The 71,596-nt window shown below is 33.2% G+C and overlaps 5 protein-coding genes across 10 annotated transcripts; 2 read left to right on the top strand and 3 right to left on the bottom strand.

Annotated features, from left to right (window-relative positions):
* Positions 1-4,316: 4,316 nt before the first annotated feature.
* LOC130625373 (protein NEDD1-like) lies at positions 4,317-18,857 on the top strand. Its single transcript, XM_057440455.1, has 12 exons — positions 4,317-4,503; positions 6,640-6,731; positions 7,258-7,374; positions 7,956-8,096; positions 8,656-8,885; positions 9,642-9,730; positions 11,922-12,034; positions 13,097-13,427; positions 13,890-13,990; positions 15,708-16,294; positions 17,176-17,242; positions 17,845-18,857. The coding sequence occupies exons 1-12, from the start codon at positions 4,377-4,379 to the stop codon at positions 17,947-17,949; spliced, it is 2,100 nt and encodes a 699-aa protein (XP_057296438.1). The 5' UTR covers positions 4,317-4,376; the 3' UTR covers positions 17,950-18,857.
* Positions 18,858-20,153: 1,296 nt separating this feature from the next.
* LOC130625634 (uncharacterized) lies at positions 20,154-24,592 on the bottom strand. Its single transcript, XM_057440733.1, has 3 exons — positions 23,481-24,592; positions 21,237-21,620; positions 20,154-21,096 (listed from the first exon to the last, which is right to left on the bottom strand). The coding sequence occupies exons 1-3, from the start codon at positions 24,325-24,327 to the stop codon at positions 20,876-20,878; spliced, it is 1,452 nt and encodes a 483-aa protein (XP_057296716.1). The 5' UTR covers positions 24,328-24,592; the 3' UTR covers positions 20,154-20,875.
* Positions 24,593-26,243: 1,651 nt separating this feature from the next.
* Positions 26,244-37,338, bottom strand: LOC130625070 (histidine ammonia-lyase-like). The gene is made up of 18 exons (XM_057440150.1): positions 37,319-37,338; positions 37,142-37,169; positions 36,449-36,523; positions 35,825-35,897; positions 35,664-35,730; positions 35,216-35,253; positions 34,926-35,004; positions 34,584-34,630; positions 33,783-33,922; positions 33,465-33,512; positions 32,930-32,981; positions 32,534-32,629; positions 32,295-32,410; positions 31,851-32,143; positions 31,499-31,739; positions 30,746-31,077; positions 30,545-30,614; positions 26,244-29,111 (listed from the first exon to the last, which is right to left on the bottom strand). Exons 1-18 carry the CDS (start codon positions 37,336-37,338, stop codon positions 28,980-28,982), a joined length of 1,947 nt encoding a protein of 648 aa, XP_057296133.1. The 3' UTR covers positions 26,244-28,979.
* A 4,259-nt stretch (positions 37,339-41,597) lies between these two features.
* LOC130624953 (histidine ammonia-lyase-like) lies at positions 41,598-58,484 on the bottom strand. Of its 3 annotated transcripts, XM_057440016.1 has the most exons (22): positions 58,126-58,484; positions 57,170-57,406; positions 56,140-56,179; positions 54,306-54,333; positions 53,423-53,497; positions 53,125-53,197; positions 52,930-52,996; positions 52,402-52,439; positions 51,923-52,001; positions 51,598-51,644; positions 50,532-50,671; positions 48,639-48,686; positions 47,889-47,940; positions 47,577-47,672; positions 46,401-46,496; positions 45,775-45,833; positions 45,592-45,672; positions 44,403-44,598; positions 43,639-43,809; positions 42,939-43,047; positions 42,771-42,840; positions 41,598-42,337 (listed from the first exon to the last, which is right to left on the bottom strand). In XM_057440016.1, the coding sequence occupies exons 1-22, from the start codon at positions 58,184-58,186 to the stop codon at positions 42,143-42,145; spliced, it is 2,058 nt and encodes a 685-aa protein (XP_057295999.1). In that variant the 5' UTR covers positions 58,187-58,484; the 3' UTR covers positions 41,598-42,142. The 3 variants fall into 3 exon arrangements, with proteins under 3 accessions (XP_057295999.1, XP_057296000.1, XP_057296001.1); XM_057440017.1 differs by lacking the exons at positions 57,170-57,406; positions 58,126-58,484 and adding an exon at positions 56,606-56,930; XM_057440018.1 differs by lacking the exons at positions 57,170-57,406; positions 58,126-58,484 and adding an exon at positions 56,667-56,930.
* Positions 58,485-58,653: 169 nt separating this feature from the next.
* Positions 58,654-69,787, top strand: LOC130624954 (methylenetetrahydrofolate reductase (NADPH)-like). 4 transcript variants are annotated; one of them, XM_057440022.1, is made up of 10 exons: positions 58,655-58,712; positions 60,958-61,010; positions 61,901-62,290; positions 62,387-62,491; positions 63,328-63,524; positions 64,192-64,764; positions 65,284-65,466; positions 67,196-67,298; positions 67,815-67,937; positions 68,699-68,888. In XM_057440022.1, the coding sequence occupies exons 3-10, from the start codon at positions 61,906-61,908 to the stop codon at positions 68,743-68,745; spliced, it is 1,716 nt and encodes a 571-aa protein (XP_057296005.1). In that variant the 5' UTR covers positions 58,655-58,712; positions 60,958-61,010; positions 61,901-61,905; the 3' UTR covers positions 68,746-68,888. The 4 variants fall into 4 exon arrangements, with proteins under 4 accessions (XP_057296004.1, XP_057296005.1, XP_057296002.1 ...); XM_057440019.1 differs by having other exon boundaries at positions 58,657-58,712; positions 67,196-67,294; positions 68,699-69,787; XM_057440021.1 differs by lacking the exon at positions 68,699-68,888 and having other exon boundaries at positions 58,654-58,712; positions 67,815-68,668.
* Positions 69,788-71,596: the final 1,809 nt, after the last annotated feature.

The following is a 71,596-nucleotide window of genomic DNA, read 5'->3' as shown; positions in this document are numbered from 1 at the left end:
AGCAGGGCATCATCAATAACCTCCATTTTGTCTGGGATACTGCGGCTATTTCGTCAAATTATCTTGTGTAGGTGTTGCTTGACGAAGTATAGCCCTGTGGAGCTGTGCAGTAGCAGTAGCGACCCCAGGGTGTGATGAATGTTGTGAAGTGCCTGTCTTCTGGATGAAGCGAGACGCTGTGGTAACCATTCCATGCATCGGAAACCGTTTTATTGACTCCTTCTGGGATGGCTTGGACCTGGTAAAAAGGAGAAGGTTATGGTGTGTTTCTCGAGTGGCATAAGCGTTCAGTGGTTGTGGTTGAAAGTCTGTGTATCTCCCCTCAACATTCTTTTTAGGTCATATGACCATCCAGTGACACCATGTGATTGGTTCTCCCACCGAACTCTGCACAACATCCATCTCCTTAATTTCCCTCACATTACTTGCGTTAACCCAGGGCTTTGATAACATTCACTCACCCATATAGAATCACCGCTAGGAGGAATTAAACCTCGATCTCCTGCACGAAGTGCAAGAGTTATAACCACTAAGCAACCCCACCATTTTATTGAACCTCACAATAAATTTAAATCACTTGGTGAAGAAGAAAAGTTAGTGAATCTTCATCCATTGTCTTGCAGATCTTATTGAGCTATGTATCCCGTGTGACGTAAGAAATTAACAAAATATAGCTAGAACATTCTGCCAAAAAAATTTGTGCACGGGTAAACAAGCAAGTTGGTTTAATTGTCCGGGTTCCTCAGTAAAAACACATCATAATAGTAGAGAACATTGTATTATGAAATAAATTTATACAACATCCTTCGCATTGGAACGCAATTGTATATTTGGGGCATGGATTGGGATGCCAGGCAATAAGATTAAACAATAACAGGCAGGACAGATACATGTACAGATACAAAAACAGCACTAACCCCAGCATATGCACTTAAATGGTATGAGACACTCACAATGACACGTACATCTTGGCTGCACTCCGTTGTGAGTGTCTCCCATGACATATCTTGTTCTTCTCTTCATCATAAAGCACTTCAATGGTATGACCCACTCCCAATGACATGCAATCTAGGCTGCACTCCATTGTGAGTGTCTCCCACGGCATTTCATCATAATGCACTTCAATGGTAGGACAAGCTTGAATGTCCCCCACGGCATTAATTTCATCATATGCACTTCAATGGTACGACAAGCTTGAATGTCTCCCACGGCATATCTCATTATTCTCCTGTCACAATGCACTTCAATGGTACGACAAGCTTGAATGTCTACCACGGCATTTCATCATCATTTCATCATAATGCACTTCAATGGAACGACAAGCTTGAATGTCTCCCACGGCATATCTCATTATTCTCTTCGTCATAATGCACTTTAATGGTATGACACACTCACAATGACATGCACATCTTGGCTGCACTGCAATTGTGAATGTCTCCCACGGCATTACTTCCTCACATCTCATTATTCTCTTCTATTCTTCAATATAAATAATAATAATATTATAAATTAATAATAGCATACAGTAATAATATCAAGTAATGATATAATCAACAGGCCACACACGTGTATCTGTCCAAACTTCTGGCTGACTTAGGAAGCCCGACATCCCCATCAGTTAAAACGCGCAATGTGTAATTAGCCAGGACTCTTGCTCCCACTGCTGGACTAAAACCTTGACAACACTGCTAGCCAAATAGTTGTTCAAGGAAACCGTGCAGCTAGAGCAAGTGTCTCCATCTTTGTTGATGCGTGAGCGATAAGCCATTTTAAACCAGTCATATACTGAACTCGGATAACTGTGTCTTTAACAATGGTTGCGGTGACGAACGCTATGTGGTGATGAGGCAATGATACTCCGCATTGGTTGACCGAGTGACATCACATAAAACAAAACAAAAATGTTGTTAGTTTGGCAAACCCTACACAGCATTATGAATAGTATAGGGAGGGCGGGTGGGAATCTTTAGCTCTAACTGGTTGTTTGCAGAGCCAAACTTGAAATGGGTAATATACAGGTATTTATAGGCCTGTCCTAATAAGCGAGGCATCTTAAAGCTGGTAGGCGAGGCAAGTCTCCCATCCTGTATTGACCAATATTGTTTCAAGTAAAGTTTCCTTATATGTGATCCTAAGAACATTAGTAAGTACAAGGCAACCGAGACATTACTGCAGTCACCACAATTAACATGAGCTAAATGTTCATTTAGCTCCATATATTTACTAAATGATGTTATTTTTAAATAGTAACTCAGAAGTAAAAAACTTGCAGAAACCTAGAACTCTACACGACATTGCAGCACTGGGTTGTATTGGAGATTTTATCATCTGTCCAGAGTTACAAGCTGTTTAGAGCTTCTCATTTACACTTATTATTTGTCCCATCCTGTACTTGCCGGGTGGTGTTATGTGTTTGTGCTGTCACTGGGCCTGCCACGCCTTCTAGTTTTCTATTAGTGGTGCACACCAGATTTGGTTAAGCTAATATAATATGTAAACCAGTATTTCAATGATCCTTGTATTACTATCTGGGTTGATGATCTAAAAATATATACATGGATGATATTTGTTATTGAAAGGACTGTATGCTATAAGGGCAAGTTTGGGCATCTCTTTAAATAAATTTTGTGGGATTTTTTTATAGATCTTACAATTCCTGAACTTGCCTATACTTTAGCAGAAATGCAATACAGTGCTTTTAGGAGACTATTTAGATTATTCGACTTCATTTTAAGATATTTTAACGTATGTCACAACCTTCTCGGAAAATTACATTTTACTGGGTTATTTTCTAGCAATTTTAATGCAAGCCAAACAAAGGCCTTGTCAGATGGAATAATGATGCTGTCATGTATAAGTTTGCATGTTATAACTAATTCCACAATATTTTTGTGTATGGTTGGTTGCTCTTTTTTTACTTTGCTGTGCTATTTAATTTTCGTGTTGGAGACAAGTTTTGTATCTTATAGCAGTCAAGAGATTATTTTTAAGACATTAAAATTAAAGTTGGAGAATATTTCTGCCACTTTGCGTGAATTGCAAAAAGCATTCAAAATTGAATAACGGGGAAGAACTTTCAAACAAAAAGACTAAGAAAATGAATAAAAAACTGTAATGAAAAAAAAATTATATGTTATGTAAATATCTCTCACCTGGCACAGCTAAATAAAATTATTATGCTTAATGTGTTTTAAAAACCTACAAGTGTTTCTGAATCAAGTTTAACAAAAATTAACCTTGGAAAAAAATTGCAAATAAGATTTACTTTGACATTTATTTATACCTTGACTGGGGTAAATTGTGAGGGCTGTTTTTAAGCAAAGTGGATCAAACACACACCTTTCGAAACTTTATGCTGCAGTACTGGAAAATGAATGGTTAGGTGGATGTGTAATGCCAGTCTAGAGACAGAAAGAGTTCAGATGAGCTAAGAAGCAGGCTGAGTATCAAATACAGTATCCGTAGAATTAAAGATGTTATCCAGATAAGAAGATTGAATTGGCTGGGGCACTTAGAAAGAATGGAGGAGGATAATTGGGTAAGAAAGTGTAGAGACTTGATAGTTCCTGGGGCAAAGCCCAGAGGCAGACCGAGAAAGACTTGGCAGGTTATAAAGACAGACTGGATACAGAGGAAGTTGAGTTTAGATAAAACACAGTCTAGATCAGATTGGAAGAGGGTCATTAATATACCCCGTCCAACCCATGCTAGCATGGAAAACGAACGTTAAGCCGAGAATGATGATGATGATGTGTTAAAGATTGCAAAATATATTATTTTAGAAATCTAAACGAACATAACACGGTAAAATTAAATCAATAAATTGTTTTTGTGTTTTTGAAATCCAATGGTCCTAATATATTAAAAAAAAACTAATGCTGTTACTTTTTAAATTTTTTAGTAAGATTTCCCTATCATCGAAGCATACTTTTTAACATGCAAAAAGCATTTCTATCGTGTTTTAAAAATTTATAAACAAATGCTCTAACATTGCCGTTCGTGAATAAAAATAATAGATACTTAAATCTTGGTTAAATTTTCTTTTCTTTCGTTGATCTCTTGACGACTGTAGCAATTAAATACAACAATGGGAAGCACGCAATTCACATGAGCTAATTAAATTTTGCGAACAAGACATGAACTCTATTGTTTTCAACATGCGAGCTACCGAAAGCTCACGCAAAGGTGATAACTATCGCATACATGTAAAGTTACATTCGGGCGGTACTGTAACAAGCTTTCAAAAATGTCTTTGTGGTACTTTTTGTGATTTATGTCTGTTATTATAAATATGGTTGCTTGTTTGTTATCATCGTACTCAAACTTTTTATTTGTAGTAAAAACAAAACTGCGATTGACATGGTCATTGTTTTATAATGACAGATATCTTAGTTGCTTCAGCTGGAGAAGATGTCCGCCTATGGAAAACACCAGAGCTGAGTCTGCATGCAGTAAAGAATGGTGCAAATGCAAATGTTGTACATTGCTGCTGCAGTTCAAATGGTAAGAAATTAAAATTATGGAATGTTTGTCTCCTTGAATCCTACAAAATTATCATTAATTTTTTTAAGAGTGAACTTCCCATTTAATTTTGCCCTTATGAAGCTATCAGATAAAGATTATTGAAGTGCTCTGGAAATCACCATTGCCAGTCTGTACAATCATGTTCATATTTTTTTGGAAAATGACAATATTACCTGACGAATACTCTAAAGTCAGTCTGCTGCAAAAGTTTTACTCAGGTAAATATAGGAGGTCCAGAAATAGTGAAAATAGTGCTGGCTAAGATCTTGATTCCTTAGTGAACGAAAAGTGAACTTTGACATGTTTAAAGTGTGTATGTCTGACATGAAAAGTACGTAAATGTTTGTTTTTGGGTACAATCTTTGAAATTAAGCATTTTTTTTGCAAGTAATCATCAACACAATTGTCTATGATTGAGAAATCAGACCAAGTTTGGTTTGTAAATTCATTTACATCATCAGATTACGCTGTCTGATTAAAAAAGATTTGCATTTAAGATAGAACACAATCCTAATTTTTATATGCTGTACAATATGGTCATATAAATCGTTAATATAAGTTACACATTTACATAAATAAAAATATTTTGTAGGTGTAGTGTAACTCTCTTTCTCTAAGAAAATAGATTCAAGGTTATTCTTTTTGAAATTTACTTGACAAGCTAGATTAGGCCTCTATCAACTATTTTGATAATGACAGTGGTAAACTTGTAAGTATATGTTGTCTGGATTATCCTCAAAAAAATTAAACAAAGCTATTTGTTAGTTGTAAGGCCTATATAAAAATCTTAACTTTCTTAGTTTAAGTTATTGTGCTAGATCGATATTAAACATATGTTAGGGAGTGCTGCCCAGCTTAACTGGCCAAATAAGTTATTGCTTTAAAACAACATGTGGCTTGAAACAAATCATGACTGGTTACAATGGGTATAAAATAAATTCCATTTTCTATTTTTTTTTTACGAAAAGTTCATAATTTGGAAATGGATATTGACATATAGGCTTTTGTGACATAAACAACTGCGTAATAGTGTTACACTACCCTTAAGATTTACCCTAAGGATTTAAGAATCATATTCACGCTACCACTTTATATTTATTTTGCCATTCTCACTGGTCATAAACAGGCCTGTCAATAAGAAATTAACACCCGAGCAATAAATCACTCCCCCAAGGTTACAATAATTTAAACTGGGCGAGCAATCTGAATAAATAGAATAAGTTTATAAAGGCATATTTTATTACAAAGTCTTTTTATCTATTTTGTTTTGTGGTTCTTTTTTACTATAAATAATAGGAAAGAGATGAATTGATATTGCTCAGCCAGTCAAACTTTTTGTGGAATTGGGGGAGCAATTAATGGCTCAGCTAGTTTCTCATTTCTCAGAATCGGGGGAGCCTTTGCGTGAGCAAGAGCAATTGCTCTACCCTTATTGATAGGCCTGAGTAAACATTCTCACTCCTTAGTTCTTTAAAAAGCATATAATATTTCATAATGGTTCTGTTTTTTCTTTTGAGATTTTGTGTAATAAACTAAGTATATGCCCATGAATGAATTTTCCATTTACAAAGAAAGATTTGTCTTTAAACATTTTCATGCTTCCAACTTGAGAGTTATAGTTTAAAACAAAACCTTAAACAGTATCAAAAAGCAAACACAGAAAAGAGTCGTTTGTCCTCCAGGGAGAACAATTACTACAACTTTTTTTATAAAACTAGTCATTAGCATGTGGAACATTTGTTACTTCTCACAGCTACCATTTTGGCTCACAGACGGATTAAGACATAATCGGCAAGCATTATAATTTAGAATAAAAGTATTAAGAGAAAAAGTTCTTTCATCTTTGTGTCATATTTTTGATCTGTAAGTAGAGATTCATTTTACTGTCTGAATTTTTGTTTGCTAAGATGTATTTTTAAAAAAAAAATGATATGGATCAGTTTGTAATAAAATAAGTCAGGCAACTCGTATAGTTACTATCATTCTGTTCTCACAAAATGAAACTGATTTATCTTGTTCATTAATAAACTGAAATGTTTTTCTGTTAATCTTTTTTCTGTGAATGGTGTCAATTGTTTCTTCAAATTTGTTGGTAAAAAACTCATTTACTTTTAGGGCAGTTGGTGGCTTATGCACACGAAGAACAAGGTCTAAATGTTGCAAGTCTTACAGATGATTCTGTTCCTGTTATTAAAATACCAACAACAGTATGTATATCCAGTAGCTATGCCTTTCTTGTTTTGTGTTAAATTAATCTTTACACTGTCATCTGACATTTTCTTTCATTTTATGCAACTCATTCAACTCACTGCATTGTAAAAGACATCTTGCTTTAATAGATCATATGCTGCATTTTTTTAGTGTGAACAGTCAAAGCTTTAATAGATCATATGCTGCATTTTTTAGTGTGAACAGTCAAAGCTTTAATAGATCATACGCTGCATTTTTTAGTGTGAACAGTCAAAGCTTTAATAGATCATATGCTGCATTTTTTAGTGTGAACAGTCAAAGCTTTAATAGATCATATGCTGCATTTTTTAGTGTGAACAGTCAAATGTGATGTTTAATAGATCATATGCTGCATTTTTTTAGTGTGAACAGTCAAAGCTTTAATAGATCATATGCTGCATTTTTTTAGTGTGAACAGTCAAATGTGATATTTAATAGATCATATGCTGCATTTTTTAGTGTGAACAGTCAAAGCTTTAATAGATCATATGCTGCATTTTTTAGTGTGAACAGTCAAATGTGATATTTAATGGCAATTCACGATATCTCATCAGTGGCGGTATTGACAATATAATAAGTATTTGGGACATCAAATCGAGAACAGCAAAAAGGACTTACAAGGTAATTTTTCTTTAAAAAAATATTAATTTGGTGTTAATAACTTTAATAATTAACACATAACATTAACAAGAAAAGAAATTAGGTAATTTTACTGAACGTATCAGGCATGTCTTTTAAATATGCTTGTATATGGTTTTGTGGTATGCTAAGTTAAATATACACTAGTTGTTTAAACCCATGAAAGAGCCCACTCGCATAAAATTTTTAAAATTCATTTTTCTTTTTCACAAAACAATTTGATGTTAATTTCATTACCAAGCTTGTAAATATAATGTTTTAAATGAAACAGACACCAACAATAACAATGTTTTGTTGCTCATAACTTCACCATACACAAAATTTAACAAAGCAGTTTACGTCACGTTAAATTTAGATTGGATGGCATTTAAACTTGCTTCCTTTTTTGATCACGTGGTTTGTTCTAGCTAAGTAAAAATGTAAAATAGAATTTTATAAAAAATTATAGTTTTATAGAGGATGTTTTATAGACAATGTTTAAAAATTGTAGAAAAAATATACTCAACTTTAACTTTTACTGACAGCGTATCATAAGATGTATCATTTATCTATTTAAAATTTAGGATCATGTCAATCCAGTGAGCTATTGTTTATTTAATTACAACGACAATGTGATTGCTTCAGCATCTGACCATGGAGAAATCTTAATCACAAATGTACAAACTGGTGTTTCCTGTGAACCCATGACTGGTTCTGATACTCAGGTAGAAATAATGAGGATAACGTTTTCATTTTCATAACAGGATGTCCAACAGCCATGAAATATTTTAATATTAAGGTATTTTTAGAGGTTGCACACATTGATAGATTACACTTTATCAACAACTATTTAATGATTATTTTTCCCTGTAAAAAACTTTAGGAAGTTTTCATTTCTTTTCTGATAGTATTGGTACAATCATGGACTGTCATCGATAATGGTGCTTTAGTTTTTGCAACAACCCGAAGAAATGATTTTTTTGATTTTTTTTATTAAAAAATCTGTCTAAAAAATCTACACAATACTGGGAAATAAGATTTCGGAAAATATAAAGAACTGATTACTATTAAAAGATTTGTCCTTAACATTGTGTGTTTTACTTTTCCTAAATAGTGACTTTTCTATGAATTTTATAAATTTATTTTACATGAGTTCAGGTATACAGAAAAAATGCAGCCATACTACAGAAAGAACGATTTAGGACCATCTTGCTCAAGAAGTAATCTTGTTTTACGATTTTTAAGTAATTATCTTTGCATTATATCAGTGTTATTTTTTTATAGGCTGTACGTTGTCTTGGTTACTCTCATTTTTCACGCCATTTGCTTGCTTCAGCTAGTGACAGTGGAGTTATCAATTTATGGGAAACAAAAGAGAAGAAGATGTTATTGAAAAGTTTTACTGATCACAAAGCACCAGCTACTGGCTTATCGTTTTCACCATTGAATGATATGCTGCTCTGTTCTACTGGATTGGATAAAAAGATTGTATTCTACGATGTCACTGGAAAGAAGTTAGTATAGATAAGCTTTAGTCTGTATTTTAGTAACGAGATTAAATGACTGTCATGCAGTTCAGTGAAAGCCTTTCTGCCATCGTGCCGAAAACTATTTTGTTGCAAATCTCAACCTGTGTAAATAAAGTGTTTTTTTCCTTTTAATGCAATGCTAAGGTGAGGCTTTTACATATCATTTAAAAGATTCTTCCTTTTGTTTTTAAAATTTCTTAAAAACATATAGGTGAAAAAAAGCAAAATTAAACATGCTCAATGGAGATTTTAATTTCCTGACACTTAAAGAGAGCTGTGTTTCTTCAGCATGTTAAAAGCTTGAATGTGCGATTGAATTTGTTGTTTCAAATCATGTAAACAAAAAAATGCCTGTGCAAAAGTCATTTTTTAAGGCAACCAAGAGACAGTGAAAGACATCTTCACTTAACAACTTTATACCTAACTACAAATTACTGAAATAAAGGAATTACTAAAATCATGGAATTACTGAATTGCCTGGGCAAAAAATCATTTTTGAAGACAACCAAGAGCAATTGAAAGCCATCTTTACTTAGAGGCAACTTTATCACTTAGACAACTTTATACCTAAACTACATATTACTAAACTTTAGCTTTTTTCTCTTATTGTATTCAAATAATTTCTACTTCATTATAATTGGGAGAATACTTCACTAATCCATTTGTTTAAGTCATCAATACCTGGTTAAAGGTTTTATGTGCACTGCTTTCTGCAAACTGATGCGATTCTTCTTTTTACAGAACTGTGAAAACAATTAACACTGAAGGACCTGTTACATGTTGTGATTTTATGAATGATGGTTGCACAGTTGCAGCAGGAACTGCATCAGGTATGTATTAGTAGTTAAAAATCCACGTGTGTCGCACATATTCTGGTCATCAGATTTTTGTATGTCGAAGAAATCTCAGCCATCATTACTTTGTGCGTCCTTAGCATAAAATAGCGATTCAGTTAAGAATTTGAACAAAATTCAGTTGCTATTATCAAGATTACTGTATGTTCTTTTTGTCTTACTGATACAATAAAAGTTGTATAAAAAATCTAATGGTTTGATTGGTTTGTGACTCGGTTATGTAGGGGTTTGTTTACTGGTTTGTGAAATTATTGTTAAAATGGTACCACAAACACATGGAAATGAACGTTTTAGATCACATAAACAGTGATTTGACTTTTGTTTTGTAAAATTGCAATAGTTTAAAATCGAATCATCCTGAATTCCAAAAGAATTAAAACAACTCTTTTATTCTTTCTTCGAGACATAGGTAAATTTTTAGTTGGTGACCCGATACCATTTGAAATTACTGAATGTTTCTTATCATTTAATCTCCCCTCTTATGCACTGTCAATTTTGGAAATTTTTCTAGCCAGGGCATTCTTATTCCACCTCCGCCCACCCACTATTATTAATATTGGAAGTTTTTTGCCACCCAGAATAATATCAGTTTCAAAATAGGCTTCCTATAATTTTTTTTTTTAATATCAAAAGTTGAAATACTGAAAGCTTATCATCATGGAGATCCAAGAATAAATCTCATCTGTGGATAAAAAATAATTGAGCTTGATCAGTTCTTGTGCCTGGGTCGATATGCATAATATTAATTGAAGTGCCTTTAAACACCTAATACTTTGATATAAAAACTAATTAAGAATCCATGTGTAAAAACACATCAACAAATATGTCTGCAGTTACTGTTTTTAAGAAATAGTTTTGTATTTAATAGGCTTCTTATAAGTATTTCTGATTTCAAGAAAATCAATTATGCTTCAGGTATCCTTAACGCCTTAAGAATAATTAATACTGAGCATGATGCTTCAGAAGTTATGTCAACATTTTATATGATGTAAACATACCTTTAGAAAGTTAAAGTGCTGTTTTTGTTTACATTATTCATATCACGTTTCTTGTTGATTTTTGGTAAACCAAGTTTATTTAAAGCCAAACGTATACAGGCTTTTGCTGGCATGTTATATAAAATAAAAACATAAATAATATTTATCATTTGTTGGAGACAGTTCCAAAAAACATTGTTATCCTAAATGTGTGCTTCATGACTGTGATTTTGTATTATATTTTAACCTGTTGTTATTTTTGTGTTAGTGTAAAGTCATTTTAATTGTGTATTTGTTGTTTAGTGTTGCTGTGTGTACTGGACTTAGAAAATTTAATTTTTTTTCTGTGCTTCTAGCATTGTTTTAACATTTGATCTGTTGAACCGTCGTTGATGTTCTCGTTAGTAAAATTTTCATCTAATCATCCTATTCTGTTGAAAAATGTTTTATTTTAAGAATAGTGTTTTTACATATAGCACTATGGTATTAAGGAGGGGTTGCAGGATCAATTTAAATGATCAAAAAAACAGTATTTTATTCTTTCTTTCATAGTTTAATAGCTACTATTGCTATTTCATTCTCAGTAACAAATGTGTAAAGTATAATCAATTTAAATTTAACATGTGAGCACATGTCTTACTTACAGGTTAACTTTAAGTTTAAACACCCATCTCAACATTTTAAAACCTTAAAATTTTCGACAAAGCTTGACTAGAAATTTTTCCTTAACTGCAGTTTTTATATTTTATTCTTAATAGGCAATTATCCGCAGAATACAGAATTCCACTACTTTAGTAAAGAAAGGCAGGGTGACCACACTTATAATCTCCTAATTAACTGAAATTTAGGCCCAAAATATCATGCAGTACATTAAAAGGAAAAGATTTTCATAACAAAAGGACACATCTCAACGCATCAATGGTAACAATTATCGGCATATTTTCACAGCCATTTAAAATTTGTATAAATTTATCTTTAAAAGTATAAGAATGTTGAAAACAAGCATTAATTAATAGGTATTCAATACCTAAAAATATTTAATGAAACATAAAAAGTTAAGAGTGGAAAACTAAACGGATATCTATTGGTAAGGCGTGGATCTGTATAAAACAGGGGCTATTAAAGATCTGGAACTAGTAAGGTTTTATCTAGTTTGGGACAATAATCTAAATAATCTTTTATCGACACAGGTCGGCTGTATATGTTTGATCTCCGCCATGGCTCAACACCTCTTAAGGTAATACCAGCTCACAAGACGTCTATTCGAAGTGTTTCATTTCAAAAGATACCCAAAGAAAACAAGGTATAGATTGCAGATATGACATTTAGCAATAATTTATTCTGCTTTTTACATTCGTTTCTATAGGAATTAAAATCTTGTGGAGTCAAAACATTCAACTATTTTGCACCCTGTTCCTGGAAGCCCAGGTTGCCTCTAATAGGCAATCAAAATAATATGTTTCGCCCCTCTGATAGCTAGTGTGCTAGAGTCCAAATCTTTTGTTATATAACAAAGGACTTTTTTATTGGCCTTTTCAGTTCATTTGGACTTAAATGCCACGAAGTTTGCTTCAAAGGCAAATCTCTTGATTCACCTTGGATTCATTTTCTTGACGTCACCATCCGGGCTGTTTACCCGTAAGAGATAAAAAATATCGGATCATTTGTTCAATTTCATTGGTTTCTCACTTGCTTGGTCAGAAGAAATAGGAACTGAATAAATTGCACAAGACGTCACTAAGTTTAAATCCGGTTGCTGAGACTTAGAGTGTTTTCACTCAAGAAAGTTTCCAATTGCATAACTATTTGAGAGTTGAACACGAAATCACTGCAGTACAATCAAACAACAACCAACCCTCACATGTCTCACGGTTCCTTAACCAAGCAACAGTATCCTAATAAGATTAATTACATAGTTTAATGAAACCTCAAACTTCTCAATTTCCTTGATGTTCAATTTTTTAATGTTAATCCAATGGAAGGATATCTCCTCTTGTCTTGCTAATTAACTTCTTAACAATCTCATAATGGTTATTTGATATGTTTGGAACAATATACCTTCACGCATACGCTCTGCTAGTCTATTTGAATGCATAATTAAGGATATTAGGCATAATTAAGGAAATCGTAGTTATTAATTATCGGTCGTTAATTTCGAATATCGTTGTTAGTTTTTTTTTCCTTTTTCTATTACTGCTGGAAGACCGACTAAACGTTTTTCGTTGAGTTAACTTTGTAGCAATGGGCTGGGATAGATCTTTAAGAAAATCAATAAGGGTGCTAATGCAGGTAAACTCGACGCCCCAAGAAATTCATATTTTCTATGTTAATCTATTATATTAAAAGTCAGTCAATTTTATCTTAGTCTCCCAGGCGTCCATTGGATGAAGCATTGAGTAACCGTCGCGAAAACAGCTCTGTGGAAAAAACATACAGTGGAGAAGAGGCCACCTCCTCGAATCAGGAGAACTACCCAAGTATGCCGATGAAGAGCAGTAGCGGTTCTAACATTGGTAGCCCTATGCTAAGTGGGCGTGATTATAATGTCCATAGTATGATGGGCGGTCGTGAAAACAGCACCCTGGCGTTGAATAATGTTTTGAGTCAAAACAAAACACCCGAAATGATGATGGCAAATATTCCGTCGAAAGCAGCGAAGTTAATGGGAGATGAAATATTTTCGCCGATTGCTATAGGTATGTGGAAGTTAAGAATTTTATAACCTTTTTTGTAAGTTATTTTGATATGAAGGTTGTAAGTGCATTCATGCATGGATGAAAAATCAAGAAAGAGATTGAACTCTTTGTTTCTATTGAAATCATCCGTGATGCGATCAGTTTCAAATCTATTCATGTTGTCTTTTTAAATTCTAGCGCATTTCAGTTTCAGTAAATTTTATTCGTGATATTTCGAATGCCTGTGTTTAGAGCCGAACGAGATATTTCTGCAGTTTTTTTGTGAAAGAGCTGAGTTAAACTTCTTGAAGAAAGGTGTTCTAAAGCGAAGATAAATAATTTTTGTAACAGTTGGCGGATCAAGAACTCGTCTTGTCAATAGTTTTTTATAAAATAAATTTGACCTAATTTTTCGAAAATTTGTACAAAATCCTAGGTAAGCAATAAATTTGTTTATTTTCAATATAAATTTAAATTGTTTAGATCCTTCGATCCAAACCAAGAAAACAGTAGCATATCGTCAAAAATCGTCAGGTAAAGCGAACTTCACAAGACCACAATCTGTGTCTATCGATCAAGATGAGGTGAGATATAATGTCCCGTTTGTAAACAGCATGTGCTCTCCTTGCGTGCACACTACCGCAGAGTGTTCTATTTTTGTTATGATTTAAGTTTCATTGTATTGCATGGTTGTGTGGTAAGAAAGTTTGCTTCATAACCACGTGGACGGTGGTTCGATCCACAGCAAGGACATGTGCTGCGGATCCGCTGTGCATGTAACCTAGAGCAGCAAATTTTTTCGAGAAAAAAATTATTGTGTAACTTATTTTTGCAATACTATAGCTCCTATTCGCCAAACTAAGCTTCATAAAATTGTACTTTTCAGTTCCAATAGCAAAAATGACATTAGGGGAAAAGTCGCAAAAAAAAACGCAAAAGTCGATAAATCGCAAACACGTTATTGGATTGCGTGAATATGTAGAAATACGACGAGTAAGAGAATGATCTCTAAAATGATGTATTGTTCTTGACATTTACTTTTAGTGTTACGTTGTTAGAAACACTTTTTTCTTGTTATAATTTTACTTGAAAAACATTTTAAACGAAAACCGAAATCGCAAAAATGTATCGCACATTTCAAGCCTCTCAATCGCAAGAAAATAAGGTCTGCAAAATTATCTCCCCTTGATAAATCTGCTTGCTTATGAGACTGTTATCGATCTAAACAATCCTATACGTGACAGACTTAACACGATAAAAGCAGCACGATACAACGCGATTTGTTAGTCGTATGAACTACGTATTTTCCCTACTTAATAAACGATAATGAACGATAATAAACGATCGCCTTCCTATAGCTGTTCGTATCTGTAAACATTTTCTTACTTGATATACCAACATCTTTGTTGATTCATTTTTATAGCATGTTTTCTCACCTGTTCATACAATACGCAGCTAAAAAGATTTTTAACGTCTGTTCGTAAGAATGCAAGAGTTATCATTCATATAATACAAGAATCATGTTGTTTGCAGAACTTCGACATGTTGATTCAGTTCGCTTCGATTAATAAAATAATAAAAATTAAGAGAATTGCATTTCAGTTGAATTGTTAAGTTATCTATGTAGAAGTCTGTAACTTTTTATAAAAACAGTGTTTTCTGTTCTAACATGGAATACTCTTAACTTTTGGTTGAAAATCATCAGCACAGTTGAAATTGAAAGATATGAGAATGCTGAAAGGTGTAAAAGTCACCCCTAAGCTGCTGTTGTTGTAGCAACGGATAGACAGAAAACTAAATTTTGTGGGCAAAATACCACAAATGAAACCTGAGGAAAGAGGATGTTCAAGATGAGCATATTCTTATAAGATATTTTTAACTCACTTTTATCACTTTTATCACCAGCACAATCCAATACTTTAATACAACCCTGTGTTTAGAAGTTGAATTTTGAAAAGTGGACGGAAAAAAACTTATAAACCAAAATACACATAATTGTTATTGTGTAAGACCAAAGCAGACATAATTTTCATTGTGTAAGACCATGACAGATATAGGTGTTGTTGTGTAAGACCAAGGTAGATATAGGTGTCATTAAAGCAGACATCAAGGTCGCCTATGTAGCTGTGCTTTCGTTCCACCTGTGAATGCACTGTGACTGTTGCCATGTTTGAATTTCTTTCACAGCTGAAGTAGAATAATTTATATTTGATATACAGAAACAAAGTTAACCTTTATTTTTCAGAAGATTTCAGATTATTTTTCATTTGCTTTCATTCATGTTTGGTAAATTTATTTTAGGTTCCTAGACCTTCATTTTTTCGCAGTAAATCAGGTACTCTGTCGAAGTTCTCGTTATCTACTCGCAGCACTGATGATCTGTTGTCCACAATGAAAAAAACGACAAAAGAAGTTGAGTTAAAGGATGACGGAAAAAAGAGCGGACTGCTGGGGTTTAAGTCGCCGTTTAAAAAGAAGACGCACGTCAATTACAACAAACACTCCGACGAATCGGAGACAAGTTCGATCGATTCATTCAACATGGACGATAAATCGAACACGCTCAATGCCCGGCGCGGAAAGAAAGACCGGTTAAGTGACCGGTCAAACGATTCCGGCGGACGACCGCAAGAAAACGGTAAACTAAGTAACGGCTCCGGAAGATTATCTCCTCACGGTCGGCAAATAGATACTAATCAGTTATTGGCTGATATACAACACTCCTTAGGTACCCAGGGCGAAAACAGATCACCAAGTTTACATTCGGTTGACTCCGCCGGTAACCATGGTGATATGTTTCATTATGGCGGAGCTGGTAATGGACAGCCTGTTCAATTTCAAGTAGATTTTATACAGAGAATGATAGACGAAGCGATGGAAGAAAACAGGTGAGAGATGTGATTTATTATGATTGACAGTAAGGTTTGTGTTGTCCAATCAAACAACACAATTAGGTGCATGCGCAGTTCTAAAATTACTTGTGGTCTGTATTGTGCTTTTAATTTTTTTTCTCCTTACAAAATATTGTTCGTTTACATTACTTCGTTTGTTTGACACACTCTTATAAATTTATAGGATGGCTCTTAAATTTAACAACTATAATTTATGTCTGATTATAAAAACTTTCTCCTGGAAATCGTTTACTCTGATTCCATTTAATTTCTTTGCAACAGGCTGCCATTAGTTTCATTTAAATCCTTGAAACATCAAACAAAAACCTTGGAGATTCACGATATTACTCGGTGAATTTAGTGGTTAAACTCGCTAGGCACTAAAACATTCTAAATTTTGGTCCTTTTGCAGTGTAATACTTAAAGGACCTAAATAAACTGGACTCTTTCAGCACTTGTCATACATTTTTTATGACTGTTAATTTCCTGAATTTAATAGAGTGGTTGAAATGATCCATTCATTTCTTGTAAAATTCAAGTCACCATGAACAGCAAGAAGCTAAAGGTTAAGATCAGAAAAAATCTATTCAAAGATATAATTTTTCGTTGATTCTAAGCTATATTTGAACACCTATCCAAAATAAGGACCTATGTAAAAAGTAGAATCCAACAAAAATATCGAACGTCATAATTTAGGCTGATAATGTTAAAATGATAAAATGTATTGGAGCATAATTTTTCCATGTTAGTTGGAAGTTCTTCGCATTACTTCCGAACTTCAATACTACCTGCTTATAACGCGTTAAGTAACATGTATCCTTTATACCTATCTCTTCATGTCTGAGATTTGACCCTACTCCATCGCATTGTTTATTTAGGTCAGCCGTACATAACGATATGGTGAACCTACAAGTTGAAATGCTACGTCAGATGGAGATACAAAAGGTGAGAGTGTAACTTTTAAAGCCTGCTTTGGGTCGGGTTTTAATCAGTTACCCCTTAGGGGCTATAATTTTTCGGAAGCATTTTTAACCTTTTTTCGTCACAAAGTAGTCACATAATAATTGTATTCTGTATGCATGAAGTACGAAAATCGTAAAGGATATTTCTTTGAGCTATCAATTAGTTTAGTTTATTTTTGTACTTGGAGCTGGTGTTGTTTACCAGTGCTCAAAGCACACATACCCCCTTAATTCTAATTGTAAGGGTGGGTGCCATAGGTGTGGTCATGCATCCTTAGAATATTGTATAGAATATAGGAGAGGGGGGGTGTAGGTATCTTTGTTTTTTTGTTACTAACAGGTTTCATGGGGTTCGTTATGTAAATACGGATTTTTCTGTCATTGTTAAGATCAATTATTAGCCCTCGTGCATCATTGCCCATCACGAAATCGTAAAGTACTTACGCCAGGGCGGGTGTAGATTTGTGGTGTCATAACTATAGAATTTGCAGCCGGGTCGTGTCAAGGCAAGTTCACAAGGATGATTTTACTATTCGTTTATTAAAAAGAATTCGACTTGCATACTACGTGCATCATGATTTTTAGGAACAAATACGACAAATGATGCAGCATTATTCGATAAACGACGATCTTGTCGCCGAAATTGACCGACTTCGTGCCGAAAACGAGAAACTGCGAACGAAGTATTAACCAAACCAAAACGATTGTATTGCCGTTAATTCCATCGACCCGCGTTCTATATTCGGCGGCATTTTTGCTAGAGCCGCAATGTCTTCGATACGGGAAACCAATCTTCAACAAAACGTTCGCTGATTATTTAGCCGTGGTTGGTTATTTTTCCGTGTGGATCACGGATCAGCACAGCGGCCCTTGCGGCTAGTACCAAAAAAGGTGAACCATGTTTTTACGGCACGACATTAACTGGACAATATTGTCACTTGCTGGTGTATGTAGTCTGATGGTGTACTAGTATGGTATCGAAAGTGTCTTCACCGTAACTCTGTTTAACTGTTTAAGTTAAGAATTTGTATATTGTTGAATAAAATATTTATATGTATATGACTTGATAACCCTACTCAGCGGTGTACGGTACGACTCGATAACCCTTCTCACACGGTACGGTAGTTTTTTTATTGCAGAAACTTTGGTGTTTACGAACAACCTTTGGGGTATTTGTGAGGCAAACTTTCGTGATATTTTTTAAACTTTGTGAATGTTGATCTGTTTCTAAGTAAAAGAAAAGCATTGTAAGGAGTTGTTTATCAAAAAAACGGATTTTAGAAAAAAGTTAGGAAAACGCACTCTAGCTTAAAATTCGCGAAAGTAAATTTTCTTTAAATAAAGCAGTTAACACGAAACACCACAATACAAGATGGGCCAATTATGTATATGTTAGGTCCACCATAGCCAACATCGTATTGATTAATTCTTTGTCGTTAGCATAACATTTGAGAAGATTTGTAGATTTTTGTTTTTCTAAATATTTTATATTTAACTACATAGTTGTAACAATTCTTTCATACATAATGTGAAATATTTCTGATGAGAAATAGACAAAGTTAAACCTGTCTTTTTTAACTGAAACAAGGACAACCCTACACATGTGTTCTCTACTTAGTACTCTCTGGTGTCCCTTAAGATTAAAGGAGAGATTTATCATTCCTAGTAACTCCCTTTGTGGTCGGATATTTTTTTATCCCGTCGATGTTAAATCCCTAAGAATTTCCCACCCCTCTCCACCCCAATCCTTCGCGCATGTGGCTTGCAAGAGTAGTATTTCTTCCAAATGGGTAATCACATCAACAAGCAAAATGTGTGACTTCCACAGTAAATGACAGACTACATAACTCGTTATCAAAAATTGTTTCCTCAGAAAATTATTTTTATAAAAGATTTGTTTTGGGCCTTATTATGTGTTTAAAGTATTTTAACTAATATTTTCTTTAAAAAAATAATTCTTCTGTCCTATAAAAACGAACACAAAAACGCATTTCAACATCAACAACTTCTCAATAGCGTGACTTTCCACTTTCATAAATTATATTATGCAGAATTTGCAGAAGTGGATGTTTCAACATATCGATGTGAAAAAGAAAATTGCTTTCAAATTTACCAGGGTATGTTCCAAGCCTTAAAAACATTGAAATAAGTCTGACCTTGAATATTATAAATTTTCGTAGAAAAAACCTGAAAGTGTAAATGTTTCTTTGAACATTCCTGTCCTAGTCATAAAACATTGCCTCTTGAAATTTCCGTTTTTGCACTTTTTTTTAAATAATTTGATGTTTATTTGTTATTATTTTTTATTATTATTATTATTTGGTGATTAGGAACCTTAAAATTTCGCTAAAACTGTAACAAAAAACCCGTGGTAAGCACACCAGAGATGACAGAGAAATACTTTTGACTAACACGCTGTTTAAGCCGAAAATGTTGTGTTTCTAAAATTTTGTATATTCTCTTAAATAAAGTACCTCGTCCCCAGGACAATTTGCGTGTCAACAGTGCTGCGCTTCTTGATAGTTCTAGCGACACAGTAAACTTGCTGAAGTAAAAGTGATTAAAGCTTACAAAAACAGAACATGTTATTCCAGGGTACCAATAATGGCTACCAATTTCCGAGTTCTTCAGTGTATCATAAATTTCACAAATATACGGACCAACTGCCCTGAATCAGGTACACTCCATATAAAAATAAGAGTGAAATGTACATTTCATGGATGCATTTGACATAACGGAACATTAAGCCGGGGTTTTTTTTGGCGAAAAAGGAGGTATTAATTTGGATATATTATTTTTCACATGCCGTTTCTCGGCGACCGGCAAATTAAAAAGCAAACAGTATCAAGAATTAATCGTAGAGCTTAGAAGCTGGGAAAGCAAAACTCAAAGCGATAAATACGTCGTCTATTTTTATTATGTTAGTACATCCATGGTTAAGTAGGATTTTATTTCGTTTATTATATATATAGATAATCAAACTTGCCGCACTAAATGTATAGTCTCTTGTTTGATTATATTTCCACAAATTTTACTTTTCTGTATACCCCACAAAACATATACTATAAACATATAGATGTACTACTATATATTCTTCCATTATTGTAAGTACATTTCACGCTAAAAAATCCTGGTTCGAATTCTTGCTTCTAATGTTCTTGCAACAAACGCCTTTTCATATCTCTGGCTGATCAAAATTAATCCGGACAATGTTAAACATCTGCACTAAGTTTCAACCAATTCGCCGTAACACCTACATATAAATGTCTATTGTACATCTGCATAACGAACGTGTTCTTAAGTCCGTTAGTCCCGTTATGGTGCAAAAAAGGCATGGTAACGAGGTTATTTAAACGAACATGTACAGCACAATTTCTTTATTCCGTAGAACGTTCGTATTTGAAATTATCACACGTGCTTTGAAGTAAAATTCCAATAGGATATTTAATGTTTAACTTTGTGGAGGAGAACTTCACTCCTTTTAAATTTTGATTTCGATCTTTCAACTTCATTGTACGAAAACACTCTGCAACGGAGGACTTCATTCCTTCATATTTTCTAGTGACGAATAGTACCCCGCAAATTTCATATTACTAAAAGGCTCTACAATGGAGCCCTACTCCTTCATATGTTCCGGTTTGCAACACATCATATCATCACAAGCGCTATCCAGTGAACAGACAATCATACAAGGCCCGCGCCGTTCGACGTTGTCATTTTTTTCGAATTCGATTTGTATCGTCGTCGAATGTATGCCTTCATTATGAAAAAATTCTTTTATTTTTAACGCTACGTCTTCGTAATCTTCTTCTGATTCAAATTTCACGTGAGCCGAGGCTAGAAAAAATAAATATTTAAATCAAAATTGTAAAAACACATTTTGACAGATTGCAAATAAAGAGAAAGAGAACTGCTGAATAAACGAGTCAAAACTTTTTAGAAACTCCATGTGAACGTGTCATGAAAGTTGTTATTACCTATTATCTTATCACCAGCTAATTGCCACACATGTAATTCGTGAACATTTTTAATCTGTGGTAATTCTTTTAAAAGTTTTTCTCTCATTTGGTTTATTTGAATGTGATGGGGTACAGAATTCATCAAAATTTTCGACGTCTCCATCAGTAGTGGTATGGATGTTTTCAAAATTATAGCCACCATGATAATTGACATGCTAGGATCAACATAGAGTGTCCATTGCCCATGCGCAAACATTATAATTAAAGCACTTATCATCACAATAATGCTACCCAAAGCGTCTCCAAGTATATGAAGATATACACCGTGGATATTTAAATGTCCCGCAGATTTTGCTTGCGGAATACGCTTGCGTTCTAATTCTTCTAAATTTACTGACGAATCTAAAATGAAAGTTAATAAGGAATAATGTCTTACCGGTAAAAAAAGTCGGCAAAAAAATTAGTCGGCAAAAATAAAAAGTCAGCACTTAAAAGTCACTTAAATTTAGTCACTTTTTAAATATATAGTCACTAATAAAAAAAAATTGCAGAAAACTGATAAACATTAGCAACAAGGAACTAAAAACAAGGCCGAAAAAAATTTAGGTCAGAAAAAAATTGTCGGCAAAAAAGTTTGGTCGGTAATAAAAAAGTCGGCAAATAGTCACTTAGCCAAAATTTAATTACTCTTTTGCCGACTTTTTTTTACCGATAAGGTACATGACTTGCCAATTTACAATATTTTGCTAAATTTGAAGTATTTCTATACATGCGCACGCATTTTGGTAGGAATCATAACAGAAGCATACAGGATAGCACAACTATTAATTGAATTTCAGCGCCCGAAGGCGTAGGAAATTCTTTAAAATGGTCGTTTTTTTCTTTCGGAGCATTTTTTGCGAAAAAATCGACCCTGGGATTTCACGTTCTTCTGAGAGGAGGATAGTATTGGTATAACCGACTAACTAACTAACCCTGTCCCAAATGGTCAAATGCAACGTCACAGATTTAAACTTCGTACCCAAGCTCCCAAGTACTGGAAAGTCATCTAAATGACGTTTCAGGCCAAAATTGGTTTTCGACAAAATTTGGCACAGTTACCAAAAAAGTATGCTAAACATAATGGTGACATCATAATTTTGATTTTTGTCACCTAAATGTCATTTTAGGCCAAAATTGGTCCAATAATTAAAACTACTTTTTTTTCAACAAAATTTGGCACAGTTAACAATTAAAGTATGCTAAACATGATGGTGACATCAAAATTTTGATTTCTTGTTACCTAAATGTCATTTTAGGCCAAAATTGGTCCAAAAACTAAAACTACTTCATTTTTGACAAAATTTGGCACAGTTAACAAATAAAGTATGCTGAAAATGATGATGATACAAAAGTTTGATTTTTTTGTCAACTAAATGCCGTTTAAAACCATAAACGTTTTAATCACAAGACTTTCAACTATTAGGCTGTATTTTTTGTTAGCAATTTCTTTTAAAATGTGAGTTTATTATGACACGTTTCGTTTTGTTTGCGTTTGTTGTATGATATGTCACTTGTGTGCTTTATCTTCAGAGCTTCGTGCACCAAAACTCTCCGAATGTTTGGCACGTAGCAGGTTGTCATTAAATATTTTGGTAGCGAGCGGAAATTCTTAGAGCCCCCAGGGCTTCTTGTAATGAAATTCAAAAAGTCACAGGAATTAATCTTTTTAAATAAATTCTTCTCCTTCTATAAAAAGTTTACTAATTTTTAGCAAATATTTATTATTTGAAAAATTTTTTTTGAACAATATTGTTTATATGTTCTATCTACCGAAATATATGGGTATGTCAATTGTTTTAAACTTGAAATCAAATAACTTGACGCCATACGCAATAATTAAGAACACCTTGAGATTAGGGGTTCATATAGCGTTGAATCAATCAACCTTGAATGCATGGCATGGGGCTCGTAGCCACTTTTTTCACACATCCCGAAGGTTATTAAAACTTCTTTTTTGAATCATTCTTTGTTATTTTTTTTAGTAAAATCGTCCACAATGAAATTTTTTATATATATATATATATATCACTCTAACCTCTCGAGTTTGTTTCCAACTCTCTTAAACTTGTTTTTATTGAATTTATTGAATTATCATTACTTTTTGGAGATAAGGAAAGTATTTTTTGTTTTATTTTTAACTGCAACATAGCTTTCCCTCAGCAATCAGACCCAATAACAAACCTAATTGTTTTAGTTTCGCATGTAGAACAAAATACCCACCGTTAGATCTATGGTCGAAATTTTCTTGTTCTTTTTCTATTTTATTACGCGGTGTTGCATTTTGATTAGACTCTCTCGGACTGGTGTTTTCCTTATGAGGTGATCCTTGGCTTGTTTGTTTTGCAATATTCGGATCACCCTTGTCTTTTGTTGTTTCCTCTTCTTCTATGCTTTCTAAAGACGAACTTTCCTTGGCTTTTTGCGGGTCCACTGAGTGAGAAAAACCATGCGGCGAGTGAGAATGGTTGTGCGAGTGTGCTCCATTACCATGCAAGTGGCTATGCAAATTGCCTCCATTACCGGGAGAGTGGCTATGCGAGTTTCCTTCGTGCAAATGACCATGATCTTTGTCATCAGAGCCGTGGGAATGACCATGAGACATTCCTCCGTGCGTGTGACCATGACCAGTTTGATGAAATAAAAACATACCGAACAAATTGACTACAAGGCCAACCGCACCAACACAAAATACTAACATTGGGTTTTCAATTTCCTCAAGTATAACTAACCTTTTCAAGGCTTCGATAAGAATAGAAAAGCAGAGTGCAACTAAAAAAACAGCGTTCACAAGGGCGCCTAAAACTTCCGCCCGGGCATACCCATAAGTATACGTATCCCGATCACCATCTCTGTTAGAATATTTCAATGCTAAATATCCGACAATTAATGACGCGACGTCGGATAACATATGAAACGAGTCGGCAATTAATGCCATGGAGTTTGTGACATACCCGACGACTACTTCGACAAAGAAAAACGCCGCTAGTAACAACGTCATGGTGATGAAGGAAAATCGACGTGAAAGTAAACATGGAACTTTGTCTTGCATTTTTTTGATTAAACCCATGTTTTCCGATTGTTTGAATTAATCACTTCAATTTGAAACGACACTGCAACTTCCTCGATTTTAAAACTCACGAAAGCCTTCTGTTGTTTTTGTTGCTGTCGTTGTTCGATTCGGTGCCGGTTATATTAACGGTATTTGGTCCATTCGTTTAAAATCAATAACATAAATTTTTACAAACTAAACATCCAAACAGAGGAACATAAACACCAAGGTTATTAGTTATACAAAATCATACACAAGAAATGCAGTCTTTAAGAAAAATTAAACGTATATATATTTTAAGAATCATACAGAAACTGAGCTTTTTCTTCTTTTAATATGTTCTGTTTAGTTTGTTTCACGGTTCAGCAAGCATGTTAATTTTAAAAACTCGAAACCACAGGAAGATATTTTTAACCAAATTGGTGCACATCTATTTTATACCTAATCGCTAAAATTCTACTTCAGTTGTGATTGAGGAGTGCAATCAATTCCAACAACTTTACTCAAAAAAGAAAAGAGAAAAAATGTAAATTTATAAAAAAAACGAATCTTTTTAATTGTTTTAATTGTGCAGGTATAAATAAAAGTCTAAATGCCTTGTTTTTTTCACTGGAGTGACCCAAGCTCGTCCTCAGGATTTTTTGACTTTCTGATATGAAAGACGTCATCTTTTTTCATAACAAAAATACATGGGGACGAGGGTGGAAGTGACCCACACTGCGCTCATAACTTTGGGTTCTCGAAATAGTTGGTAGGAGAAGGAGCGCTTTTTCGAGTAAACACGGTATGTAGCGGGTGGTTGCAAGTCCTAGAATGTTATCATATGTATATAACAATTAACTTGGACGATAATTTTCTCCGCAATTGGTCTTCCCAGTGGAGCACTGGTTAAGGACTGTTATTTATAGACAAATACTCTTAACAACATGTATAATGTGACGATGTCAAACGAGAGGAACAGAGTAACGCGGAAAGTTCTTTTATGTAAACAACGTGCATCGTTGAGCGGGAGCTAATATAAGTTAGGGGACGAACGGCTCAGGGTGCCGCAGGGCCACGTCTGTACGTTGTGTCTATTATAATTTGCATGCAGCGTGATTATTGTGACGAATATAGTCTGTAGTTCTGGTAACCGGTAGCGTTTATTACGGCGGTTAAAGTCATACAAATTTACACATTTAAGCAAACCTGCAGCGTAGGTTAGTGACATATATATAGTCTATGTGATACGAAACATGAGTGGAAAAAAAGGTAGCCGTGAGAAAGTTTCTTTCTTGTTAAACATGGCTTCAAAAACCATGTCTGACAAGCTGACTAGTGCTTTAGTGCAACTAGTGCAGCAGCTGGAGATGGAAATGTATTAAAATTAAATTGTAAAAAGTTTAAAAAGGATAATCAATAACGATCAAAAAATGTAATTGTAAGGAAGTTTTCTAAAATATCCATGTTTTCAAAACATATGCTGTTTTAAACTAAAGTGCAGGGAGAAATTAATAGGCTGGATGTATCAAATGATTTAAATACATTAAAGGAAGAAAGTTTCGCAAAAGAAACGCTAGGTTTCCACTATCTTAAATTGCTGGAAATGAAGTTTCTTTACGGATGCTGTACGGCAATGCTTTGCGGGTCTGACTGAACATGTGCAGTGAGTTAGTATTTAAGGCAATTCTCGCAAGGGTTTTTCCTCGATCGTCAGTTGGTATTGGCATTGCAAACTTTTCCTAACAGTGTTTGATGTTTTTCATATCTTTTATTTTTTATGTACCACCAAACTTCGATTTTATGACGAAAAAAGAGTGCAAAAATATATATTGTAAGATGCACGGCATGACAAATGGTCGTCTTCACGGCTTTTCTTCTTCGGAAAAAAAAACTATGAAGCTCCTACGTTTGGCTCCATGGGCTAGAGAAGTTTTTTCATCCAGTTGCTGATTATCATGCCGTTCATCATAGTTGTGACGTTAATCAGAAGTTGTTGTATATTGTGCTGTATTTATGTTTTTCACGCGTGTTTATCACACTGAAATAGCCGGTTTATGTTTTGTGTTGTATTGTAGCCAAGGAAACGAGGCGAGAATTCGGTGTATTGTATACATGCTTTAATTTTAAACGTGCCTTACCAAGCCAACGATGCGGTGTATTATTGTATACGTGCTTTGCCAAGCCAACGAGGCGAGAATACCAATTATCACCATATTGAGTTGTTATTTAATCTTGATCACTTATTACTGGGAAGAAGTGAAAAGAATTTCGCGGTTTTTGGCATAAATAACGAAAGTAAAGCACTGCGTAAAAATTATGAAAAGGTTTTAATCGCGAAAGTTAGTTCTTGCGAATTTTTATATGTTTTGGAATTTCTTCTATAAGCTAAAAAATATATATTTTTATGACTTTTATTATTATTTTTGTAAGGTTTCGTGTTATTGTTAACTAGCTCTTTAAATTATAAAGCAGTATCAGAAAAAATCAATCACGGGTTTGAGAGAAATTATTTAGTACTCTAGAATTGTAAAATTTACTGGAAAAACTGCAAAGAAAACTAAAAAACGTTAAAATGTAAAATGAAAGATTGCAAACGTCCGTTCTTGATTTAAAAATTGAGCAATTAAAATTGCGCATATGAGGCAAATTCGCAAACTTTAATTCCACACTCTTACCACAATCGTTACTTCTGCATATATTTTCTATTTCATAGCATGTCACATTTATTAAACAAATTTTTATTGTCTTTCGTATATTTATGCACAAAATTTAAAATTTCTATTACTCGAATGTCACGGGTAATTAATTTGTATTGTTTCCATAATGCATACATTTTGTTAAAAACCAACCTCGATCTCAGAGCCTGTAGCGTTTTTTTATATGAGGATGACATCCTTATATCATAAAACGCTACAGACCCTTGAATCGAGGTTGGTTTATAAACATGTAGGTGTGAAACATTTTTATTATTAGCGTCGTTGTCAATTTCGTGTTGTAATATTTTAATTATTCGCGCGCTTGTTTAAAGAAATTAACAAATACTAGTCGTTGCCCGTGGAAAAATCCACGGGGTCGCCCGTCCTTTAAATTTACCCGTGGCAACAAAGGGGATAAGAATATATCGCATTTGATATTCGTGTTTCCGTAGCACGATTTTCTAACTCAGCGGGGGGTCCGCGCAGAGACAGACAGACGACGGCTATTATTATAGAGACAATTTCATGATGAGAAGATCAATAAAGTTCTGTGCGTGAGCTATTTAATTGCTTGTTGTTTGTTTTATTTCTGACTTCCGATTTTAATACTTCGGTTCCGATAAACCGGTTTTTTGTGGGGGTTTTAATAGAAAATCTCTGTATTTATACAACGTTCTTAATGCGGAGATTAAACATCACCAGGGTTTCTCTTTTCCTTTTCAAAAAACCTTATGGAGGTTGTCTTTCTTTACAAGCGTTTTCAAGGGGATAGAGAGAGAAAAAATACTGTGACAAAAGGTTCCAGCTGTAATTTATCTTGGTCAGTTAAACAGCTGTTTGTGAAATTAATTTCTGATGATGCTAGTTTAATTTTACGAAAAGTCATGTAATTTTTTTATGGCAAGTTGTGGAGAAATTATTACCGCTGTTAAAAGGTAATTTTAGGTAATTTATTAGTTCCACTGTCGCTAAGTAAGGATTTTAAAAAATTGACTTAAAAGAAAGAGAGTGTCGGAGACAGCACAGTGCTTGAAGGCCGCAAATTTGTGGTATCTAGACTAATGGAACATCGTTAGGGATGTCTTGGGTTCAAACCCCGGCCGATTCATGCCAGAGACTATAAAAGCGGAATTTATCTTTTCTGCTTAGCGTTCAGCTGTGATAGCACGACTCTCGTAGTTCATATAGGAGTTTCAAATGCACTAGGACCCCCTTCGCAAGATTTTCGTTGATAGCGGTACCAATAGGAACTGATGGCTATCCTGAGTAAACAATTTCCATAATAATAATAAAAAAATAATGTATGAACAAACAAGTAAAATTTCGTTTTACAGAAAATTTAATACAAAAATTCAGGCTCTAAATATCACCCTCATTCCCTGGTACCTTCTTGCTAGATGCGCAACGTTTCATAACACAACAGTTGTAACATTTGTGAAATTGACCGCGGGAATAGAGATTTACAAATCACTTTACATGCCTAAAGAAGGTCACAATCTAACCTCGTCCACAAAGCTTTCCACGTCAATTATATCTTAAAATCCTGTCAGAATTTCATAGGCGTAGAAGAGCCCTGCAATAATATTACAGGTCTCAGAATATTTTTCCGTTCTCTCTAACAAGTCAGACCTTGGGGACGAGGATAGAAATGTTAGTTAGCTAAAAAAAAATTTTATTCATATAAAATTCTCAATCAGTGACTATAACTGCAACCGGCACTTAAAATACACTTTTTTTAGACATTTCACAGTTTCCAAATTTTTTTATTATTTTTTTTTTTTTTGCGAATTTAACAAGAAAAGATTTTGACTAATGTGGACTGTTGATTATAAATTAGAAATGAAAAAAAATATGATCGAATTGGAGTTACCAATTAAAATTAACGAAATAAGTTTCGGAGATAACAAGGTCTCCTTAATACTCAATGCAACAAAAGGCCAAAAATTACTCCTCAACAGCCTTTCTCTTCTTTTTACTGACGATTATACGTCTTCATTTGATGCTGAACGGTAAAAGTGGACAATTGTACCCAGTTGGTGGTCCCGAGGAGTCACATAATTCATGAGCTAGTTTCTTACACATCTTTTCGTAATGATTCATGTAAGGTTGCACAGTATCCCACACCTAAAAGAATTTTCTTTAAGTAAATACCTGTTCTAATAACACGTCAATAATTATTTTTTTTGGCATTAAAAACACTGAAAAAATCATTTCGTCTAGTCACCAATTTAAATCTACATCCATTCTCAACCCCAGAGCTTTTTGAGATAAACCTCAGAGAGCTCTAGGGAGGAGAATGATCTGCGTCAAAATTTGTACAAATAAGGTACCTGGGCAAACGCTTTTTATTGGAGAGAGGTCGTACATTTCAGGATTACTTAAAGCGTAAAATGCTGTTCATTTTGGCATTGATTTATTAATTGTTCAATATTTCTTTTAACATATTTTTGTAGTAATCTAGCGTGCATTGTGCACTGTGATTATGATGGTGACATGTTCCATTTCAGGTAAGTTTGACCACTATCAAAAATACTGGATAGTAACAATTTTTATGGTTTTACGTGCCTAAAAAATGGCGGCCTCGGTTCTTTAAATTTTATTACTTTAACGGAAGATAATTTCGCAGTAAGAAATTTTCGCGGTGGAAAAATTTGGCGGAATTTACTTTAAGGAATAACAAGAAATAGACATTGGATTTTGCCGACGAAAAAATTTTAAAGAAAAAACACAATTTAATTCCGGCAATTTTTTTACAATTTATAATCTTTTAAAAAAAATAAAGAGTCACTCGTTGTTGTAATTTACGAATAGTTAGCCAGGAGACCCAGCGTAATTTTTCTTACCACCGGGAAATCGGAGTAGTTAAGGTGAGAAAAATTACGCTGGGTCTCAAACGATTTTTCGGCGGCTAAAATCTGGCCGCGCTTTTTTATTGGCTAATTCTATTGTTCTTTGCTCACGTGGTCCATGTCGGGGAAAGCCCTCTCCATCCGAATATTCCAGCGAGTGGTTTCACTCACCCTAACAAACATTAGTAAACTATTAAAGTTTTTACCATAGTAAGATGTGGCCAAGCTTGGTAAACAACTCACAGATAAATTAAAATGGCCTTCGAAACGATTAGTCAAATTGCTATATTTAAACTCGGGGTTTACGCTGAGTCATTCGTTCGCGTCTAAGCTTTTGCTTGAGAAAAACTCATTTTATCAACTCGAAGAAGAAAGCTTAGTTAACTAGGCTAACGAACAGTAAGAAACGCGAAAAAAAGTTAATTATTTAATTATTTATTTAATTTTGAAGTTAATATTATTTGCAGGATGCTAAAAAGTTGTTGCGGGAATTTTATTTAGCAAACTTTTATCAATACCGCTAATTTGTTTCCATCAAAACTTCGCTCCTTAAGATATACCAAACCCGCATGAAAATCTCTTCACTTTTTGCCTATATGAAGCATGAGCAATCTGTACGAATAAAAGGTTTTGTAAACAAAGGGAGATTTCAAAATAGTTTTTTTCACAGCTCTGTGTTCCAAGAATAGCTTGAGGAAAAAATCTTACTTTTTGTTCTTGAAGTAGTTTGACAGCTGCCTCGATGTCAGGTTTCATGTATCGATCATAATTATATGGCCTAAACAAGTTAATGAAAATATTGATCAATGTAGTTAAAAAAAGAATGGACAACCTGTTTAAATTATTTCTTTTTTAAAAAAAAACGTTCAGAATAGTTGAAATTCATCATAAAAAAACAATAGTTCTTACTTTACCACCGAACGCACCAATTGGTGAACAGCTTCTAACGGGTCTGTTGTTTTCAGAGGGCAAAAAAATTTCAATCCCTGGCAAGCTGCCAAAGTTCTATAGCCAGTACTGAGTTTGCATAAAGAAAGAAAGAAAAGTAGAAAGAAAAGTGAAAATTTTATCCTAAAATTCCAGCTCCCAATTTTCAGACGCTCATTAATAATAAGATGCTGTGTTTTTTCAAAACGATAAATAAAATCCAGTAAACAATATAACGCGCATGCGCGGATACTGAAAATTAGGAGCTGCAATGAAGAACCAGCATCAACCCTTTTCGGGCTGGGGAGACGGGGCTATCGGGTGTTTTAAATAACTCCATTTTTCTAATCAGCATGGCTATCATACTTACTGAGTTTTTATGTTTGTCTGTTTAACACGTGCATGCTAATATCTATGACTCTGGGAGATTAAAGATTTCTCAGGGCCATAGATATTGGTAATTACTCGAAACTACTCCTAAAATTTCTATGAAATCTTTATAATTGAAAAAATAATAATTTCGTTAGGATAATTCATAGAATCTAAATCTCACAAGACAACTTCATTTCGTGAAAGGGAAGCATTCTGTAAATTTGAACACCTGCTCAATCTGATTATCCGATCTTTCGGGTTTTACCCAAGAATCGGAAAAAAATCGGATTTTTAGGCGATTTTTAGCATTTTTATTGCGAATTTTGTAAAAACTGGACAAATGTTCAATATAATTTATTTTACTATGAGAAACTTTAACAGAATTTCAAAATTCGGTCCAGAAATAAAGTAAATAAATTTCAAGCAGATGGCAGTATTAACAAAAACAGCAACAACAGGTAGTTCACTGTATGCAGGATTAATTAAACGTTCGATTCTTCTTTCGCTCATATTTGATAGTTCATGAACTCCAATGGCGAGATAATCTAATGCTTTAGCTGGATATTCACCATGGAAATTGCCATCAGACATTGTAAAAATAGAGCTTACGTATAGGTATATACGTTATTGTTAAAGTTGGATAACCCAAGTCTAGGTTAATTAATTATAAAAAGTGTAGTTTTAATTTGAGCAGTAGCTTAATCTTATTATATACTTTATTTTATAAAAGATAAAGTGGCTCCTGAGAAGAGAAACCCCCACACGTCCGCTTTTGCGATCACACAAGGGGTCTAAGCTATGGGAAAAGAAAAATGTCGAATGAAAGCGACGGAAGTTATCTATAGTGACAAAAATATTATCCCGCTGATTCTCTGGGTGTCTTTTTGCCGCCCACATAGAAAACGTGAAAAATTTTCCCAAGCTAGCAAATAATTCCATATGACGTTTGATTTTATCCGATGTTGACCCTTTTGGTATGGGTGGGTGGCGGAAGTGGGCATTTGGTGCCTGTGGCATATTCAAATGTTAATAACTTCTGAATTGCTTACTAAATTGTTATAAAACTGTATTATTTTTTAATTGGGATTCTTTTCAAAAATGTTTACGCCACCATAGTGCACTATCTAAAAAATAGACCGCTTTTTATATAAAGTGTAACTTTATTTTTATAAGACAAACCTGCAACTTCTGATTTGTAAACATCTGAATGCAACAATGAACGTAACCTTGCAGCCACCAATTTTTGTCCTTTGTGTGGACGAACATCGTGAATCTCTTTAAAAATGAAAACGTGAAAACAGTTGATATTGCTAACGAAAGATTCGCAGGTAAAATTAGATCTGCTAGCGTGCAGACTATTGTAACTTTTATTATTATGACACCCGAAATGATAAATACCTTTGATAAAAGCCTTGGTTGTCCCCTTTAAAACCTCCAATGATAACGCTGCAACCACGTCTGCCTGTCTGCAAATCGCAGATGCGCGCTCCAACGCTATTAAGAATGGTAACAATTATTCTCTTTAAACTTTAAAGATTTTAACCAAAATATCTCAAAAAATTGCTTATTGATTAATTATGTACCCATGATGGCCTCTTTCATACCTATTGCTACTGTTATCATGAGAGTCCGGAAGGAAATCCTGAAAATCGCTTAATTAGACATTTATGACACCACCTCATTGTGCCTTTATGGTTACTTGGTGATAATGAAAAGACCGGCCGCTGGATGGCTTGGTACGGGTACCTATTTTTATTCTTTGGCATGTATTAATGAAGACATCATTTACAATACCTTCACTGCCAAGAGCTGTTATAAATTGAGTACCATTTATGCATGCAGCACCCTAAGATAGAAAATAAATCAAATCCTTAGAGATGGATTAAACATTTTAAAAATAAATTATATAAACCAGGGGTGGTTTTAAAGGGGACAACCAAGACTTTTAGCAAAGGTGTTTATAATTTTGGTGTTATTATTATAAAAGTTACAATAGTGTGCACGCTAGCGAAAATAATTTTAGCTGCCGTTTTTTCGACTGACTGAAAACGCGTAACAAAGATTATTTTCACTCATCGGGAATCTTAGAACTTCCATTGTAAGCTTAGAACAGTAAACGTAATAATAATAAAGTATGTTGAATCATTACCATTTAATGTTTGATTCGGATCAAAGACTTGACAAGACTTTACTTACGGACTCGACACAACATGGGAAGTTAGAGTGTATCATGTTGGGTAGAAAGATTATGTACCAATAGCTCCATGCATTGTTTTTAAAAATACATAATGCTGTATCATGAAGATATATGCAGCTAATATCAACTCACCTCTTTCGCACCTAAGATGATCGGACTTAAACCATGCATTGACAAAACCTACAAAGGTGAAGTTACTTACACTGACACGAAGACAAGAGAATAATTAATTTGCATTAAAAAATTTTTAAAAAAGCGATTTTGTCTTGGGGAAAAAGAAAGCTTATTTCACGGAGAATATGCTCAGGGCTGCAGGTTATTCACTTCTACTGACTCCATGGTCCTCCCCATCAGCAGCCATAACGCGTCATGTTTTTAGTGAATTTTTAGGAATTAAATTTCTGCAGCAAAATATAACAAAGAAAATGACATGTCGAAGAATCTACAAACCGTTAAAGCGTCCGTCCAACCAGTTTTTGGTCCCCACATTTGGCCTTCTCCCATCAAGCCCAATGCAAGATGTGAAAGAGGAGCAAGATCTCCACTAGCTCCTACTGTACCCTTCTCCGGAACAAGTGGAACACATCCAGCTAAATTGTAAATGAATAGAAATTATTATTGCTATGAGGTAAGGGCAGTGTCTTCTTTAACGCTTCTATCCCTATTGCAGGGCTTTCACAGTGTCAAAGTTGGGAACATCTGAGGACCTTTGATGAGAATTTCCAACCTTGAAAAAAGATGACAGTATTTTTGACAAAAAAATTTGTGAGATTTGAGGATACTTTCATGTTTTTTGGAGTACCCATGTATTTATGTATTTTTAAAAATAAAAAAATGTAACAAAGAGGTTGAAATTGGAAACATTTTATTGTATTTATAGGGGAGAGGAGAGGGGAGGAATGGGGAAGAGAGAAAGAGAGAGGATTCTGTCACAAAAATCACTTTTTTTAATTTAACTTTTATAATACTGCTCCAAGATTTGTTGAAAAGTCTACTTTTAAGGGAGATTTTAGACTTTTGGAGTTTCGAAGTTCTTTTGAATCGTGACAACAAAATTAGCGATTTTTTTCACGAAATATATTGCATGGGTAAAACGTGTTTTTAGCACAAAAGAAATGCGTGGCTGGTACACCAAATGAAAATATTAGGTTATTGGCCTAGTAATTGTTAACGTTAAGTGGTTAAATTTTCCCAGGAAATTGATAGCAAATTTAAAACATCTGTATTAAAGATAAGACCAATTTTACTTACAATTCAAGATTGCAAATATTCTTTGCAAATTGTCAAGCGAAATTCCACTAAAGGTAAAGTTTCGCAATGCATTTTATTGTAATATTTTTAAGGGCGAATCAAGGTTTAGCGTTTCAATTTGATCGCCTACTCCAAGAAACACTGGACAGTACTCTCTAAGTGCGATCTAAGATTGTCTTAACGATTGTAACTCTTGAAGATATTGTTTTCTAAACTGATGTTATATAATCAGTTGTCTTAATAAAACTTAATAAAATATTGTTATAAAGGTATATATCCGAAGCGTGCAAAAACATAAGAAAAGAACCAAGAAATCAAAAGCAAGAACAACAAAAGTTCAACCTGAATCCTTTGGCTAAAACATTGATACGTAATGCAAGCAGACTTCGTGTTCTTTCGATCGAAAGAGATTGACCAACACCTGCAGACGGCAAAAGTATAACATTTTAGTGAATATGATGTCTACAATGGCCGACAAAAACATAACTACAAAGATAGAAGAAAAGAATATTTAACTAAAGGAAAATTTAAAGGATAATGGGAGATTTTTTCAAAAAAGTTTTGCGGCAAACTTTCAGGAAAGACAAAACAATGTTGACTGTTGCTGGATAGTTATAACCTGATGGACTTACATACGGCGTGAGAGAGGATTATATTCTGTTGAAGTTGCCTAAGACATAAAGTAGCTGAAAGTAAGTATTTACATTTTGTTGTTAACCCGTAAAAACTCATCGGAAATTCGCCTTGCTACTCACGGGTACCGTTTTCGTTCACAATCAAGCACGCAGACGATCGTTATAATAACGACTAGTCGGTAGCCCGTGAATAAAACCATCTGGGTTTTCCCGTTCTTTGTATATCGCATTTGCTATTTTGTGTGTCCGTACCACAACTACAAAATTGCTCGGATACTGACAGACAGTGAATTATTGCTGTAGATATTAATAAAACAGGAGGCCACTTACGTAAAATTACACGAAATAAGTTTCGAAATGCAGAATTCTACTTCTTTGAGTAGCTTTGTTGCATTAATAAACATTTTGAAGGATTTAGATTTTTTTTTGCATTTTGCGAACTTACTTTAATTTATCATTGTCAATCCTCACACGTGCAAAGTTACCACACCCCGTGTTCACAGCATAAACAACTAAAATATAAAGTAAAATAATATATAAATATATAATAAAAATATAAAGAGAGATGTTAAATGATAATGTTACACATAATGTAAGATTGATCACCCTTGTTGCTTTTTATAATCTGCTCCAGAAAATCTCTTGATTTCTCCACATTTTTCTTCGCCTGTTCAGAAAGCTATGAGAAAGTTAAAAGTAAAGCTAAAGGAAAAGGGGATAATTTTATCTTAAGGAAAGAAATTTTTTTTCTACAAAATTTTACACATAATTATAGCAGCTAAATCTTTAATTGGGAAATTTCGCGGGAATAAACTTTTGCCAGTTTTCAAACATTTACCAGTTTCAACCATATCGCAACGCTAACATTTTCGTCCCCAGAGCTCTTTCAGACAAACAGTTTTGGGGATGAAACTGCAACGCTATTTTTTTTGAAAGGACCAGGAAATCAGTTATGAAACGTATAATAGAACATACAATAATTTTGGAGATATTTCAATACAAATTCAAATTAATATTTCTATTTTAATGTTTCTTCTGCAGGAAAAAAGAAAATCTTCGGCTATCATACTTTGATAGTTTTTTTAGCCATTCTAAACCTCATTGTTCTAATTAAATTGATTTTAAATAGTAGTGTAAAAACGCTTGTCAGAGTTTTTGGAACATTTAAGGACACATGTAGAATCTGACTTGGTACCCATCAGTGTATGATATCAAGAACTATAGACTTACCTTTATCTTGCATAATCCTTTGCTGCACTTTACAAGATCGTTTGTTGTTAAATCATGTCCATTCAACTCCAGTGTCTATATAAGAAAGAAAGTAGCTACTCAGTTCTTAGTTCATCAGTTCTTAATTTTCACAAATGATTGTGTTTAAAACATTTGACTAAATATTATTTCAAGAAAGCATTTTCAAAATAAAAAATTAATGGAATTACATTTTTATTGTCCTTTAGGATATTAGCCTTCCACTTTCAGAGTAAAATTGGTCTTTTTCACTCTGAGGTAAAAATGTATCTAATGATTGACACTTTTTTCGCGATTATTAATTTTTGCGAATAATATCTTGAAGAATATTTTGCGGGTATATAATTTTGCGAATTTGCGTAAAATCCGCAAAATTTAATACCATTAGGATACGTGAAAAATCGATGTTAAATAATGCAAGATAGATACAACTTCGCCCCAAGGTCCCTTTTACGCCCATAACATTCTGACTATTACGGGGCAGTCGGAATATCAAAGCGTAAAAGAGCCCTGGGGACAAGGTTAAGATAGATTAGCATTCTATAATAAGAAACAGTTGGAGAGTAAAAGTTTATAGTAAAATGGTAAAATATAATTTTATTATGGTTTAGGCGAAGAAACGCTTGAGGTTAATATAAATACCGTTGAAAATAGAAATATAGAAAATTCCAGTACCTGTAAAGATTCATGGGGATGTTTCTGACTTTATGAAGAAAATATCAAAGAAAACAAAACAAAAAGCATTTAAAATAAAAAGTATAAACTCTTTGTGAATTAATTTCTTCTCAAAAATTTAGATTCCCATGGCACGCACGCACGCTTTAGAATAGTAAGCTTGTACGAAATATGTGCCATCTTTCTGGTGTGGTCATGTTGTGAGAATGTAACCAACGAAACAAAAAAAAAAGTGAATGATATATTAACATTTTGAGTATTTTAAAGGGAATACAAGCAAACAGCAACTTAAAAACTTGTATCCTATTACTGTGGAAAGTTTATCATTTCTTGAACATGATAGTTTAATTGCAGACCACAGCTGGAGCAAAAGTCATCAGTTTAATTGGGATAAAAAGAAAATCATTGACAGAGAATCTGGAACAACGGCCAGGAAGGTTAAAGAAACCATCAACAGTGTAGAACGTAACAAACACATAAACGGCATCTCGTATCAACTCCCTGAGATTTGGTTACCAGCCGTACAGAAGAAGTAGTTACCTACATCTAGGTCCGAAAATTTTAATTACCATAATTAACTGTAATTATCAGCTCATTTCTGATTGGTTAATTTTTATGTATTTCGATCCTCTGCAATTATATAAATACATGCTCAACATCATTTTACTTTGCCCGATGATGGGAGAAGGATCTCCCGAAACGTCGCCTACTAAACTATCATGTTCAAGAAATGATAAACTTTTCACAGTAATATGAATACTGAACAGACAAACCGAAATAATATCTTCAATAATTGTATCCTATTGTTGTGAAATGTTTTTTTAGGTTTTATTCGCAGTATATTTCCCCAAAAAACCTAGTTTTCTGTCTGTCAGTTGAGTTAGGCTGCTTAAACAACAGCACTTTAGAAATGGTTTTTACACCAGCTTGCATTCGCAAATCTTTTAATCTTAACGTTAAGAGTATGCTAAAAATATATTAGGATGATTTTTAACAAAAATTTAAGAATATTCAGGCCTAAAAAAAACACACTATTTTTATAAAAAAAGAGCTTAATGGAACCAACAAAATTCCTGATAAAACAGTCTAAAGTGTTTAGATTTAAAAAAAGGATACATTGGTTCTGAAACATTTGGATCCTCAATCGCATTTGAAGAGCCTGAAACACAGATGGAAAATATATGTCAACAAAGTCTTATGATGTTTTCAAAGAGTTATAGTATGATATTATATTTAAATAGAAAACATAATATGTTTTCACACGAAATCACCTTTTTTTCACAGGAATTAGCCTGAATGGAAATAAGAATATCTTAACGCTAGCGAAAGTTGTATTTGAAAAAAAAAGATTTGAATTTGCCACGACTGAATGTATGAAAGGTAGGATGTCGGGTACAATATTAGATGACGAGGGAGTATATATTTTGAAGGGATAAAAATCCACTGCTTTTTTAACTTTCTGCGAACAAGTATATTGGGTGTTAAAGATGATTTTCAAGTTAATCAGGCGTTAATAAGACAAAGGCAGTTTTTTCTAGTTTTTCAAATATGGACAAAACTGTGAAACAGTCAATGCACTGCAGCCGGAAGATGCAAAATCGCTACTTTTGCACACACGTAAAGCCTGGCGGACGGCGTTGAAAAGCTGGTAGTCACATTCTCTAGCACGCCCCTTTAGCGGAATAATCCACGAAAGCCTCGAAAATCGTCGAAAATAGCAACATTTAGCACATTTTAAGAATTTGGATTTAATCCAAAGAGCTTAAGATGTGTGAATCTAATATAGAAATAACGCACGCAATTACTTGTGGTAGCGAATATCGAAATTAGTTGTCTTGTATTTTGACCAATATTGCAAAAAAAAGTCAATGTTATATTACGAAGTAAAAAAAACTGTATGCTTGAAAAGAAAGGATTGCGGTAATAGGTTCACTGAACGTGCAACATGGTTAATCTAGATAACCCAGACGATAACCCAGATGAAGAAGCGCAGTGTAACAAGTGCTCCACCCGTCGTATTCACAAAACGGTACCGTAATGCTACTATAAGTAGGTACGACATTTGAGAACCTGAGGATTTACCTACGAGTTAACAATTAAAAGATAGAAAACAATTTTTGTAATGTCTAAGTAATTGTTAGATTTATGAATAAACACTTTTTGCCAATAAAAACATGATCATTGTCATCTAACACATTTTTAATTTTATCACTCTTCATGAGAAGTCCTCCAGCTGGATAAAGTCTTGCTTGTAATTCTTTAGCATTCTGTTGAGTCATTTCATCTCCAAGTGATTGGACCCTCTTTACAATATCTTCAATTAGCTATGCAATTGTATTGCTTCTTTTACCACAAGGAATGAATATTATGTCCGTTAAAATATGCTGTAACCTTCATTTTTTGACATAGGCAAAGTAAAATTACATGTTAATAATATAGATGAGCTTTTTCTTTGGCTTGTATAAAAAATAATTAGATTTATAAATAAACAAGACCTTCACCTTGCTTTTCAAAAAAAAATTGTTATCATTTTGGCTTTTCACAGTTTTAGGACATGCAAATCTACAGAGTGTGTTGACAATGTTTAGCAAAAAACTTGAACAAAAAGATACACATTTTTTCGCAGTTAATACTGTACAAGAACTGCAATTTAAGATTTTCTCCCATTGAATTGAAATAAAATACTTCTTTAACTGCGGAACACAAATTTACCTACCCCCTCCTCCCTCGTTCCCCTGGCTTGGGTTACTTTTTTTAACATCTCAAATTTCTCTATGCTAAATAGCTAGTCTTGTTGTGCCTAGGAGTAGGTGGTTGGGGTAGAAGGGAGAGGGGGGGGCAATTATAATTATAATTGTAATTAAAAAAAAAAAAATTTGTACTTTGCGGGAAGTATTGAGTTTACCGGACGGGAGTAATTACTTGTAAATTTCAAGATGTTGTATTGGTTAAAAATTTATCTGCTATGTATGTTCGCTACCAAGTGACTAAGGAGATATAGGTTTCCTACGAATAAAATACAGGCTAGATTTAAAGAAAGTTTCAATCCAGCGAAATGACGTCATTTGTGATCTAAATGACGTCATTATGTTGCTTTTTTATATTGAACATCTATGAATATAAATTTTTGTTTGTTTCTTTAACGCGCCTTTGTCACGTGTACTAGGCTTTTTACGGGTGTATCAAGTCCTTTTTAGACTAACTTGCTCTAAGTGATAAAAAAAGTAAAGTTAATAATAAATAAAATTATTTTCGTTTGAGATACGAATTAGAAAATAAGTAATATTCTAACCATGAATTACGTATAATGCAGGAACATATATATTTCTGGAAAAACACACATTTTACCTTTAGAATAAGAAATTTTCGTCCTTGTTGATCCCAATTACGTAATCAAAATTAATAAGTAAAAAGGATATGCTGAATAAAACATATATACAAAATAAACAAAGACGAATTTTTAAGGTAAAAATAGCGAAATTAAAATATTAAAATCTATATTTCGTGTTTATACTAACACATAACTCAGGCATAAAATGTACAAGAAAATATTTACAGTTATTAACGTTTCCATATCCATAAAGGTCAGTATCTTAAATCTAAAGATTATGCTCACCTAACAAGATAAACAAAGAAATTATTGACTACTTTATTCGGTCTATTCTTTTCACTATACAGTTGGAAATTGTTTCACAATTAACTACCTATGTGGAAGCCGCTTTTGATATTCAGTCAGAAAAAAGCATCAGTAATGCTTGCGAAGTTTAAATTTATTGCTAAATTGTAGAACAGATCTCTAAATAGACAATGGACACAAACAAAAGATAATTCATCATGAATATTGCATAAATATACTTTGTGTAGGATTGGCAGACAGGTCGCCATACACAGATATTAACTTGTCTCAGGGATAGAACCTGGTCGCGTTAGGCAAGTGATTGTCTTTTATATTACTCTTAATCATTTCAACCTCCAACTACTTGTGACCTAAGTTTAATAAAAATTTTGGTTGTATGAGACATTTGTATTCTTTATCATTTTAAAACATATCAGATTAGTTTTTCTTTCAATATCATGCGTAAAGACAGAAGCAACTCGGAACAGTCTAATAATGGTGTAATTATTACACTTAGCTCTGTTGGGCCTGGCCAAATTTTTTGAAATGAAAAGTTGACTAGCACGTGTTCCTTTCACATAAAACTCTCGTTTAAAACTACAGCAACAATGAAACGAGCAGAAATAAAGTAACTTTTCGTGCAATGTTACATAGGCACACACCAATAAGCTCTTGTATATAGTTTTTTAACGAATTGCACAAACATGTAAGTGTACGCAAGCAGTTAGATAACTAGATTTTATTCTTTGTGATATCTATTTACTGTCTTTTTATTATAGCTGACAGTTTTAAACGATTACGGTGGAAAGAGGAGTTTTCCGTTAGAGATAAAAACAAATCTTTAAAATCATTTATGTAGGTAAATACTTCAAATTGTGATATAAAAATTGGAACTATAAATACATTAACCCTCAAAAAAATACTCTGATAATATTTTAAGTAACAATTTTGTCTACGGGAAAAAAGGGAAGAAATTTTACAACCTTGTTTATAATTATATATGTCAATATTTTGCAAAAACATAAACTTTAACAACAAAAGCAACAACAACAACAACAACAACAATAATCTTTAAAAAAGGCAGTTTCGGGAAATCTTGATTTCTTGTTACTGTAGGCAGGAACAGCTTGGCTTACGCTAATTTTGTGCATTTGTATCGATTTGAACTGAATAAAAATAAGAAATGAGATTCTTTTCCAAACTTTGCCATTTGTTACACACCAATTTTTTCCGATTTTTAAACAACTTTCAAACAACAGATATAGAAACACAATTCACATTCACAAATTTAGAAATTCGTTTTAAAATTTCAACATATCGCAAATCGAGAATGTTCCCTTCACAAGTGGTCGCATCAGCTTCCTTCCATTGAGAACAACGGCAAATTATTTTTTTGCAGATTTCTTCTTTCGTTTGACTGGTGGTCCCATCACATCATCGTTTTGTGCTGATCGATGGCTTTCCGGTGATGGTGGACAACTGTACCCAGTTGGTGACGCCGGGGAGACATATAATTCATGAGCTGGTTTCTTACACATCTTTTCATAATGATCCATGTATGGTTTCACAACATCCCAAACCTTTAAAAATTTTTTTAATTAAACACATGAATTTTTAATATTATTATTTCAAATATTTATACAGGATATAACCACTTCAGTGTTGGAAAGACCGTTATTATTGTGGGTCCTGTGTTCGGAATGTATACATAGCCTACCCAATTTCCTTCACATGGCATGGGTTGACCAATAGCTGTTGTAAAGGCACTTGCTAAACATGCCCGCGCTGTGAACCGAACCACGGACCTTGTGATTACGAAGCGAACACCATAACCACAAGGCCACGCACCACGCGTATTACGACAATACACCATATGTATAGCATATTTTTTACTAACACAAAATTCAAACTAGGATTTAAACAATCTGTACCAAAGATAAGTTCGTCGTGCCTACAAGAAATCTACCCAAGAAGGATTTGTGGTATTTCCAATAACGTTGAAAAGAATCTCACCTTTTGTTCTTGAAGTAGTTTGACAGCTGCCTCGATGTCAGGTTTCATGTATCGATCATAATCATATGGCCTGAACATAGAGTACAAGTCAAGTATGCAAGTCAACAAGTGAGACAAGCAAGTAAAAATGCAAACCACTGATATTAAAAATGAAATAAGACGTCTTACTTGACCACCGAACGCACCAATCGGTGAACAGCCTCTAACGGTTCTGTTGTTTTCAGAGGGCGCAAAAATTCCATTCCCTGGCAAGCTGCCAACAGTTCTATAGCCAGTACTGAATTTGCATAAATAAGAACGAAATATGATTAAATTATTCGGCTTAATTATGTTTTTAAAAAAATCGATAAATCTTCGAAGGATAGAGTTGAACTTCTGTTATCTAATCAATGCGTGCTACCTCCAAAACGTTAACTAAATTGTTAGATAAAGTAAGGAAATTTAGTAACATGTTTCTTATATAAGCATAACGTTCATCAACATATTCAAGCTTTGATAGCAAAAATTTTAAATCTTATGCTAAGCAGATTCTCACCGTTGCTGAATAATTCTGATGTGTATTTTTTCGATCTCCCTACACACAGCAAAACTTAATTGACACTATACTATCTGCTTTTACCTTGTCTCATTATACCTTTAGTTTTGTCACCGTACTGTGTATGTTTTAAGAAAGAATCCTGTACTAGCTCATAAAACAAAAAAAAGAGTATATATCGTTTCAGAGGGCATACAAATCGATCGACAACTTGGGCAGCATGTATGTAAATTTTTTAAAATATTTTTGATGATATCCCTTCAGGTGGAAGCAACAGCTCCAAGAGAGAAAATAAAGATATAAGATAACAAAATAACAACTTCTTAAACATACCGTATTCAACATGTTCAACAACGATTAATGCTTTGCGTGCTGCAAATCCACCCATCGAGACATGATCCTCTGTGCCAGCAGACGTAGTAAGCGAGTCAACAGACGATGGATGAGTAAGCACTTTGTTTTCAGAAACAAGCGCTGCAGCTGTGCAATGAGCCAGCATGAATCCTATGTAAGAAATCTTAATTAATCGTTCTGCAAAAATTAAAACATAGACTTCTTTTTCGAGAGAAACAAGAACTGGTTAAAAAATTAACTGAGGAGAGAAATACGGAAGGGAAATCTCTTTCGTAATTATTATCTAAACGGTCAAACGGGACCAAAACAGGTGTGGGCTTTATGAAGTGACCGCTTTAGAGACGTTTTACATTGGAGAAGTTGTCGTTTGAGAGAATTCCTGTTTTAAAGAGGTTTCATTTTATTTTAAGAACAAATTGAGATGCGAGATGTACAGTACATATTCTCTAATTCGAATCTCGTTGGTGCAAACGTCCACCATTTCCTTGTTCTCTTGCTTTATGAATCTCTTAATTTACTTGCTTAATTCGAACATTCGTTTATAGAATATATTTTTCCATTCCTTTCGTGTTCGAATTGACCGATGTATACCGTAGATAAATGGAAATGCTTCGAGCACACTTCGGAGAAATTTAACGATTTCTAATGGGAATGCAGGAGTTGTATGTTACTCCTTAACTGGAAGACTAACACGAAACGATTACTCACTTTTTAATGTTTGTAAACAATGCGTGATAACAAACCTGAATTTAATCCGCCATCTTTCGTTAAGAAGGCAGGTAGCTCACTGTATGCAGGATTAATTAAACGTTCGATTCTTCTTTCGCTCATATTTGCTAGTTCGTGAACTCCAATGGCGAGATAATCTAATGCTTTAGCTGGATATTCACCATGGAAATTGCCACCAGACATTGTTTCTCCGATGTCAGCAAAAACCATCTTCGTATAGTTAAGAAAAATTGAACAGCCTTAAACCACAGGGGACCATTTTTAAAAACACCTTAAATTTTAATATCTTCCTTTCTTAAAATTTGCATCACGATGCAGTAACAGATGGTGTTCCGCATCTCTCCATAACATTTAAATCGTAAACAGAAAAAATAAAAGCACTCAAAGGCGAGCTTTAAAAAAATTAACGAAGCTACATATGTGTCACCATTTTTCATTAAAGGGTATATCAAACGACCATTGTCTTTATAGCCGACCTTATGGCAAAAATGATTATGAAAACTCAGGAGACCCTAAATCAACTTAATTAATTTCAACTAAAAATGAGAAAGATTGTAATAAAAAATAACCAATTCATCATACAAATGATTCATAACCAAATTATCGATATAATTGTACATTGCGCCATTTGCATTTTTGCAGTCTGTTAATTGCATACACAGATCTTTTTTGGAATTCTTGGTAGCCTTAGCCTTCAATAACGATGTTGTGTTGTGCCGTGTTGACAAAGTGCATGCATGCGCAGCTTTTCTAATTCAAATGCTTTCGCGTCGGCAAATTTTTGCGGACGCGAACCTTCATTATGCTGTTTAGCCATTTCACATCGGCAAAATCGGTGACATGAACTTTAATTTCTGTATCTGACTTCAGCAAATAGCCTTTTTTTTCCAACTACTTTAATTCTTTTTAGGGTAAATAAGCAAAATTCTAAGCATTTAAAAAATACTCTTTATCGCCGATATAACCAGGATATATTTACGTTGGATTCAAGGCAATTGAAGAATTCTATAAACTTCAAAAAGAAAAATGTCATATGCAATGAAAAAAATTGCCTGGACAAAATTTGGCCGACGTGAACTTAGTTTTTTTCAAACCACTTCGGCATTTGCCGTGTTTTGACGTGAATTAGAAATCCTGTATTCTTAACGTTCCAAAGAGGAGAAAACAAGTCTGTACATAGAAAATAAAAATGAAAAAGGATACAGGATTGTCTGTAGCGCTGTTTAATTCAATAGATATAATATTCTGAACAAATTCAATTGTGTCGTGGACGATTCCATGTACCTAAAATAAAGACAAGTTCAAACATCAACAAAAGATTTACGCAGAACAATCATTAATTCTTTACAAAAAGTTTTCACACAAAAAAATTATATGGCAGCCTACTTGAGGTGAACATCGAAGAGTGTAAGCATCTTGGACGCGTTTACAAAATCGATGACTTTCTAAATGTATAAAAAATTACAATAGTGTCGGTAGAGTTTTTTAACACAAAATAATTTCAAGGTTTTTTAGGATTTTTTTGCCATTTTTAAGGTTTTAGTATAATTCTTGCGATATTTTAAGATAATAGAATCTTGGACAGAAGAAAAATAAACGTACATACATACGTACATAAGTAGATAATACCTCATGAAAAATTAACCATTTAAAAAAGTGCAAACAGAACGTTTGTAACTGGACAGAATTGTTTTTTGACGTATTCATATGTTAAATGAAGGGTTCTCCTCTACAGAATGATGAATATTTAAGTTTTTCAAGGTCATCTAGACTGATTTCAAGTTTTGCAAATTCATCACTTGAAAACCCATAGTCTATTTTTTTCTTACAAAGGTGGAAATACAAAAAAAAAAAAAAAAAAAAAAAATGAAATATTGCATTCTACTTCGTGTTAGTATAGTGGAAAATACCTTTATGACGCAAGGTTGTACAAAACGTGTTTATATTGATTGTGTGTTTGTTAAAGGGAAAAAGGTTAATAGAAAAATCATACAGTTATTTAAAAGACAAACCTGCAACTTCTGATTTGTAAACATTTGAATGCAACAATGAACGCAACCTTGCAGCAACTAATTTTTGTCCTTTATGTGGACGTACATCGTGAATCTCTATAAAAACAAAAGTTCATGTGGACGAACTTTGTGAATTTTTGTAAAAATAAAAAATTAGGTGGACGAACTCTGTTAAAATAAAAGTTTGTGTGGACGAACATCGTGAATCTCTATAAAAATAAAAGTTCATGTGGACGAACTTTGTGAATTTTTGTAAAAATAAAAATTTAGGTGGACGAACTTTCTAAATCTCTATAAAAATAAAAGTTCATGTGGACGAACATCGTGAATCTCTATAAAAATAAAAGTTTATGTGGACGAACATCGTGAATCTCTATAAAAATAAAAGTTTATGTGGACGAACATCGTGAATCTCTATAAAAATAAAAGTTTATGTGGACGAACATCGTGAATCTCTATAAAAATGAAAGTTTATGTGGACGAACATCGCGAATCTCTATAAAAATAAAAGTTTATGTGGACGAACATCGTGAATCTCTATAAAAATGAAAGTTTATGTGGACGAACATCGCGAATCTCTATAAAAATAAAAGTTTATGTGGACGAACATCGTGAATCTCTATAAAAATGAAAGTTTATGTGGACGAACATCGTGAATCTCTATAAAAATAAAAGTTTATGTGGACGAACATCGTGAATCTCTATAAAAATAAAAGTTTATGTGGACGAACATCGTGAATCTCTATAAAAATAAAAGTTTATGTGGACGAACATCGTGAATCTCTATAAAAATGAAAGTTTATGTGGACGAACATCGTGAATCTCTATAAAAATGAAAGTTTATGTGGACAAACATCGTGAATCTCTATAAAAATAAAAGTTTATGTGGACGAACATCGTAAATCTCTCTTAAAATAAAAGTTTATGTGGACGAACATCGTGAATTTCTGAACAAAATTAAGAGTAAATAACTTTTTAACAGATGCTATTCACTTAATTTAAAGTAACTTTTCGATTTTAGTAAATTTTGTATTTTGGAACTATTTAAAAAAAGGAAAACAGCACAAAAACAAAGGATCCTGAAGTAATTGTAAACAACAGTCAGGTAAAGATGCATCGATCCAACAAATTAAGCATCTTTAAAAAATTTAAATCAAAAAAATTGAACCTTGATACCTTTATTAAAAGCCTTGGTTGTCCCCTTTAAAACCTCCAGTGACAACGCTGCAACTACGTCTGCTTGTCGGCAAATCGCAGATGCACGCTCCGAAGCTATTAAGAATATTTAATACATATCATAGCACTCTAGCAAGTTCTTAGAAAGTCTTTAATAAAAAACTAAGCTTTCGTATGCTTCAGGTTCTGTAGCAAATAGAAAATTTACTTTTACGTAGCAATATTCTTATGTTAGTTGTAGCCATTTAGCTCTTTTCTTTAAAGGTTAACAAGGTCAGAAAAAAAAAATTCAATAAAATATGTTTAAAATACCTTCACTGCCAAGAGCTGTTATGAGCTGAGTTCCATTTATACAAGCCAGCCCCTAAGAAGAAAATAGCTTGTTTAGTCCCAAAAAATCAACCTGTAAGCCAGGGATACATAACTCTTATTACTTTTTATACGGCGCGGCTGATGAAAGAAATGCATGTGGAAGCTAGATCTTTAGCTACATCCAAAAGGATTGATTAGGTCTAACTTATATACCAGATAGCTAGTCCCATTAGCAACTTACAAACACTGAAACAGCATACTTTACTTCAAATTAAACAGTAGAAAATGATATTGAAACATGTGATATGTGTACACGTTTCTTATAAAAAGCATTCGACTTGCTAAATGTTTGGGCTGATATTTGGGTCAAAAGCAACTCGCTAAGCTAAAATTTGCAAAGTACCTAAGGCTTAAATGTGGGTAATCTAACAGAAGCCAACTCTATAAAACAGGCTTTTCAAAAATGAAAAGTCTATTTGCTGATAAACGTTGATTTTATTAACGTGCAAAAATGGAAAGTGCAAATCTATAATCTTGTAAACTTTTAAGATTGCGTTTAGCAGTTTCTAAGCAAGGAGTCTGAAATGACGATGGAGTTGTTTATATTAAAAAAGGAAAGTGTTTGAAACAATTTTCCGCTAGTGGCGTAGTGTGATTGTAATAAAACTAGATTCTTCTATATATTTTTGTATGTCAATAAAGAAGATACATAAGCACCTTATACAACACATGGCATCAATCTTAACTCACCTCTTTAGCACCCAAGACGATCGGTTTTAAACCATGAACCGACAAAACCTAAAAAGGGAGATAGTTACTAGTTTTCGAACGGTGTTAAATGCAATGTGACGCACATTTTTAAAATTTTTTGCAAAATAATTTTCAATGATCCTTTAGGCAATTGAATTATCTCTAGCCAATTAAATTATTAAAGTTGATGAGCGAGAAAATAAAAATTGTGTGGAATAACTAATTTATCATTAGCACGAGGAGGCACGATATTATCATTGTCGCTTCTGCCTTTCCCAGGTTCATCTGAATGGCAAAAGCTATAGCACATGAAAAATACTGATGAATTAGAATGTCAGCTGAAGAGTACGACGAATTTGAAATGAATTTCAAACATCTCTAAGCATCAATGCTTAGGTTCTTTAAATCTAGACATTGTTGCCTATACCATACAATTTCTACACTCTGTTTTTTATAAGAATGTCAAAAATACAGTATTTCTTTTGAAATAGAGATTTTGAGGTATTCATTTTTATACAATTGAATGGAGTTTTAAGGTGCATCTTAAATGCTTCTTTTCAAGGTTGGTCTGAAAGGTGGGAGGAAAAGGACACAACAATGTGAGTTTGCAGTAAAAAAAAACAGTTATTCGAGCCTACAGTCTAGGGATTTTTATAAAAAACAGAGTGTATTTCAAATGAATACAGGGCTGCCAGTAAATTTCCAAGTAAATCTTATGTCACATACGTTTTAGACTATTTTTGGGACATTGTTTTATAAAGGTTATCTTGCCATCCAGTTTAATAATAAGTCTTAATGATGGCTTAAAAAGGAAGCATGCTGCGCCCAAGTATGTATACAAAACAGATAGATAGAAAATGTAGTAAGAATATGCCAAAATCTATCACAAATCGTATTGAAATTTGTGACAGATTTGTGATAACGTTTTCCTCATTTATCAAGAAGTGCAGTTTATGCTTTTAAATTTTAAAGAAATAGCAAAAAAAAAACAAACGCATAAAGCAGGTCAGACGAATTTTCATAATTTTTCAAGCCTATTTTTACAGGTCAAATAAGTTATTCAAGATCCACCAGCAACCCCGTACTAAAAAATAATTTACTTTCTCAGAACATTACTCCTTAGGATTGAAAGGGTATGCAGAACGGGCTGTTGAGGTCTTTAATCAGATTTCAACCATGCATCGTCTGCAATATCTAAATGGTGACAACAACATTGTCTTCTCTTCCATACTATTGTAGAATAATTAATTTTCGCGAAAAAGGAATTTTAAGAATTTTCGAATTTTTGCCAAATGGTACAAATTGTCTAAAAAGTCGCTATCTAAAATTTTCGCAGCCCTTATTTTATTTTTCTTACGAAAATAAACATGTAAATTAGTGTTACGTCATCGAAATATTTGTTAACGCAATTCGCAAATGAAATTCTTGAAAAATTACGAGTCACTTAATTTACAAAAGCAGTTCCTGCCAAAATTATTTATTTCTGAAATCTTTTTCGCGAAAATTAATTTCCTTAAGTACACCTACCATAAAGCAAAGTTAAGGTTTACATGGATAACAAAATAAATCATGGCGTTTTCATACAGATTCAGCACGCTGAAACAGACCCAAAGACCCAAAGGCAGGTTACAGTGAAGGTAGAACCTTCACTGTAACCTGCCGCAAAAGTTTTATAAATTTATAGTATGTGTCTAGTATGTGTATATGTCACAGAAGTAAGAAATGCACAAAAAGATTTTAATTTCAATCTGTTTTTACATTGTTATAATTCTTTTTAAGTAAACAAAGAAGAAAATAATAACGCGAAAAAGCTGAGTGCTAAACTCTTTGCCGGAAAAATATTACACATTTGCAAGGAAAAGTGTATCCATAATATATCAAGAATTTACGAACCGTTGACGCGTCTGTCCATCCAGTTTTTGGTCCCCACATTTGGCCTTCTCCCATCATGCCCAACGCAAGATGTGAAAGAGGAGCAAGATCCCCACTAGCTCCAACTGTGCCCTTCTCCGGAACAAGTGGAACACACCCAGCTAAATTAGAAACGTAAAAAAACGTAAGAATGTGTCTTAGGGAATAAAAATACGAGTTCCACAAAAAATGTTCCGTTTAACGAGTTTCTTTCTACTTTAGTGCAGAAAATTAAAGTAGACAGAGAGTTTCGCAAATAGGAAAATTTGCGAAATGTGTACAATTTTTAAACATAAACGTTCGGCAATTGTTGCTCTCCAAAGACTTTGTGAGCATTAATTTTCACAAATCATCAAAAGTTAACCTATTATTGAAGCATGAAATTGGAACTGAAATACACTATTCTTGGTAAAATTTTCTTACTCCTGTGAACTTTTTTAAGAATTGCATAACAAAATATGTCGCTTGTAACAAAAAATAAGAATAATTTTTTTTTGCAAACATGAACTTGCGCAAACTGCAGGACAGAACTTTCTTTCCCGTTCATGAACTTTTGCAAATTGAAATCTTTGAATATATTGCAATATAACTTTTAGAACTTTGGTCAACATTTGCGAAATTCACAAAGTTTTCTGCACTTAGAGCATAAAAAAGTTATCTTCTTTAACATGTTTTTTATATTCCTTTGGCTTGCTTACAAATTGCTTTTACATTTTGACAATTTTAAAGTAACGTTATGATTGGCATTTTGCAAAAAAGAGTAATTGTAGAAGAAGGAATAACTCTGTTTTGATTGTAAAAGTCATTTGGTAAAATGAGAAATATAGGCTTTTTACACTTGGGCATAACTTTTAACCAGTTGAATAGAACGCTGAAATACATACATACAATATGGTGAAAAACATATTCCCTTCGAAGAACTCAAAAGTTGGAGGTAATTCATCTTAATTCCCATAGCTATTGTAATTCTCACATTTAACACTATTCATAAGCCTAAGCCATTAAAAGTGGTAATGACTAAACAGAAGATAAAAAAAGAGTTACTTACAATTAAAAATTGCAATCATTTTTTGCAAATTGTTAAGTGCGATTCCACTAAATAGTAAAAAGAAAAAAATCAAATGTCTAAATATTTTCAGTCAAATGTTAAAATGCATCTTTAATGTCCAATACAATTCAGTTTCAACACCTATCCGAAGTAACTTGACGGTTCAAGTTGATCTAATCACTACCTGTTGTTTGAGAATCTGGTTTAAGCACATACAAAGAATTTACAAATCTATTTATCTTCAATGTAAGAAAAAAAATTAGCATGAAAACAATAATACTAATAAATTGAAAAATTCAACTACACACACTAATTGGGTCCTAACCTGAATCCTTTGGATAAAATATTGATACGTAATGCGAGCAAACTTCTTGTTCTTTCGATCGTAAGAGGTTCACCAACACCTACGCACACCAAAAGCGAAACATTTTATACATATAACAATGCACATTTATCTCCAAAACTGTGTGTAAAAGAATTTTGATCTTCAAGGGTTATAGTTTTTGCGATTACAGCTATGACAGTACATTTTGCATTTTCTGCAAAATTGGTAAAAATATGAAATTTAGGTTTTTTTTTCAATAAATCCATAACCCTAAGCAAAATATTAATGCACATAGAATGATGCGAAAGTGTTGTTTTATGATAGGACATAAAACATAATCTTGTTCATTGGACATTATTTTTTTCGCCCAGGTTTATTCAGGCGTAAGTGCCATCAGGGGTTTTCTGGTGCACATGTTCTAATATGTAATGTGGAAATTAACCAAAGACATGCTGTTGCATATGAAGTATCTAACTTACAAACAGCATGAGAGCGAATCAAATTCTGTTGAAGTTGTCTAAATCACGAAAAATAAACAAGTAAAAACAGAAATATTTAAGGAGCAATTAGTTCACATAGTAACAAAAAGGCATTCTTACAACTAAATGCTGAATTACAGGAAGTGGATTGTGTTGATTCCCAAAGATATTTTAAAATGGAAGTCGTCATGGAAAGAGGCTTAGATATATTTTTCTTTCTAATAAACAAGCCCTGCTAAAAGATATATTATGCAACCAATTTACAAAGAGAAGAATTATCTTCACAATAATTCTTTTACCAGCAAAAGGAGGTATTCTTAGAATTAAAATTGATACCCCACATATATTTCAAATCGTTAACATGATTATTCGCAAATTTCTTACAAAATTTGCAAAAGAGGATCATGTTTGTCTGAGAAAAAAGGTTAAGAAATTCCTTGAATTGTTTGTTTCAGAAAATTGGTATGGTATTCTCTAGTGCATTCTATCGCTTATACTTGATGTAAAATTTAAACATTGTTAGCTTACTTTAATTTATCGTTTTCAATCACAACACTGGCAAAGTTCCCAAAACCAGTGTTCACACCATAAACCACTAAATTAAATAAAGTAAAATTAGCAGTACGAAAAAATATCCACAAATACATTATAAACGGCAACAACAAAAAAAGCAACAAAAGCAGCTACAACAACGACAACAACAACAACAACAAGAATTATTACCCTTGTTGCTTTTTATAATCTGCTCCAGAAAATCTCTTGATTTCTTCACATTTTTCTTTGCTTGTTCAGAAAGCTAGCGAAAAGGAGTAGCTTGTACAAGATAACATTATACATGCACATAAAAAACAAAAAGCAAAAAAAAAATTATACTGATTAGTTAAAAAAATATAGATTACACATGCCACGAGTTTTGCTGAAAATGTTTTGATGAAAACGGACTTTCAAGAGATTTGACATTATTTGCATGTAATATATAAAGTATTAATAATAAATTTACAACGGATAGATATTGCTTTACCTTTATCTTGTATACCCCTTTGCTGCACTTTACAAGATCATCGGCTGTCAAATTATTTCCATTCAACTCCAGTGTCTATAAATAAAGCAGTGATTTATAATAGAAAATGTTAATAAGAAAATCGTTATGGTTTCTACACTTACCCTAGGTAGAATCTAAGATCTCTATACGATAGATCCAAGACAAATGTTAGGTACTTTCCTTTAAATTTACATATTTAAATATTCTTCCTTTAACTATTAAAAAAAATTCTTAATATTTGAGCCCTGATGATCTGCAGGAAGTGGCTTTTTTGGTAAATCACAGGAGGCAAGATCTATTAATTATAGCACTAATTATATGAGACATTATGCTCATGTTTCTGCTGACATACGGACATAAAAAATCGAAACATATATATCGGAGCTACTGCAATATGTGGTTTTTTCATGGGATCGCTTGAACTTACTTGCAAAACAAATCGTAAACAATCAAAAAAAATTAACATAAACAATTTACTGTCTTGCAATATCTTTTTTCAAAAATTATTTTTAACATTTAGACATCAAAGACAAATTTACTGTGAATAAATATATAGAAGGAAAAAAGCTATTGATGTATATGGTAGGTATGTAATATATTCTTATAAAAACCTGTAGAAAAACATTACTTTAAAGAATATTTTGAAATAGTGGATGTTTAACAATCAAGTCAAATTCTATCCTAAAAAAGCGCACGTTGGTGTACACTATTACGTGCACCGGAGCAGTAACCAAACAGATTTAGTTACGCAATTTGTTGACTCCTATGTTTATGGAAATAATTAATTAAGTAAAAAGAGGAATAATAATAGCACAGAGTTTACGCAGTTTACAAGCAAATGCAAAAAATTAAAAGATCATACCTGTGATGCTTCATGGTGCTCTACCTCACTTTATAAAAAACTTGTTAAGGCTAACACAAAAAATATAAACATAAATAAGAAGAAACCTTGGCACAAAACCTTTTTGTGAGATTAAATGTTCTCCAACGTTTTAGTCATGTCTTGTATTAGACCCCTGCGAAAATAAGGATTAAGAAGGCATGCAGTTAGTAACCATATTAAGATAGTTTAATAATTTATATCTAATACCTTCAAGGCGAAAATTTGACCACTTAGATACATTTGCAAATCCTTTTTTTTTAAATTTAATTGTGTGCTTTTCTGTGCATTTTGCTTATAGTTTGTTTCGAGAACTGCATTTTTATTAATAATTAAATTTCTTTAAATTACGAAAATATAAACTGTAAAATATATTTCAACTCCGAATTGGAAAATTAATTTCATAAGACAGTATAAAAATTAGCCATTAGTGGGACAATTATTAAGAAAGTGATAATTACTTTTTTATATTTGTTTCATATACCAATGTGCTCACAAGGATACACCTTTTATGGGGGAAAATATAGTTCAAAGAAAAATTCTTTTGTGATGTCACTGAAAACATTTAGGCAAAACAAAGCAAAGCTTGGTGAATAAAAACATTGATCCGATTTCCTAAAACTGGTCCAGCCCATTCCTTTTCAGGATTGACAGGTTAATGACATCATCAAAAACTTTAACAGATATAATCAAACTGTTACAGATGTCATCACCATTTTGGTGTTGGTATCTGTAACAGTTCGTAAAAACACACAATTATGCTGATCAATGCTTTATGTTAATACGCAATAACAGCAAAGATTAAAATATTTTCTAAGGTTAAAAAAATGTTTGGACTTAGACTGGCCATTGTTGATGTCAATTTATAGAATCATTGAACTTTCCTTTCTTCTTTTACCTGGAATTTACTTTATACAGTAGTGTGGGTGTTGTTTAATTTAAATAATATGAACACGTATATTTAGACAACTGGTGTCAAAACTAAACACTTCCTTACTATGGGGTGGTTCACACTAGAATTATAAAAGCATGCTATAAATTTGAAGCACGATTTAAATTGTGCTTAATAATGTGAACGCAATTTTGCTTTATTAAAATGTCTTTCAAATTATGTTTACTTGCTTTAAAATAAAGCAAAAATAAAAAATGCTTCGAGGCACTCTTTACTTTTGCTTTAACTGTTATAAGTACATAAAACAAAAGAATAAAAATTATGCCCAAATATTTGAGTATTAAAAGTGAGGATCTTGAGCGGGTAATATGAAAGTGAAAGTTCATTCGTATGTGAGAAAAACAACATGAACGATTTGTTTTAAATTTTATGTACAACTCTCCCTTTGAGGTTACCGGCAATTTGCTGTAGTCAAAGCATGCTTAATTTTTATACTAAGCATGCTTTATTCTAGTGTGAACCCCTCATATTACAATAATTCATCATCATCATCGTCCTCCTCATCATCTTCGTCCTCCTCCTCATCATCATCGTCCTCCTCCTCATCATCATCATCATCGTCCTCCTCATCATCATCATCGTCCTCATCATCATCATCATTGTCCTCCTCATCATCATCATCGTCCTCCTCCTCATCATCATCGTCCTCCTCCTCATCATCATCGTCCTCCTCATCATCATCATTATCGTCCTCATCATCATCATCATCGTCCTCCTCCACATCATCATCATCATCGTCCTCATCATTATCATCATCATCATCATCATCATCATCATCATCATCATAACAATAATATACTAGTAATTTTATCGTCCAATAAAAGTTGCTTGCAATAAAATATGTGCTGGTGATAAAAAGGATACATTGACCCTGTAACATTTGGGGAAATTGCATTTGACATTCCTATAAACGAAAGCAGTGGAAATTAAATACAGCACTTAAAATTACCCTAAACAAAGAAAAGAAAGCAAAAAAGGTCAATAGGAAATCAACCTAACGTTTCTCACTGATTTTAACGTGAATTAATTGCATCATAAAAGCCTTATTACCTTATCATCATGAAAAATGTAAATCTAAATCTTACTTATACTAAGGCTTGATTTTAAGAAACAAAAAAAAGATAACTGAGAAAATCTTTAACAAAGCACATTTCGTTCATTATATTTCAAAAATATAATAGTTTAAAAGCCTCAAAAAGCCTTGCATAGGTTCTTTAGGGTTATTTATATATACGGAAATTTAATAAACATTTGAGGCTCAAATTATCAAAATTTTAAAAAACTCCAGGTCCAAGCAATACCTTCTTATAAGAAATGTATGCCTAATTACCTATATATCCAACTTGAACACTCAAAATAAGATGGTTTTAAAATATGTAAAAGTTATGTACTTGTTTCAATGTTCCACTAATGGTTAATGCCAATTTACTTTTTATAAAAACAGGGTCAAAACTTTATCACAGAATTAATTTTCTTTAGATCTAGTTTAAAGATGTTGATCATCCATCTCCTACTTTTGACTATAATTAAAATAGTGGACAGAAAAAGTATACTAGATAAAAAACTAGTGTATCACATAAAAATTTTGCTCCTTTTAGCCTACATCTTGTCATTTTTAATCTCAATTGAGTGTAAAACGTTAATAATCCCTTCTTTGCAAAAAAGAATTGCACACAGCACACAGAAATGCTTAACAAGACCACACAATACATAATTACATCGGAATTTTAATTTTTTCATGAACTTTGACAATTGTGGTAGATTGCAGAGCTCTAATATTGATACATACAGGAAGTTTTATTTTTGTATATAAAAGTTTTATAAATATACTATTTTTATTCAAAGTTCAATTAAAATGAATAACACAAGCTAATAAAGTAATTACATATTTTACCAATGAAAACATGCGCATTGTCATCTAATACATCTTCAATTCTATCACTCTTCATGAGAAGTCCTCGAGCTGGATAAAGTCTTGCTTGTAAATCTTCAACACTCTGTTGAGCCATTTCATCTCCCAGTGATTGGACCCTTTTGACAACATCATCAATTAACCATGCAATTGTCTTGCTTCCTCCACCACAAGGAATGACAATATTATGTCCATTAAAATATGCTGTAACCTTCATTTCTATATAAGAAAATCTGAATAAATACGGAAGGTACTTTAATTCCTGTAGAATATAAAAACAGAAGGCAGATGCAATTGGATAAAAAGGTTACTATTACATAAGTTTTTAAATTTTGTAACGTGCATTATATATATAAAAACAAACTATATAAAAACATAAAGTGGTAATCAAATGTTAAACGAGCGAGTATAATAACTTTACACCAGAAGTTCAGTGTTTTATAAAAATTATATATACACATATATTGACAAGGTTACGTGTGAAAAACATGACTATGTATAAATAACTAGATAAAGATTAAAAACTATATATTATAATAAAAATCAGGAAGATAAAGATGATATATATATACAAAAACATGATACAGAAGATTTGTAAAAATCATAATATATAATGCTGCACAACTCGAGTCAGTTGAATCAGATGCATTTGATTTATAATTGATTTAACAACTGTTTCACATCAGCAAAATTAAATTATTAAATCATAAATCTATTCACACCCACACATATGACCCTATATGGAAGTAGATAAACACGTTATGTGTATAATCTACATATTCTCTTAAATCATGTTTAATGAAAAACATGTAAATTTTTGCCATTCATCAGTTAATGGTTTAAAACGAAAAGTTCTGTTAAAACTAAATATCCCCTCAGCACAAAAAAAATCTATTATCGCCACTAAACCAAAGCCACAGAAGTTAGTTTTTACTTACTTTTTCTAGCATTTTTAATCAATATGGTGCAAATGATGTAAATGAGAAAGACATCGGTCATTTCTGGTAATATCGATGGATATCACGATACGAGAAAACAATGCTTGATTGTAGTATCAAACAACCACGTGCCAATTGGTGTTTGTTTAATTCCCGACTTCCAGGAATGTGTATTTCCCGCGGTTACCTTCTAATTTCTTACCATGCGCTTTGATTGGCTGAGCAATCATCCTCTGTGATGAAGAGCATCTCTGGCGAAACGGGTTAGTCAAGCCCGACCAGGTCTATCTGCCAGACCCTGTTTTAGCAACAATAATGATGACAGGGGTTGCCATTTTATGAAAATTTTACGTGTTACACTGCACAGTAAGAACTTTTAGTTTTATTACTGTACTGTGATCTCTTTACATTCAATTTTTTTATGTTCCACAAACATTTTTATTAGAATACATTTTTTTTACAAATTTAAAGAGTATGTCTTTATTTGTAATAAACCCCCGTCTCTGTCATTAGTTTAAGATCTATCCTCGTGACCCACAAATTCAATCGATAAAAATATGGCTGACGTCCTTCCGTTCTATCTGTTGGTGAGTACTAAGAATATAAATTTTACATAAGACCATGCGTTCAGGGAGATACACAATACCAAAAAAAATACCACGAGTACGTTGCTATAAAGTTTGTGAAACTCGGGAAAGATTTGTGCCAGAGTTAAGTTCCCATTTTAGCTATCCATTTTTCTTATATTTAACTGTCCTCTAAAACGCTTTGCTTTTTGCCTTTATAATTTTCTTCATATTCATGGATCTGTCTGTCAATCACATAAATGCCCATTGTTTCCATGCCTTTAAATCAATGTAATGTACATCTTAGTACTAAATTTTGCAATTGAAAGTTTGCAATATGTGAGAATACAAACGAAAGATCAGTGAAATTTCACCTGAGCCTGACCATTATTATTTTTCGTTATGATTTTTAATTACATACAGTAGTTACCATATCATTAGCCCTAAACCTTCTTCACATCTCCTTTCTTTTGTCTTCTTTGTAAATACACTCCTATAATAAAAAAATGGTCCCTACTTAGCAGCAGTACGGCACTTTAACCCAATTGGGTAAGTGTTACGTGATCGGGTAACATTACCTAATTTAAAGTTTTAGCTATTTATGCTTGTGGAAAGAGAGTTGTACAAGAACGAAAGTATGAAGATTATAACCATTGTCAACTCCAATATTAAATTTTATCATCACTTTAGCGAGTGTTAAGAGAGCGCTAACAAGTAGAGTGCATATATACCATTCTGGCCAATCCAAATGAAGTCACCAGTCACCTCGTAACGGCATAGTGAAATTGTGTTCTTGAACAAGTGTTTGCTATTTTTTAACCTTTTTTTATTAGTGAAGAATGTTGTTTTATCTATAAAACAGGAAAGAAGAAATGCATTTAAAATAAAAATAGTGTCTACAGTTCTTACTTGGATTAAAAAAAAAAAATTAAAAAAAAATTGTCATTCAGATATATATTAGACATACTGACTGTTTGTGAAAAGAGGTATCAAACCAGGGAAAATGAAGGTATTGTATCTAAAAAAAGAAAACATGAGGTACCAAACTTTGACACCCTTATACTGTTCCAAAATCATGAAAAACAACTTTGCAATACTAAAATCACCATATTTTGTTAAAAGTGATAATAAAACAAAAAAATAAAAATCACAAGGTCCCTATGAAGCTTAAAAACTGTGTATTTTTGTTCTAAAATAACAAGAAAACATCCCATAAAAATGTGTCTTTTTAACAGTGGGGTAAAATTAGTGAAATTTGAGCCGGTTTGGTATTACAATCAGGAAATTTGTTTCTCAAAGTTTGATAGAAACTCTGGGCTTACTTGTTTTGAAAGCTCACTAAAGGGACATGCGACAGAACAATGTTAGTAATAATAAGCATTGTTCCAGAAGCTGTAATTTCATAAACAGGATTTGTCACCAAACCTTTTTGTCTGCATCAAATCTATACTATACGCTATTATTTTGCGTTTTACGGAGCGTTCACATATAAAGTAATCAAGAAAGCGGGAGGCGGTCATCGAAATTGCTTTTATGCTTGATTATGGGGGAGGGTTCAAGTGGTTTGATGACATAGCAAATCAAAAAAAATTAATGGGATATTTTATGAGTGTGAAAAATATCAGCTATCTAAAGCGTTTGTATTTGCCATATATCTATCTTGCATGTAAAATATAAAATAAAATATAAAACTGTAAATATTTAATTCTTTTGGACTGTAAAACTTATACTTTATACCAATGTAGATATATTTTTGAATTATTTTTCTCTATAGGAGTGGTATCTGTACATTTTTTAATAGTGTTGCACAATAATAAAGAAAAATGCTGCATGAAAATAATTGGATTACCTGTGTATAGGCTAATGACTAGAAATATTTTGATTTTAAATGCTCATATTCCGTATATCCTGTGCACATATTAAAAATCCACCAAACGCGTTTTGCGCAATGAACAGACCAGCACACTTTGCTTGCTGGTTCAATATTTTTTTTAGAAAAGTATATTACAAAGAAATATTTCAAAAAAACTCATTCTGAATAAAAACATTACCAGGGCTGGAGAGATAAAAATTCTAGATATATCTATATGTTCAAGTCTGTAAATTACATACATGCCTGAAAAATAGCCATTTTTGTTTTTTGCCGTCATCAACTCGACTTTCGTGAAGTCACTAAAGTTGAAAAACAATAGTCGTACCGTAGCCCCTTTAACTACATTTCTGCTGTTATAAGAATCAAATTTTCATATTTAACTTTTTTATTTAGAATAATAAAAAAGACTGTTGTATCAATAATTAAATTCAAAAAAAATAAAGCAGGTGAGAATACATCAATAAATCAGTAGTGGTAGTTTTCTTTACCTTCAAGAACTCTACGTTCGTATCTTAATCTTTACTAACACAGTTTAAAGGACAGATGTGGTTTTATAACAGAACACAGTGTTTTTAGTTTGAAGGTAAATAACTTCTAAACATGGGGGAATAACTGACACCGTTTTCTGCATGAGTAACCAGAGATCACGTGCAACCAAAATTGGACCAATTTCTTTAAAACCTGAGGTATAAAATAATGTTGGACTTATATTATAGAGCTTAAAAAGTTAGATTTAATAACTTGGGATCTGCAACTTGGGTTGCAATCAAATTGTGTGGGTAAGCTTGTATAAGCCCTATATGTTTACTCACAATATTTGATTGCAAACCGACATGCTGATCCCAAGCAAAAAAATAAGAGGCCTGGGACAAGAAAGCAAGTGTCATTTTGGCAAAAAAATTTATATCAATCAATTAACTTTTATAATATCTACGCATTGATAAAGTTTGAATGCACACCCCTTAACAGGTCTAAAATTACTGATAAAAGAAAATGTCCAAATTTGCTATTACCAAAATATGACATCATAATTCATGTAGCATAATTAAATCTGAAATTCTTTAAATGCGAATATCTTGAGAACGAAAAGAGCTTTTTAAAAAATTTAAAAAGACTGGTTAGCTAACTTTTTAAGCTCTATAATATAAGTCCAACATCATTTTTTACCTTGGGTTCCCTTTAAGCTGGGTCAACTGGCCTGTTTTGGAATTAAAAAAATGATAACGCCATCATTGCTCTGTTGCTGTATCGGTTTTCCACTAGTAATTTAAAAGTAATAAAAGTGTATTGTGAATACTCAGGGACAAGCCAAATTGTTTTTTTTATGTTCTACTAGATGTTATGGCTGCTCTGTGTGTTGAAAGTGGGGTTAGTACATATTCTAAATCTCTGCTTGCAAAGATTAAGGAGCGAATTGAACACAAAAACAAGTTCTTTTCACTGGAATTTTTCCCTCCTCGAACACCAAGTGGAACATGCAACTTATTTGAGAAATGCGATCGTTTATCCCGTGGAAAACCGTTATTTTGTGACGTCACTTGTAACATTAGTAAAGAGGACAACGATAGTAGTCAACACTTTGTTGAAGTTGCTTCTACAGCCCAAGATATTACCCAATGTGACACTATGTTACAACTCAATGCTTCTCAACTAACAGAAGAGAGGGCTCTGGAGTTATTGTGGAAGGCTAAAAAATTTGGATTGTCAACTGTTATGGCAATTTCAGGTTTGCTTTAGTCTGCCTGTCATTTTTCTTCAACCTGTGTTGGTATCCATTAGCAAATTGATTGTAAATTGCAAAACTTAATTCAATATTTTCCAGATGTTGGTAGCAGCAGCAAAAGATTTGATGACTTTTCATCCACTTCTGATTTAATATACTTCATTCGGGAAAACTTTCATGATTTTTTTACAATATGCATTGCTGGTAGGTATTTTTCTCTCTTTTTCCTTGTTATTATGCAGCATAATGGACATGGAAAATTTATAAAAATGTTGCATAGTCCTAGCCAACTGTGATTTTCATAACTTTAAAAAGAATATGCAGTAACACATCTATATTATAATACCCATATACGTCTGTCCATCTGTCACGCAAAATGGTAACTGCAGTAGCGAGACGCGCGCTATGCGGTTTAAAAAGAAGGGGTAAACCCGTGGATTTTTAATGGGCCATCGACTAGTTCTTAGAAATTTCTTTTAAAAAAATTGTTTCTGTAAAATGAAGAGCTTAGACAAAAATTTGAAGATGTCCCAAAATTGTCCTGAAAAGTGATCATGTTGAGTTTACTTTTGGGTATCCTGGTATTTAAATCTTATTAAAAGCCTTTTAGAAACCTCAGTAAGAATAAGAAATAAGTCACCATAACACAGGGTTTCTAAACCTCAAAACTCCTCAATTTTTCCTAATTTTGAAGTCTTCTCCAAACTCCTTATTAAATCTACCAATAATAGCTATGCTAGATAGCAAGGGCTATCGTTATTTTTCTATTGGCAGATTAAGTTAAGCTAAATTTGCACTGAAATAAGAGTTCCCTGTGGCGTAGCACCTCACTACAAAACCTTTGTTTTTGGTGTGCATTAAATGTTTAATTTTTTGTATACCATAAAAAAAGGTGATTTCAAAATAAAAATGAAAAATGCTCATATCACCGTGTGGCAACGCTGCATCTCTCCTGGATGTCAGTGTGAATTTAACATTATAATCACCTTTGTTGTTTACAATATACAAAATTGTATAAAAATATGATTTGTCATTTACAGGTTACCCAAGTAGTTTGTCCAATGATACTGTGCCGTATGAACAGACGTTTGATCATTTATGTGAAGATGTGCGTGCAGGTGCTGATTTTATCATCACACAGATGGTGTTCGAAGCATCAGACTTTCTTACATTTGTTGATAAATGCAATTCAAATGGAATTACTGTGCCGATTATACCTGGTGTGCTTCCAATTCAGGTTTGCACGGAATTTATTCAAAATACAAAAACTAATTTTCACAGGAAGAAGTTATGAAATTTTGTGATTTTTTGTTCCGATTTACGAAAATTATCTAAGTGAGAAAATAAATTCTTCTTAAAGAAAGTCTGAAATTGCTCTGTTTGCCAAAATATCTTGTTGTCCCCATAATAGGTAGGGATATAGGAATTGATATGAAAAGATTACAAATTTTTTTTTTTAAAAAAACATAAAATTTGAGGTCAGCCTGACGGCCTCTTAACATGTTTCAGAATGTTTCTCAACTTGTTCTTAAAGATAATTCATGTTCTTAAAGATAATTCTTTGCCCCAGGAACTATCAAGCCTCTACACTTTCTTACCCAATTATCCTCCTCCATTCTTTCCAAGTTAAATGAGCCTGCCAATGTTTTCTAAATTTTTCTTAAAATTTAGGTCACCTGAGCTGAAATTATTTTCCTTGTATAGACAAGTTTACATGTGAAAAGAAATTCCAAAAAGCATTTTTTATGTTTTAGTTTTCTTTGCAAGTATTTATAACCAACATCCATGTTAAATTATCTTGATTGGTCTGTGCTACTTCCCTAAGAGTATAAGATTTGTAATTTTTCCATACAGAAAGTCACTGTGGAATTACTTTTATCCATTGTTTATTTTTTATTTTTCAGAGTTACGGATGTATTCAGCAACTGTCGAGGTATTCAAAGGTTAAGATACCAGAAAAAATAATAAACGTATTAAATCCAATTCGAAAAAACGACGAAGCTGTTTTAAAGTATGGCATATACCTAACAGTTGAACTTTGTAAAGTCTTGTTAAGTAGTATGTTATGCGTGGGATTGCATTTCTTTACACTGAATCGAGAAATTGCAACCACGGAAGTGCTAAAGCGTATTGGATTGTGGCAAGAACCACAGATTAATCGCAGAATATTACCTTGGTTGTCAGATGATACGACTGTCCGAGAAGGTGAAGAAATTAGACCTATATTTTGGGCCTGTAGGCCTGGTAGTTACTTGTATAGAACTTCCAAATGGGAGGAATTCCCAAATGGACGTTGGGGAGATTCGTCGCTTGCTTCATTTGGCAGCTTTAATGACTACCGTTTGTTCTTTGCAAAAAATGAAGAGTTAGTAGCTGAGCTGCGCAAGATGTGGGGTGAGGAGTTGAATTCGGTGCATGATATCTATGATGTATTTGTGGCTTTTATTTCAAGAAGCAGCAACAAGCAAGGGTATCCGGTAAGCATATTTTCAGGTTTATGGTTATTCCTAGTTGAATTTGTCTTTTTATTTTGTGTTTACATTACATATTGTAAACTTGACTATACATATTTTCTATTAAAACCTTTTATCTGCCATAAATCAAAATAGGCCCTGCAAATACTTTGTAGACTCCCTAAAAACTTAAATATTAGACCGCCAGACTCCACCCAGTATTTATTATGTTGAAAGGAGAGCAGTTTTAAGCGCATGCATTGCATTTTAAAAATTTATACCCGAGTGTTTGTTTTGAACTTTTTACATTTTGAAAACATTATGACAGTGTTTAAAACAACAACAAACCACTGATCTTGCCTTAGTGTTTCGTTCTTTTCTAATTATCAAAGCATAGTGAGGCAATATTAGAGTCGCGAGAGTAAAGACTTGTGCTTGCTATGGCACATCTTGGTAAAATGTGAACAAAATTTTGTGAAAAGACTACGTGGAAAAACATTTAAAACCATTTTGTTAAATCGAGGTTTCCTTCTAAATTTTCAGGTGACTAGTATTCCATGGAACGAAGATGATTTGGCTGCAGAAACAAGTGTGTTGACCGAGCAACTCGTACATATCAACTCGCATGGTTTTCTCACCATAAACAGTCAACCGAACGTGGATTGTGTTGCTTCTACCAACAAGCTGTTTGGTTGGGGTAGTCCTGGAGGATACGTCTTTCAGAAGGTATTATTTGCTATCAATAATATTCATATAATTTTTACATGGGTGTTATTAGTAATATTTTTTTTTACATATAACTTTAATTTTGGGTGGTTCGCTAACTGTTGTGTAAGTGTTGAGGGAATCGAAGAATGGTAGAGGTGTTGTTAAAACAAAAATACCATAAAAACCAAATAATAAGAATTTTGTTAACTTGATCGCGACCTGACAATCTAAACAACATTAAGGTAAAAAAAACCGAGACATCATATTCTAATATAAATCCAATTCGCATCTTGAAAAAGGAATTAGCGCATATTTTTTAGAAAGTTTTTTCTTTTATTGCCTGAACTTTTACAGGATGGGCTATAAAATATCTACATAGTCATATTTAATGTTTTTTGACTAAATATAATGAAATAAAGATTAAAATAGTAGATTTTAGTTTATGTTGGGTGAATTTGTTCACGTTTAAAAGACTATTTTCGAAATACTGGGTTTCCAAAAAGCTAAGTCTGTATTTTTTATCGAATATTGATCCACGTAACCAACTATTCTGCACTAAACAATAAATTCAAACAGCTGCTCTATTATTTTCTCACATTCTGGTCTGCAAATTGGACCACTTTTTTCACTAAATAATATATACAGTGCTTCATGCAAGGATTCAAAAATATTAGAAAATGTCAACGCAAAGAAAAATATATATGACATTTGTAAGATTGTTGACGTGCTGAACTCTTTGTCTTGTAATTATCCCTGTAATTAGGACTTTGTTATTACAAAAAAAACATGCTTATCTTCACGACACCAGAAAATGTAATAAATTTAAAGCGTTCAAAAAATTTAAATTTTTTTAAAGATGTCGCGGGCTTGATACGGTTTTATGTTGCTCAACGTTTTTAAAAAAATTCAAAAATTTGATCCCGTACGAAGAAAGATAAGTGGAATTTCCAAAATGTTACACATTTTCTTGAATGATTATTTTTAAGCAAAGATTTTCGGTGTACGAATAAGTTGCGAACTTTAGGGAAAAAAACTCCTTTAAACATTATTTTCCATAGGTATATTGTTGTTAATCATATTTTTTTCATTTTTGTGGGGTCTAACTTAAAAGTAAGAAAGTTTCTCCCTTTGGAATATTATACTGTTAAGAAATGTTTTAATGTAAAAACCACTTTTCGGGTGCTTCCTAGCCAGTAACATATCTGATGTGTGATTTATTCCCAATCCACCGGTCTACCTGTTAGTGAAAATTTTTATCGATAAAAATGACGAAATAATGATAAAAGGTTTCAATAGTGTCCGCCGACGAAATTTCTTCCAATAAAGTGATTCTAAGGGGGGATTTTCACGAAGCGAATTGAACGGTGAATTCGACGGCGAATTGTATCTGAGCATGCGCAGTTTTGTTTGTTTGGATTTTGCATCGAAATATTCGCTTCGCTAAAAAGTAGAAACAGTTCCACCTTTTTAGCGGCGAAATATTTCGCTGTAAACTGTTTACCAATCAGAACGTAATATTTAGTGTTTGTTCTTAGAAAAACTCAGTACTGAAAAGAATTCAAAATACTGTCTGGTTTTTAATACCCAAAAGAGTGCTTACATTCAGTATTTTAAATTCGTCACATGTTTTTCGTTCCACGTGAAAATCAAAAAGATATTTCGCAGCTAATTTGCCGGCGAATTCGCCATTCACAATTCGCTCCGTGAAAATCCCCCTTAACAGGCGCACATTTTTTTTTGTTTACAGGCCTACTTGGAGTTCTTTTGTTGTGAAGAAGACGCACAGAATTTATTAGAAGTGTTGAAAGATTATCCTGTTGTTGGTTATCACTTTGTGAACGCTGCAGTATGTATGTTGTTACTATGAAGACATTTAATGTTTTCATGCTCTGGAAGGGATATTAGTGTGTAGGGGAATGCGGAAAGTTCAAGCCTGATCAAGGAACCCTTGCAGATTGAGGAAAAATTTGGAAACTTTACCTGTGTATCGTGAGCTGTTTGATTCGCTATGAATACCCTTTCCATGTTATAAAAAATCGCTGCTCCAGTGATTAAGGACAGAATTTAAATCATTTAAATCGAATAACAGACTCAGAACAAGGTTGATTTTAAACATGAATAAAATCTTGTCAACAACTTAATTAACACGTTGCCATTGCGTGTTTTTTAAGTTTTGAGTTGTAAAAACTGTAATAGCCCCGTACACGTAATAAGTTATTTCGGTTACGTTCTAGGTATGGTGTAACAGCGTGTAGATGAAGTATTCTGTAGTATTTTAAGCTTTTGTTTTGTCAACTTGTCATGTCAACTATTTTTTAATTTTTTTTAATTTTCGTTTTCTTTTAAGTTTCTTATTTTATATTTAGGGTACGAAGAATTTTACCAATACAAACACAAAAGATTCAAACGCAGTAACATGGGGTGTATTTACTGGAAAGATGGTTCTACAACCAACCGTGGTCGACCCAATAGCTTTTCAGTTTTGGAAGGTATCTTTCATGTTATTTGTTTATTCTCACCGAACGTCTTTTCGGTGTGAATGTCGTTCTTAATCAGGTAGAAGATCAAAGTTACGCATTGAGAACTTGACGTTTAAAATGAGATTTTGTACATGTGTTGTTTCTGTGCCTCGATCTACAATCACTTAAGTTGCAGAAAGCATCAACTCGCCAATTCTGCTTTCTCTCCCAATGCGTAGGTTAGGTAAGCAGCGTTTAATTCGTGCTTGTTGCGCTTTCTAATGCTGATGCCCTATGGAATAATCCACATCGTGGGCAACAAGGCCGCCAAATTTAAAAAAAAATGGTCATGCTGAGATTAGAAACAATTTGGTATATTTTAAAGGTATGGGTCTAAACAAATAACCTGAGATCCTGAGTCCGCTGTAAACAATGAAAAAGAATTTTAAATTTGCCAGCTAGTCTAATGTATTTTTGGAGGGATTGTATAGGTGTTTTTATATAAATTATATCAAAGTGTATATGCAGGAGGTGTACGAAGGTCAGGATGTTTGGCAAAATTACCAGTTATGTCAAAAAAGTGTTTCGAATTTGTTCTGGTCCGAAATTTTATAACTAATGTTTTATTGTGAAAAGAAAGGACTGTACACCTATTTGCCATTTCATTGAGAAAACATCAAACATGTCTCAATGAGCCAATCGTGTCTTTCTAAACCTATACCTTATATATTTTCTTATAAGAGACAAAAAGGGAAGGCAATGGCTGGTAACATTCATGTAATTATTTTCAGGACGAGGCTTTCGAATTGTGGTTGCAACAGTGGGGAAGACTGTATGATCATTCATCAACGTCATGGAAAATAATCAAGCACTTGCATGATACTTTGTATTTAGTAAATCTAGTTGATAACGATTATGTGAAAGGAAACTGCTTGTTTGAAATCGTCAACCGTGTGATTAGCATGAGGACTAACAAAGAAGATATTGTGTTGTGAAAATAATATTTTATATCCTATGTATATAATTTATAGTTATTTTTTTTTACATGTGCTATTTTTACTGACAGGCTGCAAACTGCTTGCAACACTTGTGCTTACGCATTAGTTATGGTTTCGTAAGTTTTGTAAATATCGGATTTCACCAAAGTTTATAAATTGGACGGTCAACCTTGAAGGGGGATTTCTTTCCACCTTATCAATCCTTATATTTTCTTAATATTTTCTTGTAAAACCCTGTATATTCATACCTTTACGTATAATACATTAAAATAAAAAAGATATTATACAAGTAAGTGGACACCACATACAAGTATTGTATGTGGTGTCCACTTGGTACAAAATTTTCTGTTGTTTTGTTGTGTTGCTTTTGTTTTTTTTGTTCGTGTGGAGTATTATTTGAAGTAGAACCGCCTGTGCAACACCTGTGACACTTTTACCTATCCATGTCTTATTGTTCTTTCTCCCTTCTGTAAATAATCTACATAGGAAATCCCTTTTGTTAATATGTCCTTAATTTGTACTTTTTTTTATATAAGCGACTCTATCTTTATTATAGCCTCAGTTGCCAAAGGTGAAATTTAGTTGCAGATTTAAAGTAGCTAACATTTTGTTTTATTCAAAGTTTGTAAAATTTGAGCTAGCAACATGATTGTTTATCAAAAGAAACGTGTTCCATGAAACTGATCTCTGTTCCCTGTCAATGAAAAATAGATGGAACCACGTATCCATGATGTTTTAAAATTTGTCGGATTTGACTAGCTTTGTTATTAATTGTATATACGATTATATTTTTTCTGCTACCAGCGTACATGATTTTATAAATAAATAGTTTATATAAAATAATATGCAGAATGATGAAAAGTATATAAAATAAAGCTAGAATTTGACGGATTTTTTGTTAGTCTATAGATAACATTCCATGTTATACCCCCAGTTCCCATCGTTAGTATTCACACCATTGTTTTTTCTAGGCTTTGTCGTAATGCTCTGAAGAAAAATTTTATACACATTACTTCAGCTTTCTCGATTAAAAGATGAAGAAGCTATGGTCACACCGCCGAAAGGCTGGTTCGAACTGTGGTTAAACGCACTCGAAATTCTTGAACGATTAAATCTGTTAGGTAATTCAAAGCAGAAGGGAGTGCGGGGAGATGGCTAAGTAATGAGTTTTACGCAAAAAATGACTAAACTAACCCACACATGATTTAGTCCCGCATTTTGAGAGTCATGTAGCCCTCTTCGTACTGCTGAAAAATGAAAGGTGATGGTGAAAATTAATAGTCAATTTTTAACCTCGACCAAAACCTGTCAGGTCGGCGAGACCATTGCCGTCCAGATGTCCGAAAAATACAAGATTCCCTGGGTCGAGGTTGGTCAATTCAATCATTTGAAAAATTGAATTCTCTTTTCAAGACCTAGCCAAAACATTGTTGTCCAACACAGCAAAAATTTTTAATAATATGCCATTGTGTTTGCGTACATTAATCAATTTTTGATTCTGCACTTACGGTGGCCCATATCTGCCACTATTGTCGAGCAGCAGAAATAGACCACTACTGCGCAGTAGAGCTTTAACTATTGCGCAGTATAATATGTGTTTTAGACAATTTTTCCGGCATTCTATAATGGCTGACAAGATTTTTGAAACACGAGTGTACATCAAAAAGAATATAAAAATATTTGAAATCAAAAGTTTGAAATTCGATGTAACGTTCTCATGCCCAATTCCTTTTTGTAACGTTAAAAATCATTTTTAAAATATCGTCATGAGGCAAGCTATGATAAAAATAACAGGGAATGTCTCTTTTAATATCCATCTCTGAAATGAAAGAACAGGACGAAACTCAAACTAAAAGTAGCGAATTAACAATCAAATTAAAATATATATTATAAACGGAGACACATACTAAACTATCAATTTTATATTTTCTTATTCTATTCTTGGTGCACACTTGCGTTTCAAAAATCTTGTCAACTATTATGGAATGCCGGAAAAATTGTCTAAAGGACATAACTCAGAGCCTCATATTATACTGCGAAATAGTTGAAGTTCTACTGCGCAGTAGTCAATGTCCTACTGCGCAGTGGAAAGAGGTCTACTGCGCAGTAGAACCTTGACTACTGCGCAGTAGAACATTTTCTACTGCATAGTGGACTAACTATTCTATTGTTCTTTGATACTTACTGCGCAGTAAACAGAGTTTTACTGCGCAGTAGAGTGTTGTGCTGCATAGTAAAAACTCGTTTACAGCACAGTAGTCATAGTTTTGCTGCGCAGTGGAAATCTGACTACTGCGCAGTGGAAATCTAATTCTACTGCACAACATTAAATGGCAAAAATGGGCTTCCGTATACACTTTTGTTTATTTATCTTACTTAGTTGTTAGCCTTTGAAAAAATTTAACAGTACATCCTCCGTCAAACCTGATTCTCGCATACTTGTCGCTTATTTCATGAAGGAAAGAAATTTGCTTGGACGGGTTTATTGCTATAATGTTTTTGATTGCATATCCCCGGATTTTAAGCTGGCTCACTGACAGGCAGCAAGTACAGTGGAATTCATTAAAGCGGACATCCTCAAAGCAGACACCTACTTATAGACGGACAAAAACAAATTGTCCCGGATGTTTTCCTGATAAACCCTCAAAATAATCCAATAGGACAATGTAAAGCGGACATCTATCTTTAAAA

Source organism: Hydractinia symbiolongicarpus, chromosome 14 (genome assembly GCF_029227915.1).
Source record: "Hydractinia symbiolongicarpus strain clone_291-10 chromosome 14, HSymV2.1, whole genome shotgun sequence".
Lineage (NCBI taxonomy): Eukaryota > Metazoa > Cnidaria > Hydrozoa > Anthoathecata > Hydractiniidae > Hydractinia > Hydractinia symbiolongicarpus.
Note: the sequence above shows the minus strand (reverse complement) of the source record. Positions and strands in the feature narration are given on the sequence as shown.

Coding starts and splice junctions, on each gene's coding strand:
- LOC130625373 (XM_057440455.1), top strand. CDS start 4,377: ATGACAGATATCTTAGTTGCTTCAGCTGGAGAAGATGTCCGCCTATGG. Junction 9,731..11,921: donor TGCAGCAGGAACTGCATCAG/GTATGTATTAGT, acceptor TTATCGACACAG/GTCGGCTGTATATGTTTGAT. Junction 13,428..13,889: donor ATTTTCGCCGATTGCTATAG/GTATGTGGAAGT, acceptor TAAATTGTTTAG/ATCCTTCGATCCAAACCAAG.
- LOC130625634 (XM_057440733.1), bottom strand. CDS start 24,327: ATGGGTTTAATCAAAAAAATGCAAGACAAAGTTCCATGTTTACTTTCA. Junction 21,621..23,480: donor TTTCGACCATAGATCTAACG/GTGGGTATTTTG, acceptor CTTTCATTTTAG/ATTCGTCAGTAAATTTAGAA. Junction 21,097..21,236: donor AGCTGGTGATAAGATAATAG/GTAATAACAACT, acceptor TATTTTTTCTAG/CCTCGGCTCACGTGAAATTT.
- LOC130624954 (XM_057440019.1), top strand. CDS start 61,906: ATGGCTGCTCTGTGTGTTGAAAGTGGGGTTAGTACATATTCTAAATCT. Junction 63,525..64,191: donor CTGGTGTGCTTCCAATTCAG/GTTTGCACGGAA, acceptor TTTATTTTTCAG/AGTTACGGATGTATTCAGCA. Junction 64,765..65,283: donor GCAACAAGCAAGGGTATCCG/GTAAGCATATTT, acceptor CTAAATTTTCAG/GTGACTAGTATTCCATGGAA.
- LOC130625070 (XM_057440150.1), bottom strand. CDS start 37,338: ATGACCACACCAGAAAGATG. Junction 34,631..34,925: donor GTTTTAGCCAAAGGATTCAG/GTTGAACTTTTG, acceptor CTTTACCTTTAG/TGGAATTTCGCTTGACAATT. Junction 32,982..33,464: donor TCATCTTAGGTGCGAAAGAG/GTGAGTTGATAT, acceptor TTTCTATCTTAG/GGTGCTGCATGCATAAATGG.
- LOC130624953 (XM_057440016.1), bottom strand. CDS start 58,186: ATGACCGATGTCTTTCTCATTTACATCATTTGCACCATATTGATTAAA. Junction 57,407..58,125: donor GATTAAAAATGCTAGAAAAA/GTAAGTAAAAAC, acceptor TTTCTTATATAG/AAATGAAGGTTACAGCATAT. Junction 46,497..47,576: donor AACCAAGGCTTTTAATAAAG/GTATCAAGGTTC, acceptor TTGTTTTTATAG/AGATTCACGATGTACGTCCA.